Source organism: Dryas octopetala, chromosome 5 (genome assembly GCF_963921425.1).
Source record: "Dryas octopetala chromosome 5, drDryOcto1.1, whole genome shotgun sequence".
NCBI lineage: Eukaryota > Viridiplantae > Streptophyta > Magnoliopsida > Rosales > Rosaceae > Dryas > Dryas octopetala.
Window position 1 is genome coordinate 5,984,872 of NC_141370.1, and position 61,843 is coordinate 6,046,714.

Below are 61,843 nucleotides of genomic sequence, written 5' to 3' on the forward strand. Positions count from 1 at the left end.
TTTAGTACCATTGGACAACATAAAAATGGTCTTTGCCATGGCTCTTTATCAGGTTGGATTGGCCTGATATGGTTGTCACAGAGGTATGAGTAAGCAATAAGTTTGAAAAATACTTTCGATCTTGAAGTATAGTGTGCGTAGTAGCACTGTCTGCCAGACAACAAACTTCCCCACTAAACATGATTATTCATAAATTTAATTCAATAGATCACATGTATGAAAATAATTTGATTGAATTAAATAATATTCGAGCATAACCAAATTTCCAAAACAAATAATCCAAATCATAAATCACCAAAATAATCTGAATAAGAAAAACATTATTCAGAAAATAAATACGGCACAAGCGCTGATCATATCCATGTCATCGAGTTTCTAGTCCTCGAAGTGTCTAGTAGCAATCTGGAAATCAGTGACCTCTAAGGTGGTATCCATAGGAAATGATCCGTTAACGAGATTGGTCTCTCGAGTTCCGTGACTGGCGTGATACTCATTTACAGCTTGCGCTGATGCACGACAGGTGCGAGACCAATGATCAGCTCCTCCACATCGGTAACAGAGATCATTCTGATTCTGATTTTGGTTTTGGTTCTGATTCTGGTGGCGACGGGTCGGACCAGTGTTCCTCTCATTTCGAGTTCTTGGGACCGAGAGACCGTGGTTCCTACCACGTGGGCCATGGCCACGTTGGCCTTGGTCATACGGGCCATTCCTCTGAGAACCTTTCCTTCCATGTCTCGGGAGATCGGACTTTTCGTTCTTTCCATGACCTCGGTATCCACTTTCGCGGTTTGAATCGCGTTAAGCAACAACGTTTGCTTCAGGCAATGGTGCTGCTTTGGTACCGACAGGTCGGACTTGATCATTTCTCATTAATAAGTTGTTGTTCTTTTCAGCGAGCAACAAAGTAGTGATCAATGCCGAGAACTTGGTAAAATTCCTCTCCATGTATTGTTGCTGCAGAACCAAACAGGAGGCAGGGAAGGTGAAGAAAGTCTTCTCCAATAGGTCAGCTTCGGTGAGCTCCTCCCCACAAAATTTGAGGAGCGACCGGATCCGGCAGATCTCCGAATTATACTCATTCACGGATTTGAAATTCTGGAAACAAATGTTCTGTCAATCATGTCTTGCTTCAGGCAAGAAAATGGTCTTCTGATGGTCAAACCGCTCTTCCAGAGCGACCCAAAGAGCTCGTGGATCCTCTTCAGCGAGGTACTCAACTTGAAGTGCTTCCTCCATATGCTTCCTAATGAAGATCATGGCACTTGCCTTAAGAGACTCTGCGACAACATTGTCTGCATCAATTGTCAACCTCATCTTCTTGGCAGTCAAATGAAGCTTAACATCTTGAGTCCACTTTAGATAGTTTCTTCCGGAAACTTCCAAAGCAACAAAATCAAGCTTGTTGAGATTTGACATTCTTTGGTTGAAAAGAACAAATAATCATAATTAGTGCTTCGGGCAATAACATCCATAAACAATAAATAAGAACTTGAAGTTCTATAACATGGTATAGACATGTAAAATCTACTAGTTTTGTCATGTATGGTGAATTTTATAAAGGAAACTTCAGGTTCCTTATATGGCATTATTGAAGCTACAGGTTCAATATTTATGTATGAACTACTGGTTTATTAATTACCTGCAATTTCTACACATATACTCTAGTGCAAAAATTTAAACAAGTAAAATATTCATATACCCAAGAAGAACACAAAAATATCACAAAATTGTTTGAACAAAATTGTTTGAATATTTAAATTATTAAAATATTCGTGGTGTGACGTGGCAGCTTGGTGGCTGCCTGCGTGGTAGCAAGGTGGCTGCCTGCGTGGCAGCTAGGTGGCTGCCTGCATGGCAGCAAAGTGGGTGCGAAGCTGCTGGTAGCGTGTCGCGGCAGCGCGAGGCAGCGAGGGTGAGGGGCTGGCGGCTGCTGGCCACATGCGGGGTGGTTTTCCGATCACCCAAAAATTATTCCTCTTTTTATTTTAATCATTCAATTCAAGGAAGCATGTATAAAATATGTAAACCCAAATAAATCAATCACATAAATTTATGGTTCATGCTTCATGGAGAATTTTTCAATCAATCAAGGTTTTAAAACATAAACATAAAATTGTTTTATAAAACCTACTTGGTTGAAGAAAGCAAGGCGGCTGCCTGCGTGGCAGCAAAGTGGGTGCGAAGCTGCTGGCAGCGTGTCGCGGCGGCGCGAGGCAACGAGGGTGAGGGGCTGGCGGCTGCTGGCCACACGCGGGGTGGTTTTCCGATCACCCAAAAATTATTCCTTTTTTTATTTTAATCATTCAATTCAAGGAAGCATGTATAAAATATGTAAACCCAAATAAATCAATCACATAAATTTATGGTTCATGCTTCATGGAGAATTTTTCAATCAATCAAGGTTTTAAAACATAAACATAAAATTGTTTTATAAAACCTACTTGGTTGAAGAAAGCAAGGCGGCTGCCTGCGTGGCAGCAAAGTGGGTGCGAAGCTGCTGGCAGCGTGTCGCGGCGGCGCGAGGCAACGAGGGTGAGGGGCTGGCGGCTGCTGGCCACACGCGGGGTGGTTTTCCGATCACCCAAAAATTATTCCTTTTTTTATTTTAATCATTCAATTCAAGGAAGCATGTATAAAATATGTAAACCCAAATAAATCAATCACATAAATTTAGAGTTCATGCTTCATGGAGAATTTTTCAATCAATCAAGGTTTTAAAACATAAACATAAAATTGTTTTATAAAACCTACTTGGTTGAAGAAGGAATTGAAAGATGATCCTCTTTCGTTTAGCGATCCACAATCCAAAGAGCTTATCGTGCTGATAACGTGTTGTAAAAGTATATAGAAATTAGGATTTGTGGAAAAGAGGAGGCAGAGAGAAATATGATATATATCTTTCATTCATGTTATAAATATCCTTATATAGAGGTAGGGTTTACTAGGTTTTAAATATTTACTAGTATGCCCCTACCACTAATTACAGGAATAGCCACTTATAACAATATATTTACAACACAAGGAAAGTTTTTTGACAATAAGAGGTCATATTTTTTTTTTTTTTTTGCATACAAAAATAGAGAAATTGTAACATTGTATCTACTTATAAGAAGAGCCAAATGTACTGCTAGTCGCCATGATTTTTCTTCATTTCTGTTAGTCTTTTCCTTGCTTAATGATTTTTTAATTGGTTGCATTCTTCCTTTTCAAATCTTTCTCTTTATCTCTTTGACTACAAGCTTTAATGCTTAATTTGCACTTGTATGCCACTTCTTGTGTTACTGATACGCCAAGTCAGCATACATGTGTGTTCCACTTATATCTGGACATGTGTATATTTTTATAATGTTAAAATCCTAAGCAAACACCAATGCAATAGCTGGTGATGAAAACTTCACTGGACCTCGGCAGACCTTGCCGCTTATTACTGCATAAGCTCCATAGCTGTAACAATGTTGTTGTTGAATGGGAATCACTATCTTGATGCAATGATTTTTTATTTTTCCTTTTATATGTAGAAAATAATTTCTTCAACTTCCAATCACTTCCACAGGCGGACTCAAGTAACTCAAATAGGAGTTAAATACATACAGATTATGAGAAGGAAAACTTTTGAAGCCATACTTTGTGATGAGGAATAGTACGTATGACCTATATGGAATGTCTCAACTCTCAACTAGTGGACAGGTTAGGACTTGTCTTTTGTTTTATGTGCTTTGTTTGAAATTTGCCTTCATTTATCATTTCCCAATCTAATTATGTTGTTGGTTAAAGCAGACTGAAGCAGGCCAGAGTTCACAGCCCAATGATGCAAATACACAATCAGCACAAGTGGTAATTTGCTTTGATTTGTATTTCAAAATGAGTCTTTGATTGAGAGGTTTGACAACTTGTTATTGTGCCAGGGGCAAGCAAGACATATTGAGGAAAGAAATGTGCAAGACAGAGTCACAAGAGCATTTGTCACTCATCGAATGGTGGTGGATCACAGCCTCTGCCCCACTTCAATCAGGCTGGATCTCAACCCGCACGATCCACCCCATCTGCATCTCAACCCCTCCCACAATCCAACTCAGTGGGATCCCAAGTGCAAACAAGCAAGAACAAGAGGCTAAAGTCCCCTGCCAAGAGGGTAACTAGAAAGAAAACCAAGCATGCAGCTCAGAAGATGGCACAACCTTCAATTCCAAGTGTTTTGAGCTTTTCGATCATGAAGTTTTTGATAACAGGGTTTAGAGACCAGTACCTAGCTGGAAGACATCTTTTGTTTTTTGGCATCATGAAGGCTATATATGTATGAAAAAAAGGAGACCAAGAAGACATGGGAATGTTTTTGCTGGCTAATTTGGGCTTTTTTTGAGGCATTGAGTCAAGATTGGTGTTTGTTGTTGTTGACTGATTAGGCCTTTTTTAAGACATTGAGCCAAGAATGGTGTTTGTTGTTGTTGTTGACTAATTATGCCTTTTTGTTTTTTTACATGAAGAGATGAAGAGAGACATGCTGTTGACTGATTTTGTTGTTTTGAGATGTTGATGTAGGTCTCTATTGTAGTTGTCTTTTTAGAGTTTACAGGTGCAGTGCACATTTCAATGCAAATGGAAGTTACATTTTGGTTTCATTTTGAAGTGCAATTCACAGTTTCATGCAATGGAAGTTACATTTTAGTTTCATTTTGAATGGAAGAATTTAATTTAATTTGATGCCCAATAATACAGGGGATATATATACAATTTTAGATACAAGAAGTTGCCATATTTTTTAACACAATTTGGGTCCAGTTTGACAAGAAATGTCATAGATTAGTCTACAATTAGAAGCATCAATTTGTCCCATAAACTTTCCTGAAATTAGAAGCATTGGTATGCCCTAGAAATCTGCCTCAAGCAGGGATGGATCCACGTTATAGCTTGGGGGTCCCGGCGACCCCCCAAATGGTGGAGCAAGAAGGCGGCGAGTCCTGACTAAGCAAGAAGGCAAACCACCGGTGAGAAGAATGGTGATCCACCCCACCTACTCGATGAAAGTCATGGGCAAGATGTTGTAGCTGCAAGCCTGCAACTCTACAACTCCTGGCTTTTTTTTTTTTTTTTTTTTTTCTGTTTGTTGCCTAACCAAAATGACGTCGTTTTGGCCAAACTTGTTTAAATTTTTTTTTAAGCTTTCTGCTCAAAACAGCGTTGTTTTGAGCTAGGAATTAGAAAAAAAAAAAAAAAAACACACACCTACAAAGGAAATCCCCAACCCGTGTGCCCCTCACATACCCAACCATAAGTCCCTAACTCTTCTTCTTGAACCAAATTTCCCAAACCAACACAAACCCAACCCACCCCCCATCACCGGCATCCACCACCAGGGCACATTGCCGCCTACTGTCGATCCATGTTGCCCGCTAGGTCGCCATCCAGCCATCCCCCACCGCCGCAGCCGGTCACCTGCTCAGTCCCTAAAAAATTTTGTTGCCGCTTTGCGGCGCCGGACTCCACCTAACCATGACCCCTCAGGTTCGGATCCTGGATCCGTCCCTGGCCTCAAGTGGCCTTGCAAAGGCCAACATTTTGTCTAAAATTAGAAGCATCAATTCCATTTCATCTCATAAATTCCATATGGGATTAATGTCATTTTGCTCCCTAGACTATTACACATTTATCAGTTTGCTCCCTAGACTTCTAATTTGGAAAATTAAGGACCCTGACTTTTTCAATTTTGTTAATTGAGGTTATGTCGTCAATTTACACATTTTTCATCCAAAATATCAAGATGATCAACCAAAATTTAGCGAGAAATGAAGGAGAAAAAAATGATGCATGAGGAAAAATGGTAAGATCTAAATGGAAGGGACCATTTTGCCCTCAAAGATTTAGATGGAAAATGTGTAAATTGACGGAAGAACCTCAATTGGCAAAAGTAAAAAGTCAGAGTCCCTACTTTTCCAAATTAGAAGTCTGAGGGGCGAACTGATACAAGTGTAATAGTCTGGTGAGTAAAATGGTATTAATCACATTCCATATATTTCATTTCATAAAGTCCATTCATTCAATAAATTCCTTACTCTTCATTCCCCACTGAAAATCCACAAAACCATATCACATCCCATATTCTTCCACAGTAGCAGCGGGGCAACACATGAGCCTCCTCCAATGGGGCAGTGAAGGGAAAACATAGTCTAGATTTCAAAAACTTTTTAAGATTCCCTTGTAAAACCAAGATCATAATTGTTGTAGACCATGAAAAAACTAAGCATAAAAGAGAGAGAGGTGCGGAATTACCCTTGAAGACCGAAAGGGCTAGCCCTTGTGTCAATTATTGGGGGTTCCTCTCTCCTTGTGGTTTCGGACAAGGTGGGAAGCTCACCTTTCTCCTCATTTTCTTCCACCAATTTGGTTCCCAATCTCACTAGTGAGAGCACACAAAGGACTTACACACTAAGAGACAACCTAGGATGAGATATTAGAGAAAAAATTAGCTAAAATGGTTTTTCCTCTAAGAACAAGGAACCATGGGCAAGGTGACATGAATGATGATCTCTAGGCTCAATTCATGAACACATTCACTAAGCTCATTAAGGCTTTAGAGAGGGAATTGGTTCTCTAAGGAAAAGAGAGGAGTAATGGAGGCTAGGGTTCTTGAGAGAGAGTTGAGAGATGAGAAAGATGTGCTGTTGTGTTGAACAAAACACAATAGGCTTAACACCTCGTCCATGTCGCGCATCCCATTAATTAGTTGTGCATGTGATGGGTGATGTCACCTTGTATGACATCACAATCCTCACTCTCATCCTCTCATATCTTATTCTTTCCTTAACCCTTAGATCAAAAAGGCTATCTAATCTCATCCATTGGATGAGATTCCCTCTCCATTAAATACATTATCCTCTCACCAACATTTTCTACCAATTTTATGTCACATGTGACTGCCATGTGCATGGTTTTCACATTTCCATATTTGTCGTTTTACTTTTCATTTATTTCCAAATATGACCCACCACCTTTGACTTATTCAAAGATTTCATCCACTATGTCACATGTGGATTTAATTAACACTTTAATTAAATCTCACTAGTCATGGTTTAGTGATTAATTGCACTAATTAATTTAATCCCTTGGGTCCGGAAAGTAATCGGTTAACAATTAATTAACCATGATTAATTAACACTCTTTAATTAATCGTTTCTTGCTAATTATTTTGGTCAAACATCTTTGACTTAAAGTAACTATCTTATAGTCACTTAACTCATCATGTTTTTTCTAGGATGTCAATTTTTAGGTGTGAGATCCTTAGATTCTATTCTAATTTGGCAATGGAACAATTAAATCTTCATTTAATTTGATTTTCCCACGAGTATAATTGCACTTATATCTATTAGAGATTATAAGGTGCATTAGACCATTTATTCATCGGGCTTCCAAAGGCCTTGAGTGACACTTAGCTATGTATCAGACTTGCACAAACTGAATAGATTATTAGAACATATTCAGTTGTAGATACAATTTGATACAGTCCTTCTATTCTTTAGTCATCTATTGTCCTGATCACTGATACAAAGTATGAAGCAATTGTCAAAACCTCTGATCGTGATGCTTTTCTGATCATGAGACTGGTCGAATACAGTTAGAAAAACCTCGTTCTAACTGTCATCTCACCTATATGCTTCAGTCGAAGTCTTTGACTCACATCAGATCAATCGCATAGGACAAGAGATTAATGCCACTAATCAAGCATTAATTCCACAAGATACCCAAGATATGTTGAGCATTTTTAATTAATGGGACCAAGTTGGATCAGAGATAATTAATTAGCAAAAAACATGTAAAGTAAAAATAAGACTTCTTTATAAAACTAACCCCTAAGGTTACGGTAGTTCATTGAAACCTTGAAGAATTACATAAATTCGAAATACATAACAAGCATAGAATAAAGGTTTCAAAACTACGCAAACGTATAATCAAAGTAAATAACTCAAAACCATCTCCAAACAATAGAGGTAAAATCATTCAAAACATACTCAATACGAGAAAACAATCAAATGACATCACCAAATAAATCAGATAGTTGACAAGTCTCAAGATGCTACTCTGCTCGACCCTCGTCCAAGTTCGTCTTTTTACCATGCTCGTACCTATAAAAACATCCAATAAACAAGGAACAACATAAAACAATGTAGTGGATAAGCATCTTATACGATCATAGCTTCCCTCAGTGGACCCTGCTAGGTTTGAAAACCACAAAACTATTCCCAGTGAAAAACATAGTGAAAATCTTTTTCCGTCGGATTCTTAAATCATCCAAAGTTCTTCAAACATTTCCTTTGAAATCCGTTACAAAACATTTATGACTCAGTTGTACAACAATATGACAAACATGCATAAAAACTCATAAATAACAATAATACAAATGGTCGATACACATTAGGTACGATTATGGCCAGCTATAATTAAAGAGAATAGCATCCATAATGAGAGTGCCCTAATAAACAGAAATAGGAACTCACAATTGAGAAACCGTATTTACTGCTACCTGACCAATCATGGGTCCATGCTTCGCACAAGCTCACATAGCTACATATTGGCTTGGCTAAGCTCCCCATAATATGCTGATCAATTCTTCTAGAAGGTTTAGGGGTTTGAACCCAAGGTCACGTACTATGTTACCCAAACTCTCAAACCAATTATACAAATATAGCATGTTATAATAATTTAAAAACACAAACACACACAAAGTCTATAGTCAGGAATATAAGATAAATTCCCCTACTTAGAATCCAATGTTCTTCACGTATTCTCTTACATAACATATGCATCCCCATCTGTCTTGAATTCATTGCCTTCTTGTCACGTCACAAAGAAATCATTCTGTAATTGGTGTTTCTAGTGTCTGACAATACGACAACTTAGTCAAAAGTTAAGTTCAACACAATCTCATTATAACTCATCATTTTAGGTCACACATTCCCAAATACTCTAGTCCTAAGTGGACTAAACTTTACTATTTATAGTTTCTAAGTTTTAAGTTAATTTTAAAGTCAAACCACTTGACTAATTGCCTTGTTTTAAAGCAATTCCACAAATTAATTTAGGTTAGAATAAATCAAACCTAAGTATTTCCCAAGTATTTAATTAATTAGTATTTCTTCAAATTATTCCACTAATTAATCAAACTTGAATAATAGCTTAAATCTAATTTAATCTCTACAATAGGACTTGTTAAACCTAACAAGTTAATAACCTTTCAATAAATCTCCAAATTAAGATTACAACTAAGTATGCTTAATTAACCAACTAAATTAAGCAATCAAATTTTTAAAATAAACCTACACATGCTTAATTAATAAATAAATCCTATTTAATTAATTTAAGCATGCAACCTAATATTAAAGCCTAAAAAAATAAATAAAGCTGAAAAATAAATAAAAGACTTACCCAGTTGTAGACCTCTAAAGCTAGACTCCACTCCTAAGAGCTCCTCCTCCTTGGCAAGCTCTCCAAAAGAAAACTTTTAAACTATGATAATTTTCTTCCCTTTTGGTATGTCTCTTCTTAGAGAGACTCCCAAAGAACCAAGGAGTGAGTATCTCAAACTACATTTGGTGGTGCAAGTGAAAATGAAGTACAAGGGTCTCTATTTATAGCATAAAGAGGTGGGAAGTTTCTCTAATTCTCCAATGTGAGATAGGATGCACAAAAGTGTCAAAAACACTTAGAAAGTCGAACTAGGTTGCAAATAAACTGGCGGGTCGCCTGATTATAGAGACGAAACGGGCCAGGTCGCCTCGACTTAAAGACACGAGGGTCATACAGTGGAACTGGGCTTGGACCAGTCTTCAGTTCGAATCAACGGCCATGATTAAATGAGATTAATGAGGCCGGACGGATGAGAATAGATCTCAAGCCTCACTTCCGTGTAAAGTAGCGTACCGGTCCTTTCGTACGCGTGAGTGTGTCAGCGCCACAATGCGCCTCGTCAGTCCCTCCAGCCAGTCCGCGCGTGCCATGTGGCGTCCAGTCATCATTTTTCCTTTCTTTTAATTTTTCTATTTTATTTCTAATTTCTCCAATTTTAGAAATTCACTAAAAATAACTCGGGACTCTAAATAATTCCTCGAAAAATCCTACGGACTCATAACGATGAGTACTAATTTCCTATAGCCTCAAAATAGTCAAATCACTTCCAAAAAAATTATGAAAATTCCTCATCTCATAATTTCATTCTGAAAAATAAAAATAAACTTAATAATCACCAAACTCTTGAATTTCCTTTCTCCAAAATTCACTATCAAGCAACTAAACTCCAAAACCATAACCAAAGGCCTAAGTTTGTTAAAACAAAGTCAAGGAAAACTTTAATTCCTTTAAACAAACCTTAAGAACAAAGTTAGAAAGCTTAAGTAACAAAATTAACATAAGCTGAAAAATCAGGGTGTTACAGTAATCCCTTCGATCAAGAACGGTTTAAGAACTATCAACGAAGATGTAGAAGTCTCATGAATAACGAACTTTTATTCCACTTATACTCTCCTCTTAATAGCTCTAAGGTATCATCTGTCTTAATGGGTCTACTCAACGGATGACTGCCTGAAATTTGTCTTTAAGGTTGCAATGATTGGCCTTAGAACACACATTTCCTACAGGAAGCACAGAGCCTCCTCAATTTCATATATCTTCGTTGGTCAATGAGGTCTGAACCAAAACTCTGAGGTAATTTCTGCCCTTTTCTTTTGGTATTTGATTCTTGATTCAGCTATTTATGTTTATATAAGGAAATTAGGTGTGTTTGGAGGGAAATATGTCTCCAATGGCGGGAACAAAGTAGATTAGGGGTAGGGGTTGGCGCCATGTTTGGGTTAATAAAGGTTTAGACCTAAGAAGATTGAAAAGCTCCTAAAATTGATGGAAAATTGGACATAAGCTAACAGAGGTTTGATATTGAAATTTTTTTAAAATTAAGGTACCACATTGAGTCAAAAAAGTGAAAAATGGGTCAAAGTTGAAGTGGGTAAATTGATAATAAAAAAATAAAAAAACCATTTTAAAATGTTTGATTCTTTATTATTTTATTAAAATAAGGATGGACATTTTAACATTACAAATAGAATAATGTTATACTTACCACATTCTTATACCACATATTTATACCATCTGATGTGTCATTACTTTATTGGACAATGTTTTTCTTTTTCTTTTTTAGTATCCAATGTATGAATGTCATGTAAGTTGCCACATAAGGTGGTATAAAATTATGGTATAAAAATGTGGTATATGTAGCACTACTGTTACAAATATTAGGTGTGTTATTTTACAAACATTATAAACTAAAGGGATTAATACCATTTTGCTCCCCCGACTATTACACTTGTATCAGTTTGCTCCCCAGACTTCTAATTTGGAAAATTAAGGACTCTGACTTTTTCAATTTTGCCAATTGAGGTTCTTTTATCAATTTACACATTTTTTATCCAAATCTTTGAGGGCAAAATGGTCCCTTCCAATTAGATCTTATCATTTTTTCCTCATGCATCATTTTTCCTCTTTTATTTCTTGCTAAATTTTGCTTGATCATCTCGACATTTTAGATGAAAAATGTATAAATTGACGGAATAACCTTAATTGGCAAAATTGAAAAAGTCAGGGTCCTTAATTTTCCAAATTAGAAGTCTGGGGAGCAAACTGATACATGTGTAATAGTCTGGGGAGCAAAATGACATTAATCCCTAAACTAAATGGAGACACTTGTAAGTGTTGAATTGAGACACCTGTTTAAAAATTTCAATTGAGGCGGCAAAAGTGAAAAGAGAAACCATTAGAAGTGGCGAATACCAAACACGCCATGTAGACGCGAATTGGTAATTGAAGTCTATAGTCTATTCTTGGCATGTTGGCTCAAATTAAAGTTCAAACATGGCGTCTATTCTATTATATATGGCCCCAACAGGATAAGCTAAACTTACAGTGAGGCAAAGAAAGAGAGAAAGAGAGAGAGAAAGAGGGATGGCAAGAGAAAGAGTGGAGGATGTGGTGATCGTGGGGGCAGGGATAGCAGGGTTGGCAACTGCATTGGCGCTGAAGAGAGTTGAGGTTGAAGCCTTGGTATTAGAAAGATCAGATGGGCTCAGAGCCATGGGAGCAGCCTTAACCCTCTTCCCCAACGCTTGGTTTGCTCTTGATGCCTTGGCTGTTTCTCACAAGCTCACTTCTCTTTATGCCCCCTCCAAAAAGTAAATGCTCTCTTCTCTAGCTTCTTTAACTAATTTCCCACAATTGTTGTTGTTGTTGTTGACTTGTTGTTTTTTTTTATTAACTTTTATGAGAGTGAAAATTTGTATTTTTCTTGGTTTTGTTTCTGTTACTGCATCAACTTTTTTTTTTTTTTTTTGGGATTTGTTATGAGCAAAATGTTTGTAGAATTTAAAATTCAAACTATGTTGACTAAAACTATGAAGCAAAGGAAGTTTTCATTTTTTATTTTTCATGGTAGTCAATAGTATCCTATATTGGATATGAAAATAAAAGGCAAAATTAGTTATAAAACATTAGATGACATGGAGATGTAGATTTCACTTATTATGCATTTCTAATTGCAGGGGATACAGAACTGATGTTGATACTGGAGAAATTCAAGACGTTTCTTTCATGAGAAGCAATGGGTAAGCAAGGTCTTGTTTTTGTGTTCACTTTCTACAGCTGGTGGAACTGTAACATATTAATATGCACTTCATTAGGAATGTAGTCCCAAAATTGATTTCAAAGTTGTCATCTTTTACATGGAAGCAGTGATACATTTGGACCAAGATCAGTGCACCGGAAAGCCTTACTCGAGGCTTTGGCAGATGAATTACCAGTTAATTCAATCCGTTTCTCTTCCAAAATTACTGCAATTGAGACCCAACAACATGAAGGATCATCCATTCCCATTATTCACATGGAAGATGAAACTATCATCAAAGCAAAGGTGAACTTGTCCTAATACAGAAACCCAAATACATTGTCTAGACAATAGTTAAAGTTCTCTGTTTCCCTTCCTGTACTTTTTCTCTTTTAATTGGATGTTTATGAATTATAGGTTCTGATAGGCTGTGATGGGGTGCACTCAGCGGTGGCACGCTGGTTAGGACTTGCTGAACCGGTCCATTCTGGTCGATCAGCTGTTCGTGGGTTGGCTGTGTTTGCTCAAGGCCATGGACTCGGCAACGATGTGCATCAGTATATAGGATCAGGCAGAAGGGCTGGATTTGTGCCCCTCAATGACAAAGAGATCTATTGGTTCTATACTTTTATATCTCCAGCAAAAGGTTTAAAACATCAAACCACGCCTTTTATTTTGGTCAGAAGCAATTTATCTAAACATGCTGCTCTGATAAGAACCACACTTGTTACATCAACATTGCTATGCTGACTTGAGAAAATTCTGTGTAACAAATTCTGTACACATTTTGTTATTCCATATAACAAAAGCCAGAAATTTAACAATAACAAGCTTAAATATCATGCTCTATTACTGTATATTTTATGTTACGTTTTCTTTCATTGTAGGGGTGGATGTGGCAGCAGAGCCTGAAACTATACAAAGAGAAGTAATGGAGAATTACGCCGAGGACCTGCCTCCTTTATACCTAGACGTTGTGCAGCACTCAGATCTTTCAACATTGACATGGGCTCCACTGATGTTCAGGTATCCATGGCATGTAGCATTTGGGAACCTAGCCAAGCAAAACATCACAGTGGCTGGTGATGCCATGCACCCCATGACACCAGAATTAGGACAGGGAGGTTGCTCAGCATTAGAAGATGCAGTGGTTTTAGCCAGACACATACAGACATCCTTTATACAAAATGGAGGAGTTGTACCAAAAGAGATGGCTAAGGCAATTGGAAAATATGTGGAAGAAAGAAGGTGGCGTGTCTCCGGGTTGATTATGGGGTCATATTTTTCAGGATGGGTGCAGCAGGTAGGAGCTGGCTGGGGTATGAAATTCTTGAGGGATACTATATTTTACAGGTTCCTTTACCTTAAAATTGCTAATTTTACACATTATGATTGTGGGAAGCTTTCTGGTAGTGAATCTCATTGTGGAGAACTGGACAAGATAAACTAGATTCCCTCCTCTAGTTTCACTTATATATAATCATACCAAATATACCGGTCATATCCAGAACAATATAAACTCTAAATACAAGAGTGATGGTCTTTTAGCACAGGCTGATTTATCATATATCTTGATATGTTTTATTTCCCCACTTTTAAATACAACTCGGTGAGAGCTCACAGCTTCTTTGGAGAGACTTTACATGTACACTCAATCATAGCATAGATAACAAAGCTCCATGATCTTAATAAAGTCTGTTTTTGTTTCATAGTATGGAGAGTGAGTATAATCCCACTTTTAAAGTGAAATTTACATACGAAGAAAGCATACCTGAATTCCTTCACTTCAAGAATTTAGAAATTTGAGCATCACCTATTAACTTCTCAAATTTTCTGCATTGCATTGCCTTGCCAGGAGACTTTATTTCTGCACAAAAAATGGGACTCTGTTAAAACTTAGAGAAGAAATTCAACCTCCAAGGTAAAAATCATATGTACAAGTGCAAGCATCACAGTCATTTCTAAGACTGAAGTTCGAATTGCAGTCTCTATTTATAGTACTCTAGTTAAGGTGGGGAGACTCTAATTTCACTTGTACGTTTGTGCTATAAACATAGACAACCCCATGGTACAAATCTTGCAGCAATAGCTGATGCTGCTAGTATTAGAACAAATGTAATTTATACTTGCACCAAATACCAACATCATGCTAACAACCATGCAACTGAATGACAGTATAATTTGTTAAACCTACACCTAGCCATCTTATAGATTATTCAACCACCTCTTCAATCAGGATAAAGAGAAAGAAGAAAATAAAGCAAGCGCTATGTGATGCAGAGAAGCCAAAGATTTTGGCAGTACTACTAATCGAAAAAATTTGAAGCAATGGTTGATAGTTCTTGACTAAGAAATTGATAATCATGAGATCCAATTCTCATGCAACATCATTAAGTTCGACCAGCATTAAGATTCAGATTAAATAACTGTACAAGCAGTGCAAGCATCCAAGGAGTTCATCATTCGTACGTGAGCACCAAAATCAAAATAGTGCAATTGCCTAAGGTATTAAGAGTATATTCTCACCGATAAGTGTGGTTACCAAATAAACAGAGTGATTGACAACAAGCATCTGAAATGTACTTGTCATCATTGTCTTTCAATGGCAAGTTCACATACTTTTTCAATTGATATAAAAATTACCCTTTTCAATTGAAATTACAATTATCAATTGAAATTATCCTTTTCAAATATGAAATCATGTTTTCCAAATATAAAATCATGAGAAATTTAATTAAATAACCTCTTTACATTCACCTTAAGCTATTTTGACCCATTTCTCAAAAACTTACTTTTCTAACCTTTTTCTTTATTTTCAGACCAAAATACCCCTTGTATAGAATTTTTGGTCGCTACAATCCACCACATAGTCTACTAAAAATTCCACCAGCTCCTCCACCTTCTTCCTGCAGCAGCCAAACCCTCTTCCATCATCTTCCTGCAGTAGCCTTGGAGAGTGACAACCCAAACAAGAAGCTTGAGCTAATTCATTGAATCCATAACCCTATTACCTCATCTATACAATGAATCTAGATCTGGCATGAATGTTCATTGAATCCAGATCTGGTTTTGAGGGGGGAAGAAGGGAGAGAGCCATCTCTAAATCCAGATCTGCAACATGAACACTGCCAACCACATTAAATTGTTGAAGAAACTAGGGGGAAGAAGAGGAAGAAAGCCATCTCTAAACCCAAATCTGCAATATGAACACCAGCCGCCAGCCACATCAAATTATTGAAGAAACTCAGATCTGATTGTTGTGGAATATTTAGTCGGACAGTGCTATAGCACCTGTCAACTAGAAAGTCAACCGAAAAGTCCACTTGAAATAATAGCATTTGTCGACCAAACGTCCACCGAAAAGTCCACATCTGTAATTTTTGCATTTTCTTCTTCTCTTTCTCCATTAAATCCAAATCCAGATTCATCAAAATAGCAAAAACAACCCAAATAACATAATTATTGATAACATGATTATTTTTGGGAACCTATTATTTTTCCATCGTCGACCATAATGTTCATATAAGAAGAAGAAGATCTGGAAAAGAGAAATCAGATCTGTTCAACCAAAACTAAAATAAAATCCATTGTTCAACAAAACTAAGGAGGGTGTACTCAATCCCGATTTTTAAAGACTTTTTTTAAGTGACAGACTTTCATAGATTTTCAGAATTATGATGGACTTTCAAAGAGTTTTATAGACTTTTATAGACTTTCATGAAGTTTTATTAAAAAACTTTCATATACATTGATAGACTTTCAATGACTTCTTGATACAAATATCATTGTGAAATATTGTAAGATAATAGCATCCGTATATCACAAAGGGCAATGAAAACGCAATGAAATCAAACAGAAGGACAATGAAAAAGCAGTGAAATCAAACAAAAAATGACAAGCTGATGAAAGAATAACCTCCAAGAAATCAAGATTGTTAAGAAACCTACTAATATATTGAATGATCTAAAACTAGTCTTCAATATTTGTCGAAACTTACTATTCAATGTTACATGGATAATGTTAAATCCAGATAACGTGAAAACAAGCTTCCAAGTGTGAAGACAATTAAATTAAAAAATAAAATAATACATAATGAGAAATGCATATAAGTTTTAAAATTTGAAAAAAATAATATTGTATTACTACTTAACATATAAGCCAAAAATTTAAATAACAATAATGCTAATTGTCCCACATTTTTTTTTTCCACATTTATATCCCATATGATGTGCCATTACTTTACTGGAAAGGTATTTCCTTTTTCTTTTTTAGGTTTTATTTTTTAATTTTTAGTGTCCAATGTATGAATGTCATGTAAGATGGTATGAAATTATAGTATAAAAATGTGGTAAGTGTAGCATTACTGTTTAAATAATGTTGAACTAATCTCTTTATTATTATATCTAACAGATAAATCTAACTCAAGTCATCATTGAAACTATCATATCTTACACATGGAATCAAATCTAAAACTAAAATAAAATCCATTTTTCACCCAACAGATCTAAAACTAAATTAAAATAAAATCCATTTTTCGATCTAAAACATATCTAAAACAGCAGATCTACAACAAATGGAAAACATGGGTGCGGGTGGTGGTTCTGGGCGCGGGCGAGCGCTGGGCCCGGGGGAGCTCTGGGCGCGGGGGAGGCTGGTGATGGTGGTGCGAGCTAGGCGGGGTGGGCGGCGCGGGAGGCTGTGGGTGGCGATGGGTTTTCTGTGATGGCAGAGGGAGGGACGGAGGGAGGGAAGGAGGGAGGGATCAGCTGAAGAAGAGAAGAAAGAAAAAACAAAGCTACAGAAAAAAAAAATATGTGGGTTTTTATATAAAGGGCATTATTGACATTTCACACAAAAAAGTATTAGAAAAGTTTAATTTTGAGAAAGAGGTCAAAAAAGCTTGACATTGATCAAAATTGGTAATTTAATTAAAGGATTAATTTCATTTATATACCTCAACTATACATCACTTATCAACTGGGTACCTCTGGTTCAAAAACTTTCATTCGGGTACCTCAACTTCAATATTTCGTCAACTAAGTACCTCTGTTAGTCTGACCAGTAGTCTGACTGTTATCTGTTGAGTTAGCGCTGACATGGCATACGTGGACCCCACCACTAAATGTTGACTTATCTTTTAGAAATAACCACGTGTACAAAAATTAATAAAAAAAATATAAAAACCCATTAAAATTATATTAAATAGAAAAAAAAAAGACAAAAAAAAAAAAAAAACCAGCCCCCCTGCCCAACTTCACCTCTCTACCCAGCCCCCTCCCTCCCCATTCCTCCCCTACCCATCCCCGCCACTACCCCCACCCCACCCCACCTCACCCAGCCATTTCCTTCCCCCTAGCACCCGACCACCAAACCAGCGCCGGCGACCCACCCCACCCCATCCCATCCCATCCCACCCATCCCTTCCCTCCTTCCCCGCGCTCCGACCCACCCCATCCCACCCATCCCCTCCTTCCCTCCCCCTGCTCCAACCCACCCCTCCCACCGATCGTTCCGACCAGCCCCCTCCCTCCCCCCCGCTCCGACCCACCCCATCCCACCCAGCTCCTCCCTCCCTCCCTTCCTCCCCCCACTCCGACCCGTCCCCTCCCTCCCTCCTCCCACCCACCCACCCACCCAGCCCAGTCCCTCATCCTCCACCCATCCCCACCACTGGGTTATGATTTGATTTTTGACAGAGGAGAGAGAGTGAGGCAGAGAGAGATCAAGTAAGGCAGAGAGAGAAAGTGAGGGCCTGGGGTTGGGGTAGGGGTTCGGAAGGACACAGGGAGGAGAGTGGCGGTCGGTGAGAGAGGCAGCAGTTGGGTGGCTGTTCAGGGGAGGCGGAGGGAGGCAGAGGTGTTGCTAGGTTTATGGGCTTCCTCTTGAATGATGGTTAGCTAAAAAAAGTTTGGGAAAGAAAAATCGATTTTGGAGATGGGATTTGGATGTTTGATGGTTTTGATTGATGGGTTTTCCTTAAATAATTAATTTTTTCAATCTTGGCAATGAGTTTTTGGTTTCTGTTTGGGAGAGTTTGGGAAAGGGTGGAAGAGAGGTTAGGGTTAGGTGGGAGGGCGGGTGCGACGGGCCAGGGGGTTGGGTTTGGGGGGGAGGGGCGAGGGAGGTGGAGGGGGTGGCCTGGGTTTGGGGGGGGAGGGGCGAGGGAGGTGGAGGGGGTGGCCTGGGTTTGGGGGGGAGGGGCGGGGAAGGTGGAGGGGGTGGCCTGGGTGGGGGAAGGGTGGGGGAGGAAGAAGGGTGCTAGGTGGGGGTTGGCTTTTTTTTTTTTTCAATTTTATATTATTTTAAGGTTTATTAGTTTTATATTAATTTTGGTTTAGGTGGCTATTTTTAAATGCCAAGTCAATAATTAATGGTGGGGTCCGCGTTTGCCACGTCAGCACCACGTATGCAGATAACGGTCAGACTAACGGAGGTACTTAGTTGACGAAATATTGAAGTAGAGGTACCCGAATGAAAGTTTTTGAACCAAAGGTATCCAATTGATAAGTGATGTATAGTTGAGGTATATAAATAAAAGGCATAAATTCAATTTAGACACATAACTATATATGTTATTTCAACGGGGTCCACAAACTTTCAAATATTTCAAATATACACCTGATTTATTATGTAAATTGAAAAATGAAATTTCGTCCATCAATTTATTGAGAGATCAGTTAAATGTCAGCTTGGTTTTTGCTAACGGGGATTAATTGGCGAAGTGGCACCAACTCAGCATACATTTCCCGCCAAATGAACAACACATGTCCACTTGACACGAGCCCACACACCCATCACCTCTTTCCCGCTCGTCGAACGCTCTCCTGACCAATTAGTCTCCCAAAAACATCACATTTTCCCCCAAATTCGAATATAAATCCCTCACTTGTGTTCAACGAGCGAGAAAGAGATGATAAGTTTGTGGACCCGTGTCAGGGGTTAGGTGGACCCGTGTCGCTCATTTGGCGGAAATGAGCGACACGGGTCCACCTAACCCCTGACACGGGCCCACAAACTTATCATCTCTTTATTAATATTAAATTGTGGGCCTGTGTCGCTTATTTGGCGGGAAATGTTTGTTGAGATAGCGCCACATCGTCAAGTAATTCCGGTCAGCAAAAGCCAAGCTGTCATTTAACTGATCTCTCAACTAATCAATGGACATAAATTCATTTTTCAATTTAGATAATAGATCAGGTGTATATTTGAAATATTTTAAAGTTCATGGACCCCGTTGAAATAGCATATATAGTTATGTGTCTAAATTGAATTTATGCCTAAATAAAATTAACCTTTAATTAAATTTCCCTAAAATCATGCTTTCCAAATATGAAATTACACTTTTCAAATATAAAATTATATTTTTTAAAGGAAAATACTTGGATACTCATAAATGAGTACTAAAATTGTTCTTACAACCAATCACATGAGCTTATGATGGGGCTTATTACCTTCTCTCTTATGGTGGACTTTATTATGGGCTCATGTGATTGATTGTGAGGATAAGTTTGTACTCATTCATGAGTACCCAAACAGTGCCCCTTTTTAAATATGGAGCTAACATAATAGTGAATATACTTAATATTTGAAACAGTAACTCCACTTAATACTAATGGGAAAATAATATAATTCTTGAAAGTATAAGGATCTGTGTTGACCTCTTCATCAGCTTCGTCCTCAACATCAACCGTCTATGTCAAAGAGGTCGTTACAATTTCAGCAGGGAATAAGGTGTATATATTCTACAGTTGTCCCACCATATGTCAATATATACTTCTAATCCATTAACTTGAGGGAATCATGATAAAGAAATGCCAAGGTAAACATAGACACTAATTAAATTCATATGTCAAGACTAAAATTATCTGCATTTAATAATGGTTGATTAAAAGGTTATATAATATTTGATAAATACTCAAAGAAAGATGTAAACAACATAGACAATTCACTGCATTTAAGGGATTAATATGAAAGTTCCATTTATGTACAATATATATATATGTTGTATCAGACTTTATTCACAATAATTAAATTGTTATTCATTCCTATGAAAAACCTACTCCTATAACTTAACTAAATAATTTGACTACAAACAATTAATCCTTAATCTAGCTAATATATATTTTAAAATTTTTATTAAATTAATATATATTTTGAAATGACTTTTTATCACAAATAGTCCTTCAACTTTCACCAAAAGATCAATTTGGTCCCTAAAGTGCATTTTTACTCAATGTCATCTCTCATCTTTGTCACCGAACATCAATTTGGTCCTTAGACACACTTTGAAAATTTGTCAAACATAGTTCAGGATATTAAAAAATTCTCGAAAAATTCATATGGACTCATCTTGATTACTATTATTTTTATACGGAGTTAAATTATCAAATTAATGTTTAGTATTTTCCAGAAAATTCAGGGAATTAGTTTGGGAATTTTGAATTTTCTGAAAAATCAATTTGATAATTTGACCCCATATAAAAATAGTAGTAGTCAAGACGAGTCCATAAGAATTTTCAGAGAATTTTTTCATATCCCGATCTATTTTTAGCGAATTTTCAAAGTGTGTTTAGAGATCAAATTAATGTTCGATGACAAAGATAAAGGATGAAATTGATTGAAAATGCACTTTAAGGACTAATTTGATGTGTGTGTGAAAGTAGAGGGACTATTGGTGATAAAAAGTCATTTTGAAATTTACTTCATAATTCTTTTAATATATAATGATTATAAAGTCTACTTTTGGACTTTTAATGATAAGCTAACCCACCTATTTGACTCAAATGATAAAAAGGTCCACTTAATTAGTTTTAAACCGACTTTTTTTTTTTAAAAAAAATAAGTTTTTATCTCTCTCTCCCCTCCCCCTTAGCCCTCGCGATCTTTTTCCCCTTCCCTTCACGATCTTCTCCTACCTTTTTCTCTGCGATCTCTCTATCTCTGATCTCTTTATCTGTTCCCTCTCTCTGGGTGTGATTTGGAAGTGCTGGACGATAGTTACTATCGAACAACAACTATTTGATTGGAGACCATAATTACTATTAGACAGTGGCAATTCTCCTGACGCAAAAAAAAAAAAAAAAAAAAAAAAAAAAAAAAAAAAAAAAAAATTGGGCAGGCTGAACTCCATGCCTAATGCATTTTTCTAGGTGATTTCATTAAAGTTGACTGCATTGGGACTTGTTTTTTTATAGTAGGTCTTAAAAAAAGCATATTTTCTATAATGAACTTAAAAAATAAAAAAATAAAACCTCTTTTTTAAAAACCATTTATCTCATACATATTTAATATTCATTTATTAATTTATTATATTACTCTCTTTTTCATATACCCTACATGCCAATTGTTTGGCTTTATAGTTTTTTTTTTTTTTTTTTTTTTTTTTTTTTTGCTTTTTATCACAATTGGTCCCTCAATTTTGACCAAAATATCAATTTGGTCATTGAAGTGCATTTTCACTCAATGTGGTCCTCCATATTTACTACCGCACATCAATGTTGTCCTTATGTTGTATTTCGTCTGAATTTCCATCAAAATCTGTCATGTTCAGCGCACGTAACCTTTTCTTAGGGCCAAAATGGTCTTCACACATTCCATAACCACCCAAAAAGACCCTAAAAAATCTTTAATTTCAAGTTTACCCTTAAAAAAGATTAAAAATAAAATAATTAAAAAAAAAACAAACAAATTGATCCCCAACCCATCTTAACACATTTTTAAGACGGGTATGTGAAGACATATTTACTCCTTAAAAAAGGTTTCGTGCTGCGTACGTGACCATTTTTTACGTCAATTCAAATGGAATTGAACGAAAGAGCAACATTGAAATGCAATGGTAAATATAGAGGACCACATTGAGTGAAAATGCACTTTAAGAACCAAGTTAATATTTTGGTCAAAGTTAAGGGACCATTTGTGATAATTTTTTTTTTTTAAATAAAAATCTTTGTTTAATGCTAAATGATTGCTTTTGTCTTATCTTTATATTGTTTTTTTTTAATGATTGCTTTTGTCTTATCTTTATATTGTTTTTTTTTTTAATGATTGCTAATTGATTGTAATTTGTCTTATCCTTATATTGTCTTTTTCTAAATCATTGTTAAATGATTGTTGTTTCGTCTTTTTCTTATCACTCCATTGTTAAGTGTGGTTACACATTGAGTAAGTGTGATTACATATTCTATAAGTATGATTACATAGATGTTAAGTGTCTAAACAGTCTCCGATTTGTCTAATTTTTTGCAGAGGTAATTCTTGACAAGAGACTTAAATAATAGACGGCTTCAATTATCAAACTCTAATGGGGAGTGATCCCCACAAAGAGTCAAGCAATAAACTTATTACAATGATTAACGAAAGCTTAAAGGACTAATGTAAGCGTCTTTATGCATAATAATTATATTGTATATAGTCCCATTTATGGGATCTCTTGTTGGGCATATTTCGCGTTGTAGTTCAATGATCGAAACCGTCTTTATAAAAAATTAAATAAATCGGACACAATTTAGATACTTAATTGTTAAAAAATAAATAGACGGACATAGTAGTTCCGATAAACACTAAAATTATCACCATTTAATCAAATGGTTTGTCTAATTTTTTTGTATAGGTGATCTTTGAATGGAGACTTAAAAGATAGATGACTCTAATATCGAACTCTGATGTGGAGTGGGTCACACAAATAATTCTCTTATGAACTTATTTAAATGATGAGTCGGTTAATTCCAAAGTACTGATAACTCAAAAAGTTAACCAAAAGCACCAAGCCCACAAATTAAACTTGCAGGTAACATTCAAGCCAACAAATTTAACTTCTAAGTAACATTCTAGAAGGCCCAACATCTAGGCGCCACCAACAAGGACAAAACACTACATGCCAAAATAACTGTTCATATTTCACTTTACCAAAAACAAAGACACTACTACAATAAATCGAAAATTTCAAAAAATCAAAGCATCATCAACACAAAACCATCAAAAATCGACTCAAAGTAACCCTAAGCCCATAATCATCTACTTCTAAATTTGCAAAAAAATATGAAATTTATGGGTTTTCTAATCTAATGATCTTCTTCTTTGTTACTTTACAGTGAACTGAAACTACGAACTGAAATTGAAACTATAAACTGAAACTGTGAATTGAAATTGCGCTAGACATCTGAAATTGCTATAAATGTAGTACTTTCCAGCAAACCAAGCATCACTCCTTCTTCACCATAACTGCATCTAGCATACTTCATGCCTTCCATACCTATAAAACCAAAAATTAAACAAAATAACTAGAAAAACAAAGCATACAAGTTAATTGAAACTACATAACAACAAAAATGAAAAATGAAAAATGAAAACTGAAAAGCATAGAACAAAACATAGTCAACTGAAAGGCTTACAAGTCACCTACTGCTTGTGCTCCCTCTCCTCTTTCCCAGTTTCACCTTCTCTCCTGGACCTTACTAGAGTACGGTAGAGAGAGAGAGAGAGAAAGAGAGAGAGAGAGAGAGAGAAGAAGAAGAAGAAGAAGAAGAAGAAGGGGAAGGGTAGAGCACGCGCAGGGGCGCAAAGTAGAGTTTGTTTGCTATGGCTGGGCTTGGTTGGGGTTTGCCATCGATGGTAGAGAGAGAGAGAGGAGGGCTAAGACTAAGAAGGCTAAGATGTTGTGGATTATGAGGTTCTCTAACTTCTTCTTTGCTGGAATGCTCATGACAAAGTGGACAGCTGGCTATCACATTTACCTAGGTGACCTGGAGGTTACAAAAGTAACCTTATTGTTAAATTTTAAAAATAGTTAGGTGTAGTATAGCTTAACTAGGATGCTTGTCATGCATCCTAGAGTAATTAATTCTTAGATGATTAATGAAAGATTAAAAGCTTTCTTTATTTAAGGGACCAATGTAACATATATTATATATAATAATTTAAATTGTATATAGTCCCCTCTAAAAGGTTTCTTTTAGGGCCCATTTTGTGGAGAAATTATTCGGTGATACAGATACACCATATGGCATATTTCAGTGGTGTATCCATTCGATTTACATACTGCCACATGTCTGTTTTCTTTGAAAAAATTGTTAAAAAATTTTCTCTTGAAGAGACCAAGCTTTTTTCTGATCGATGGTTGTTCACTAAACACATCGATACTAGAGCAACCCAATATTTGACCAAAAAAAGAGCAACCCAATCTTAGACGATCTCAAAATCCAACCCATCGTCTCCCCTAAGGTTGCAGTTTAAAGCCACAATCATTATATTGAATTTGGCCCAGATGAACTCAACCACAACCATCTGAATTAGTCACTTATGAATAACATCAAGATAATTAATTCTCTCTCTTATGAATCGTATACCAGTTTTCGTTTTCCAAACTGCTAAAATTATGACTTATAATTGAGAGGTACCGTAGTTCATATATGTGGGTATTTTTGGTTGTTCTTCTACACAAAGACGTTTCTTAAGAAAATAAAAAAATAAGAGGGAAAAAGAAGATTAAAAAGGTATTTGGTTATAGTTTTATATTATAAAATATTGAGATCTGGGTACACGGAACCATGGGGCGGTAGGCATGCCAATCCTCTAAGCACCTTCATCGCCATGGTCTCTACTTTTATTGGGACCTTTTCATCTTTTTGTTATGGGTCTTCCACTGGCAGGAGGACCTCTGGTAGCGGCTAAAAGTCTGTAAGATAGAGTGGGACTTCTCTGATTTTTTTAGTTTTATTTGTAACGTGGTGCGAATAATTTCTCCACTTCTATGTGTTGTAGTTTAACAACCAAAATTGTCTACTTTTTTAATCTTCGTTCAATGCATCATTCTTATAAAAACTCAAATAAATAGGACATAGTTTAAATGCTTAATTGCGATGAATATATGGATGGACAAAGTGTTTCCAATAAACACTAAAATTAATACCATATATCATACGGTTAAATGGTCCCTAATTTATCTAATATTATAAGGGAGACTTAAAAATTAGACGCTTTGATCTTTGAACTCTAATGCTGAATGGATCCCACAAAGAACCCTCTAATAAACTTATTGAGTTAAATGCACCGTTGATCCACTTACTTTCATGTTTTTTCCAAGTTGGTTCACGATTTTTTTTGTACCAAGTTGGTTCATTTTCTTTTCGAAGTTTACCTACTTAGGTCAATTTCGTCAATTTTTAACAATTTTTCATCAAATTAGAGGGCATAATAGACTTTTCATTCATGTTTCTTCTTTTATTCTTTTTTATCTTCTTTAAATTAGATTAAAAGTAACATAAAATTAAAAATTAAAAAATATAAAAAACAAAAAAATTTGATGAGCCCCAAGTCCCAACAGACCCCACCCGTGTTTCCTTTCTCCTTTTTTCCTTCTTCTTTATTCTTCTTTCTTTCCTCTTCTTCTTGTTTCTTCTTTCTGCAACTCTTCCATTGATAATCAAACAATCAACTAAAAAGAAAAAAAATTATAAAATAATAAAACTTCAATTAAAAAAAAAAAAAAACTTGTATCTGTAGTCTGTACCCCCTCCTCCCTTTTGTTGTTCTTCTTCCCCACCCCAAAACCCATCTCAATAAGAAAAAAAGAAAGAGAAATAAAAGCCTTTTTTACAAAATTAAAGACAAAATTGCTGCTGAGGTAGCAGGGGCAGGAGGAGCGCGAGGACTTAAGGCGCGGTGTAGAGTGAGATGCGGCGGTGGCGAAGACTTGTGGAGGAAGAGAGCAATGGATTTCTTTACAATGAATTTTTTTTTTTTTCTTCTTCTATGAGCTTAGTACTGATTGGGGTCAGATTCCATTTTAAATGGAGTTTTTTTCAGTACAAGACACTTCACTGAAGGTGAATTCGTTGAACTTGGAAATAACTTGGAATCAGTTTTATTATTAGTGTTAAATTTCGATTTTTAAGGGAATGGAAATTTTAACACTATATTAAATATATTTCGAAAAATTTCGCCGAAATTTTCGACTAGAGCCAGGGAGGCAGCGACCAGAGGGAGAGATGGGAAGAAAAGGAGAGCCGGCCTCGTCGCCTGTCGTCGCCGGGGAGAGAAGGGAGGAGGAAGAGATCGGCCCAAGGAGAGGAGATCGCGCGCGGAGAGAAGAGTGGGAGATCGGGGAGGGAGAGGGAGGAGAGAGAAGAGATCAGATAGGGAAGGATGAGTTACTGAAATAATGGAGATTGAGAGGGAACTGGGAAGATGGCCACTGGAGAAGATGGCCAGAAGTGGAGACTTACGGCGAAATGGGAAAAGGAAGGAAGGAAAGAAAGAAGAAAAGAAAGGAAAGAAAGAAAGAAGAAAAAAAAGAAAAAAGAGAAGTGGGTTGTGGGCTAGAGACTTACGGGGAAATGGGAAGAAAAAATGAAAATAAAAGAAAAAAGAAAATAAAAGAAAAGGAAAGAAAAAAAAAAAAGACAAGGAAAGAAAAAAGAGAAAAAGAAAAAAAAAAAAAAAAGATTTAAGATTGATTGGAGTTTGGGGCCTTTGGGCAATTGGATAGAAAAAAAATATTTGGGGTTTCGTTTAGTTGTTTTTAAATTTAATATATTTTTATATAAAAAAATAATTAAAAATATCTTAAAAGGCCTAAACAACTCTAATATCCTATACCATATACGAAACAATATAGAGTATAGATTATAAAATATATAGGGTTTAGTGTATAGATTATTAAGTATAAAGAGTATTATGGTATATAGGGTTTAATATTAGAATTTAGTGTATAGATTATAGAGTATTTGTCTTCAGCACTCATTATATTCATCTTATATCACATGAAACTTATTATATAATTTAGTTTTTTCAATGTTTTTTTATCAATATAGTAGATAATATGTTAAATAAACATATGGTAAAGTTTTATTCAAAATTTCCGTATTTTGATAACAATTTCCGTCGTTTCCATCTAATTTCTGTTGAAATTTAAAAATCTTCGAAATTTCCATCAAAATTTCCATCGAAATTTCCTCAAAATCCAAAATTTTATTCCTTAGTTTTATATTAGTTTAATATTTTTTAAATTAGAAATAGAATTAAAAATTTATTTAATATGAAAAGACCATTTTGTCCTTTTTTTAAACAGAATTTATAACATAATTAACGGAATAGACCAAGTAAGTAAACGTCGAAAAGAAAGTGGACCAACTTGGTGCAAAAAAAAGATCGTGGACCAACTTGGGAAAAACATAAAAGTAAGTGGACCAACGGTGCATTTAACTCTAAACTTATTTAAGGGACTAATGGAACTTTCCTCTATGTATATATAATGTAAGAAACTTTTTGGATTATAATTAAATTTTTTTGTTGGTAATAATCGGGCCAAAGGCCCAAAAACAACAAAAGGAAAGTACAAGATGGCCCTTGGCCTATACACACCCTGAATATCCTCACTCTGATTATAATTAAATTGTTATTATGAATACTAAGTATTAATATGTAACTTGTATAATTTTTCAATAATTAAATTTTTTACACTTTCTGTATCAACTTAATATATATTATTTTCAATTTAATCAAATTTTTTTCTCCTCAAGTATTATTTTCTTTAAAAGTCCGTTGACTTTAGGTACCAAATTTCAATGTTATTTCATTTTAACTACTAAAATATTTATATCATTTTACTTTAAATACTAAATTTCAGTTTAAGTATCAACTTAATATGGTTCTACCAAGCTGTGACTGTTTAACAGTCACAAGTTTTTATTGATATATTTGTTGTTTTTTAGTGTTTGCAAAGGCTTAAACTTTAATGTTTAGTTTTTAGGTTATATGATTTCATCTCTCAAACCTAAATAAAAAACACTAAATTTTTATAAATTTTGAATTTTTATGAATTTCAAACAGTCACAATTATGACTGTTCGACAGTCACACCTGTATAGCAAACTAATTTATGACCTAATCTAAAATGTCTTGCTCTAAGTTAGTACCTAACGGAGGTATGTAATTGCAAAAAAAAAGTTTAGTTGTGATAGTGGGGGCAGGGATAGCAGGGTTGGCCACTGCATTGGCGCTGAAGAGAGTTGGGGTTGAAGCCTTGATTTTAGAGAGATCAGATGGGCTCAGAGCCATGGGGGCAGCCTTAGGCCTCTTCCCCAACGCTTGGTTTGCTCTTGATGTCTTGGCTGTTTCTCAAAAGCTCACTTCTCTTTATGCCCCCACCAAGAAGTAAAGGCTCTCTCTCTCTCTCTCTCAACTTTTGCTTCTTTCACTAATTTCCCACATTTGCTTTGCTTCTGTTTTTTTTTTTTTTTTTTAATGAATGATAAATGATAAATTTTACTTACTAAGAGAAAGAAAGAAAATGCTCTTCATGTTGCTGAAATTATAGAACAGAAGTATTTGATCTTATTAATTTTAATGAGACTCAAAATTTAAAATTTGTATTTATCTTGGTTTGTTTTTGTTACTGCATCAATTTTTTGTTTTTCCTTTCTCTGATTTGTTATTAAAACTATGAAGCAAAGGAAGTTTTCTTATTTATTTTTCATGGTAGTCAATGGTGTCCTATATTTGGATTTGTCAATAAGGGCTAAATTAGATTAAGAAAAATATCAAATTAGATGAAGTTTATTTGAATAATTAACTACATTATATTTCAAAAAAAATTTGAAATACACAAGTAAATATTCATTTTTTTTCTTCTTTTTCTTCTAAATCAAATCCAGGTATATATGGATTGTAAGAGTCCAATCAAGTAAATTCAACTACATAAATATCAACTAAATTTCTAGATTTGAAATTGTGTGAAATTTCCTTCTCTTTTTTTTTTTTTTTTGGCTACTTAGATATAAGTGTTTAATATGTTTAATTTCCTTCTTAGATATAAAAATTGAATTCATAAACTAAATCAAGACACTTGTAAGTACTGAATCAAGACACCTGTTTAAAAATTTCAATTGGGGCAGCAAAAGTGAAAAGAGAAAAAACCATTATATTATTAAAGAATTCGAAGTGGCGAACACCAATTAAATAGAAGCGAATTGCTAATTGAAGTCTTAGTCTTTTCTTGGCATGTTGGTTCAAAGTTCAAACATGGCGTCTAATCTATTATATAATATGTATGCCCCCAACAGGATAAGCTATTTTTCGCTTCAGTGAGACAAAGAGAGAGAGAAAGAGGGAATGGCAAGAGAAAGAGTGGAGGATGTGGTGATCGTGGGGGCAGGGATAGCAGGGTTGGCCACTGCAGTGGCGCTGAAGAGAGTTGGGATTGAAGCCTTGGTACTGGAGAGGTCGGAAAGGCTCAGAGCCATTGGTGGAGCGTTGACCCTCTTCCCCAACGCTTGGTTTGCTCTTGATGCCTTGGGTGTTTCTCAAAAGCTCACTTCTCTTTATGCCCCCGCCAAAAAGTAAAGGCTCCCTCTCTCTCTCTCTCAACTTTTGCTTCTTTCACTAATTTCCCACATTTGCTTTTGCTTCTGTTTTTTTTTTTTTTTTAATAAATGATAAATTTTACTTACTAAGAGAAAGAAAGAAAATGCTCTCCATGTTGCTATCTTATTAATTTTTATGAGACTGAAAATTTAAAATTTGTATTTATCTTGGTTTGTTTTTGTTACTGCATCAATTTTTTGTTTTTCCTTTCTCTGATTTGTTATTAAGTATGTTTGCATATATGTTGACTAAAACTTTGAAGCAAAGGAAGTTTTCTTATTTATTTTTCATGGTAGTCAATGGTGTCCTATATTTGGATTTGTCAATAAGGGCTAAATTAGATTAAGAAAAATGTCAAATTAGATGAAGTTTATTTGAAAGAACTTACTACATTATATTTCAAAAAAATTTGAAATACACAAGGAAATATTCATTTTTTTTTCCCTTCTTTTTCTTCTAATTCAAATCCAGGTATATATATATGGATTGTAAGAGTCCCACTAAGTAAATTCAACTACATAAATATCAACTAAATTTCTAGATTTGAAATTGTGTGAAATTGCTCCTCTATTTTTTAAACCAAATTCAACATATGTTGCACCACAATACTGTTGTTCTGAACATGAACAATATCCTACATATATTGTATAGATATAGATGTATCTAATTGGAGCTTCTATGAGTTTGACTCGTCTCGCGATTCCCTTCGAAACGATATGCATTAGTGCCACTTTCAAATTCCTTCTAAAATGTCTGAAAATTCGGAAAATAATTAAAACGCTGTTTTGAGGCCCTAAACGAAGGAATTTGGCCAAAAACTGAACGGGCTCATATATTATGAGTTTTGTAGATCTCGTCGTTTCCCTTGAAATGGATATATTATGCGCCCAATTCTGACACCAAAATATTCTTTCCTGCCTTTTATGTCGCCATATTAACTGTATATGATTTGTTTCTTTATTTCGTGTCTTCTTACTAATTTTCAGCTGCTTTCTATTCCTGGTTTTATTTTTCTTAAATCAAACCCTAACTCGTCCTACATCAGACTCCTCCACTTGAAAAGAACTCGACCTCGAGTTCGTCTTGAATTGAACTTGATCTTCAGTAATTACGAGGTATGACAAGCAAATAGAATCTTTAACCTGTGGAATCCAATCTTCCTCATACTTGGATGGCATCATCATGAATTGATAATCGAACTCCTTGCATGAATATCCTTTGTGCTCTTTCTTTTCGACTTCCACGTCGGGTTTCATGGTCAATTTAAAGTCTTGTTCCTCGTCGTAAATCTTAACCACTGTTGGATTTTCGATCACTACTATTGGAGATTCTTCCTCCTTCTTTGCTTCGATAACTAGTGTAACTTGCGTGCGATTTGGATACTCCCTTGATAAATACAAATCGTATTCATAAGGAAATAATTGTTTTAACAATTAATCGCTTCATCACTCTCCATGTTTTCACTGTCGATTTACCTTGTTGTTGTCGAATTTTCAATATGTGTTTCCACGTTTCATAAGCACTCCCATTTAATCTTTCTGCAACAACTTTCACAATCTTCTCTTTTGGAATCTCCAACATCTCAAAGCGTTGCTCTGCTTCGGTGACCCAATCAAGGAAATCTTCAATACATTCACTTTCTACGAAACAAGGAATTTCATCAAAATAAAATTCCATGACGTTGTCTTCTTCAATTTTTTTTTTGTTTTTTTTTTTTATTGATGAGGTTGGCTACGGGCAAATCCCCTAGCATGCTCCTCTTCAATCTTGGATGGTTCCTCACGACCAACGTCGCTGAGGTTCACATCCCTTCATCGTTCGCCAACAAGCGAGGCAAATCCTTGCTCTGATTGACGCCTGCTCTGATACCACTTGATGCAGCACAATCAACCAAGGTTTACAAACGTAAACCTAAAAGAACAAGAAGCCTGGAATTCACCAGGAAATTGAAAGAAAACCTCAACAATTAGTTTGATCAAATAATAATAGATAATTCGGCCAGCAATTGTAAAAATTGCTTAAGTACGCTTAGAGAAACCCTAGGGTGCAAACAACCATATAATTAAGGCCCACGGGTAATTACAAACCCAAATAAAATATAAATGAAAATAAATAAAATGTCTGAAAGTTTAAACTGCAGTTTTGAGGCCCTAAACGATCTCATAAGGCCGAAAAAGCCCATACATCATGGCATAGCGATGAGTTTGACTCGTCTCGCGATTCCCTTCGAAACGATATGCATTAGTGCCACTTTCAGAGCCAAACCCTCCGACTAGTAGAAATCATTTCCCAAATTTCTTGGGTTTGCAACGATCAAGCTGTTGCATAAACTTCTTCGCAATCCGTTCTGCATCAGTCTCCTCCACTTCCGAAGAACTCGACCCCAAGTTATCTTCAAGATAACAAGCATCATCATCATGGAACTCATGAAGGTCTGCAACATTGAAAGTATTGGACATTCCCATTGACTCGGGCAGATCAATGATATAAGCATTATCATTGATTCGTTTCAGCACTTTGAATGGTCCATACTTCTTTTGTTTAAGCTTACTATATGAACCAGCAGGGACCCTCTCCTTCCTTAGAAACACCATCACGGAATCACCCTCCTGGAACACTTTCACCCGCCTGTGCTTGTCGGCTGCAGCCTTATACTTAGCATTGGTCTGCTCCAGCTTCTGCTTAACCTTATCTCTTACTGCCAGCACTTCCTCAGCCATATTTTCAGCAGCAGCACTTGTACCATGACCTGCAGGTAACTTCACTAAATCCACCACATGGTTAGGCACAGCTGTGTACACAATGGAAAATGGAGACCTCCCTGTAGCGTTATGAACTGTGCTGTTATACGAAAATTCAACCTGTGGCAGCGCATGATCCCATTGCTTGGGCTTTTCTCCGCAGATGCTTCGTATCATATTTCCCAGTGTCCTATTTGTGACTTCAGTCTGACCGTTAGTATGGGGATGAGCAGTGCTACTTCAGTTCAAGGCAGTTCCAAAAATTCTCCACAAAGTGATCCAAAAGTGACTCAAAAACTTGGTGTCACGATCAGAAGTTATAGTTTTCGGCACCCCGTGCAGTCGGACCACCTTTCTGAAAAATAGCTTGGCTATGTTGGATGCATCAGCTGTTTTCTTGCAAGCAATAAAGTGCACCATTTTAGAAAACCTATCAACCACCACGAAAACTGAATCCACGCCCCTTTGTGTCCGGGGCAATCCTAGCACAAAGTCCATAGCAATATCCTGCCAAATATCGTTAGGAACAGGCAAAGGCATATATAAACCAGTATTTTGAACCTGACCCTTTGAGACCTGACAAGTGTAGCACTTCTTAACAATAGCCCCTACATCACGCTTCAACTGAGGCCAATAGTAACGCTCCTCTAAGCTTGCAATAGTTTTGTCACGGCCCAAATGTCCGCTCAAACCCCCTCCATGTAAATCTTGAATAAGCTTTTCTCGCAAAGATGTCATAGGGATGTACAACAGATTGTCAATTCGACGGTTCTGGGCATCCAGATCCGCTCGAGTGATTGGTTCTGCATTTTAACAGTCACCCATTACTTGAATCAACAATATCGAAGAGGAGAGACTTGCTCTGATACCACTTGACGCAGTGAGAATCTAAGGGATTCAAGCGAAACCCTAAAAGTAACAGATTCTGGAGTCCACCAGAGAGATTGAGAGAAAACCCTCGTTTTTAATATTGATAAACTGAATAATAATAATCCAGACAATTGTAAAATTGCTTAAATATGTTTAGGAAAACCCTAGGGCGCTAACAACCTCATAACTAAAGCCCACGGACATTAGGAAACCCAAATAAAATAGCAGCGAAAATTAATAAAATGTCTGAAAATTCAGAAAATAATTAAAACGCTGTTTTGAGGCTCTAAACGAAGGAATTTGGCCAAAAAATGAACGGGCTCATAGATTACTATGTGTCTTGCAGATCTCGTCGTTTCCCTTGAAATCGATATATTATGCGCCCAATTCTGACACCAAAATATTCTTTCCTGCCTTTTATGTTGCCATATTAACTGTATATGATTTGTTTCTTTATTTCGTGTCTTCTTGCTAATTTTCAGCCGCTTTCTTTTTCTGGTTTTATTTTTCTTAAATCGAACCCTAACTCGTCCTACATCATTCTCAGGGCATACATAACTGATATTGATACTGGAGAAATTCAAGACACTTCCTACATGAGAAGGAATGGGTAAGCCAGGTCTTGTTATTGTGTTAACTTTCCACAGCTGGTGGAACCGGAACATATTAATATGCACTTCATTAGGATGTAGAACCAAAATTGATTTCGAAGTTGTCATCTTTTACATGGAAGCAGCGATACAGTTGGACCAAGATCAGTGCACCGGAAAGCTTTACTTGAGGCTTTGGCAGATGAACTACCAGTAAATTCAATCCATTTCTCTTCCAAAATCACTGCAATTGAGACCCAACAACATGAAGGATCATCCATTCCCATTATTCACATGGAAGATGGAACTATCATCAAAGCAAAGGTGAGCTTGTCCTAATACAGAAACACACATAGACTGTCTCTAACTAGTTAAAGATCTCTGTTTCCTTCCTGTATTTTTTCTCTTTTAATTGGATGTTTATGAATGACAGGTTCTGATATTGGATGTTTATGAATGATAGGTTCTGATAGGCTGTGATGGGGTGCACTCCGTGGTGGCACGCTGGTTAGGACTTGCTGAACCAGTCCATTCGGGTCGATCAGCCATTCGTGGGTTGACTGTGTTTTCTCAAGGCCATGGACTCGGAAATGATGTGTATCTGTATGTAGGATCAGGCAGAAGGGCTGCTTTGGTTCCCCTCAATGACAAAGAGATTCATTGGTTCTGTACTTTTATATCTCCAGCAAAAGGTTCAAAACACATCAATCAACGCCCTTTATTTTGGTCACAAGCAATTTATCTAAAAATGCTGTTCTGTAAGAACCACACTTGTTACATCGACATTGCTAGGCTGACTTGAGAAAATTCTGTGTAACAAATTCTGTACGCATTTTATCATTCCATTTAACAAAAGCCATAAATTAAAAATTACCAATATTAAATATTATGCTCTATTACTGTAAATCTTATGTTACATAGTCTTTCTTTGTAGGGGTGGATGTGGCAGGAGAGCCTGAAGCTATACAAAGAGAATTAATGGAGAATCATGCCAAGGACCTTCCTCCTTTATACCTAGACGTTGTGCAGCGCTCAGATCTTTCAACATTGACATGGGCTCCGCTGATGTTCAGGTATCCATGGCATGTAGCATTTGGGAACCTAGCCAAGCAAAACATCACGGTGGCTGGCGATGCCATGCACCCCATGACACCAGAATTAGGACAGGGAGGTTGCTCAGCATTAGAAGATGCAGTGGTTTTAGCCAGACACATACAGACATCCTTTAAACAAAATGGAGGAGTTGTGCCAAAAGAGATGGCTAAGGCAATTGGAAAATATGTGGAAGAAAGAAGGTGGCGTGTCTCCGGGTTGATTATGGGGTCATATTTTTCAGGATGGGTGCAGCAAGCAGGAGCTGGCTGGGGTATGAAATTCTTGAGGGATACTATATTTTACAGGTTCCTTTACCCTAAAATTATTAGATTTACACATTATGATTGTGGGAAGCTTTCTAGTGAATCTCATTGTGGAGAACTGGACAAGATAAACTAGATTCCCTCCTCTAGGGAATTAATTATTGACCCCCCTGGCCCCTCTTCACCTTCCCAAGCAACTAAAGAAAAACAAGTGTGCAACTCTACACATATACTGACTCTTCTCCTAAATGCTGAGCTCAAGTGCAGATAAGGGTTATTAAAATGAAATGATCAATTTTAGTAATTTGCTAAGTCTAATTTTGTTGTATCCTTTTAGTTTGTATTCATTCGATATTTTGTGGTAAAAATAAGTGTTGGAAAATTGAAAAATTAGAGATTAGGATTTGATATGATTTTGTGATTTCTTAGTTAAATAAGGCATATGTTTATTTTTCCTAGTTGATTATGAAATAAGTTTTCTTTCTTAGTTGGATATGTAATACGTTGGTGTTTCTAGTTTCTTATGATTTCTACTACTATAAATTCCTCCAAGATGCAGAAGAACAAACAATGAAAGGTTTTTGACAATAGGACGTCATAGTTTTATTTTTGGAGAGGATGCAAAATGTTACACAGCATGCTGTCCTTATGCTCTGTTTAGTAAATTCTAGCATATATATATTTCAACATATTTATGTACTCCTATAAGACAAAATTTAGATATACTATTATAATATTATTATTATTTAAAAAGAAAACTATATAAGTAGCTATACTCTTCAACAGACCCAAAAAAAAAAAAGAATAAGCCATTGGAAACCCAAATGACAACCTGTATAGCTATAACATTGGGTTCACAAAGCATCGGGAAGAGCAGCAGAGGTTTTTTTTTTTTGGGTCAAGAAGAGCAGCACACAGAAGAGTTCAAACCCAACAATAACTCAGTAAGACCAAACAACAAATCCAAAACATCAAAATGTTAAAGTTAACTCGAATCTGGCCAGATTTGAGATTGAACTTTGGGGTCTTTTAAGAATTAGCTGAAGAAGCAGACATTGTGACTCATCGACACCCTTGCCTCCTCTTTAGAAAATCAGTAGCCTCTTCAAGGCATTTCTACAAACACCATTGCCCCTCATCCAACTTAAGAATCAAATAAAATTCTTGGGGTCAATTGACTCCATTTGCTCCAATATAGATCCGCCCCTAACAATAGTGTTGCAACCCACAAATGGGATACTATTTTTTAAAAGTACCATTTGAGTTGCACTTTAATATTAAAGTGAGATTCGTTTTTGCTTACTACGGTGAGCATTACCATTATTATAAATGAGTGACACGTGGTAATGTTCACCACCACCTTTTTGTGGTGAACAAAAATGAGTCATTAAAATGGAGCTAGTTGAACTGTAACCCCATTGCCATTGATGTTGCTCTTACTCATTGGCCAAAGATGCGAATTGCTAATTAACTATAATTGAGTTGACCCGCCCATGAGGACTTACTTCTTATTATAAAAACTCAACAAGAAGCCCTCCGTATGTATGCTTCTGTGAGACACAGATAGAGACAGAGAAAGAGGGAATGGCAAGAGAAAGAGTGGAGGATGTGGTGATAGTGGGGGCAGGGATAGCAGGGTTGGCCACTGCAGTGGCGCTGAAGAGAGTTGGGGTTGAAGCGTTGGTGCTGGAGAGATCGGAAGGGCTCAGAGCCATGGGCACAGCTTTAACCCTCTTCCCCAACGCTTGGTTTGCTCTTGATGCCTTGGCTGTGTCTCAAAAGCTCACATCCCTTTATGCCCCCACCAACAAGTAAATGCTCTCTCTCTCTCTCGCATTTGTTTTCCTTTTTTCTTTTCTTTTTTCTTTTTTTTCTTTTTTTTTTTTTGCTTCTTTTGTGATGAATTCATACATTTTAGTATTTTACATACCAAGATACCAAGAGAGAGAATGTAGTTCTCATCATTGTGTTGCTGAAATTAGAGGCCTTCACGCACAAACACAAAACTAACCAGGGACTAGCCCGGGCTTAGATAAGCCTACATAATCAGCCTCATAGACAAACACAAAGGGGGAGGGGACATAAAATAAAGGCTAGATTAGTTAAAGGAGAAAAAAAAATTAAAGGAAAAGAAAATTTAAATAGTTACACTTCCAAATCATTAAACTTACAGAATTATATTGTCAAATAGTTATAATTATACAATTACACAGCTATTGTAATTACAATTACACAGTTACATTGCCTTTGTAATGTAATTATATTAGTATATATTGTTCTGTAATTTTTGGTAACCGATGGTGTCATGGGCCAGTTTTCGAGCACCAAACTAATCCCTTGGGCCAATCATAGACATACAATGTTGACTAAAACTATGAAGCAAAGGAAGTTTTCTTATTTATTTTCATGGTAGTCAATAGTATCCTATATTGGACTTGACAATAAAAGGCTAAATTAGTTATGAAACATGAGATGAAATGGAGACGTAGATTTCACTTATTATGTATTTCTAATTTGAGCTATTATCAGGGGATACATAACTGATCTTGATACTGGAGCAATTCAAGAAGTTTCTTTCACCAGAAGCAATGGGTAAGCAAGGTGTTATTGTGTTCACTTTCTACACCTGGTGGAACTGAAACATATTAATATGCATGTCATTAGGAATGTAGATCCACAATTGATTTGAATGTTGTCATCTTTTACATGGAAACAGTGATACAGTTGGACCAAGATCAGTGCACCGGAAAGCCTTACTTGAGGCTTTGGCAGATGAATTACCAATCGATTCAATCCGTTTCTCTTCCAAGATCACTGGCATTGAGACCCAACAACATGAAGGCTCATCCATTCCCATTATTCACATGGAAGATGGAACTATCATCAAAGCAAAGGTAAACTGCCTAATACAGAAACCCACATACAATGTCAATATATAACTAGTTAAAATTTCTCTGTCTCCTTCCTGTATTTCTCTCTTTTAATTGTATGTTTATGAATTATAGGTCCTGATAGGCTGTGATGGGGTGCACTCAGTGGTGGCACGCTGGTTAGGACTTGCTGAACCAGTGCATTCTGGTCGATCAGCAGTTCGTGGCTTGGCTGTGTTTCCTCAAGGCCATGGACTCAGCAACGATGCGCATCAGTATGTAGGATCAGGCAGAAGGGCTGGTTTTGTTTCCCTCAATGACAAAGAGATTCATTGGTTCTATACTTGTGTATCTCCAGCAAAAGGTTCAAAATATCAGACCATGCCCTTTATTTTGGTCACAAGCAATTTATCTAAACATGCTGCTCTAATAAGAACCACACATGTAACATAAACGTTTCTAAGCTGACTTGAGAAAATTCTGTGTAACAAATTCTGTACACATTTTATTATACCATATCACAAAAGCCAGAAATTAAATAAGACCAAGCAAAAGTCTTAAGCTCTACTGTAAATTTTATGTTAAATTTTCTTTCATTGTTGGGGTAGATGTGGCAGGAGAGCCGGAAGCTATACAAAGAGAAGTGATTGAGAATTACGCCAAGGACCTGCCTCCTTTATACCTAGACATTGTGCAACACTCGGATCTTTCAACATTGACATGGGCTCCACTGATGTTCCGGTATCCATGGCATGTTGCATTTGGGAACCTAGCCAAGCAAAACATCACAGTGGCTGGCGATGCCATGCACCCCATGACACCTGATTTAGCACAGGGAGGTTGCTCAGCATTAGAAGATGCAGTGGTTTTAGCCAGACACATACAGACATCCTTTATACAAAATGGAGGAGTTGTGCCAACAAAAATGGCTGGAGCAATCGGAAAATATGTGGAAGAAAGAAGATGGCGTGTTGTCGGGTTGATTACGGGGTCATTTTTGGCAGGATGGGTGCAGCAGGGAGGGTCTGGATGGGGTATGAAATTCTTGAGGAATGTCATATTTTACAGGTTCCTTTTCCTTAAGATTGTTAGATTTACACATTATGATTGTGGGAAACTTTCTAGTGAATCTCATTGTGGAGAATTGGATGACAAGATAAACTAGATTCCCTCCTCAGCTCCTCTAGTGAAATAATTATTGAATCCCCTCCCCACCTTCCCAAGCAAATAAAGAAAAACAGGAATGTGCATGTGAAAATGGGTAATACTATTTAGTAGAAGCCAACAACATAAGAGCATTACTACACATGCTTATCTTCTCCCAAATGCTGAGCACAAGTGTGATCATGGTTATGAAAATGAAATGATCAATCTTCTTAATTTGCTCAGTCTAATATTTTGTATCTCTTTAGTTTGTAGTAATTCGAAATTTTGGTAGACATGAGAGGTACTGTAATAGAATTTTATTTTTTCTTTTTGCATACCAGAGAAATTATTTTTTCTCTTATAGGTAAGAAGAGCCAAATGTACAACTAGTCAACATGATTTGTCTTATTTTCTGTCAGTCATTGGCTGCCTTAATCTCTAATGCTTTGCAGTTGCATGCCATTCTTCCTGGAAAAGTTGTGTGTGTTGATACACCACGTTAGCATACATGTGTGATATCTGTTCCACTTATATCTCGACATGTGTTTATTTTTTTAATGTTAAATCCTATTAAGCAAATCCATCAACATTGGATCGCAATCAAAATGCAGCTACACCCAAAGTGACTTTTTTTTTTTTCTCAAATTCGGTTTAAATTGCACAAAAAACTTGTTTAAACTAGTTTACTCAAGAATGATCGAAAATTATGCATATAACTTCTAATTTCATTTCAAATAAAAATCAAAACTCAAAACTCAAACTTCAAGTTCAAACCCAAAAAATTTATTGAGATTTGATTTCTCTGGCACATAGGTTCAATTGTTCAAACATGAAAATAAAAATTGAAATTAGATTTAGAAAACTATAACATGGCATCTTCAGCAATAATAGGTACCATACAACTACTTTTGGGAAGTAGTGGAGACATCACCTTTATTTTTGAAAAAGCAAATGAGTTCAGCTCACCAGCACCAATTAGACCACCCTACAAGCCTCATAGGCCATGTTTGATATGCTGGACTATATTGAATTGGATTATTTTATGAATTATATTGGATTATGTTGGACTGGAGTAAGCTGAATTAAATGTATCCTATGTTTGGTACTGTGTCGGATTATAAAGCTGGATAAGCTAAATAACATTATCTTATATTTGGTACATGGCTAGACTAGCTAAGCTAGAATTATTTTTATTTTTAAATTAATAAAAAATTTTAATTATCACTTTTCAATCGCAACCATTGAAACAAAATGTGTGGTTGAGATCACACCATATTTTTAATGTCCAAGTTTGTTTTTTTTAACCATGATAAAAAAATAGTTTATTTCTTTTTAGGTTTAATTATCGATTTACTACCTAAAATTGTAACTCATTCTTATATTGCCACCTGAAACATTTTTTGTCCCAAATTACCACCTGTAACTTACATCTGTGTCCCATTTTACCTTATTCCTTAAAAAATTTCATTCAAAATGCTGACTTGGCCGTTAATGCTGACGTGTCACGTTGGATGTGCGCCACGTGTCACATCTTTGCTTTTATTTTCGGGTTTTTTAATTTTCCTATTTCTATAAACTTTGAAAATTAATTAAAAATAGCTCCAAACTCATAAAAATACATAGAAAATTCCTACGGACTCATCTTGACTAGTACTAATTTACTATGGGGTCAAAATACTAATTTTTCCTCTAAAAATTTTCAGAAAATTTGGGAAGTCCAAATTTATTTCTAGAAAATTAAAATAAATTTCCTTCTATTAAATAAATTCTAGAATTTTCATAAACTCTTGGACGAATTTTCAAAAAAATTTTGGAAATTACCAAAAGCCTATTTTAGAGAATTATTTCAAGACTTTACATAAATTTTAGAATTTATTTTATAGAGGGAAATTTGTTTTCCTCTAAGACCGAGAGGTCTTTTAGGTAGCAAGTGTTCACGAGAAAGGTATTGTTAGTTTTTAGAAGACTAACGCTGCAGACCTCATATTTTTTGGAATTCGGGAGATTATCCTATGAATTTCCAAAGAATCTAGAGTATTTTAATTTTCTATAAATAAATTTGGACTTTCCAAATTTTATGGAAATTTTTAGAGGGAAAATTGGTATTTTGTACTCATAATAAATTAGTACTAGTCAAGACGATTCCGTAGAAATTTTCCGTGTATTTTTCTAAGTTCAGAGCTATTTTTAATTAATTTTCAAAATTTATAAAAATAGGAAAATAAAAAAAATACAAGAAAAAATGTGACATGTGGCGCACATCTAGCACGCCACGTAAGCAATAATGGCCAAGTCAACATTTTTAACAGAATTGTTGACAGAATAAAGTAAAATAAGACACAGATGTAAGTTATAGGTGGAAATCTAGGACAAAAAAACTTTTAGGCGACGACATGAGAATGAGTTACAGTTTTGAGTGTAAATCGATAATTAAGCTTTCTTTTTAACAAAAGAAATACAACCGAACCCAAAATCCATGGCTATCATTCCTACATCAGAGCTTACATGTCGATTTTATTTCTCATCTATGCCGATTTTACTTCTCATCTATGTCGATTTTACAAAACCCACAAAATATTGGGTATTTGCTTCAAAGCTTCAAAGCCCTTACTACAATGGCCATCATAGCTTTGCAAGCCATCTTGGGTCTCTTTGCCGCTCCTCTCCCCACCGCTCTCTCACGATCAGAACCTCATTTTCCTCCTTAAACCCACCCATCGTCAGCCGCAAGCTTCGAGCCGCCGTTCTTTCTCTTTGAGCACAGCTCCTCCGCCGCCAAGCAAAAACTCAGAGAAACCCATATAAACCAAAAACTCAAAGAAAAAAAATAGGGAAAAAAGGAAGAAGAAACCCATAAAAAAAAAATGGAACAGAAGACCAGTGGCTCATGTTGAGAGAAATTCCATATTGAAAATGTGAAGGCCTTGCTGGTGGCTTATAAGGGTTTGGGCTACTCCTCCTATTGCCAATTGGTTTTGGGATGGATGCCTAGATTTCTTCATGATATCAGAGCAGGTTATCCATGTGATGCGCCTAACGACCACATGTGCTCCCATGTCACCTAATTAAATTGTCCACGTGTTAGGCTTAAATGACGCCACATGTGCAGAGGCGTGTTGAGAGAAATCTCACATTGAAAATGTGAGAACCTTGCTAGTGGCTTATAAGGGTTTGGGCTACTCCTTCCATTTCCAATTGATTTTGGAATAGATGCTTAGATTTCTTCAGCTCAATCTCACGCCATCAATCCATCAATCCATTAATCCATCAATCCATTAATCCAATAAATCAATTTATGAAAATGAAGAAAAATCTAGTAAATCAATCCCAAGCCACCTTGTACAATAAAGAGGAGAGAGAGAGAGAGAGAGAGAGGAGGGAGAGAGATTGAGAAAAAAAAAAGATGAGGGAGAGATTAGAGAGAAGTTGTGTGCTACAACATGCTAAAGGGAGCAGTGACCAGTGAGTAGGGAAAGGTGGTCTTTTCACAAGTAAGTTGCCTTTCTTTTTTTGGCCGGGAACTCGGGAAGTAAGTTGCCTTCTTGTTATTTTGTTAATAAAAAATAAGTCAAAACTCATAGAACTCGTTTGGTTCAAGTTTTAAAGGTTTATGAATGAGAAATTTATTTCATTTCCACATTTGGTAAGTATAAGCAGGGAAATCAATTTCTGCCTCAAGGGTATCTGATACCCTTATTGGGAGGAAAATGAAACCATGTTGGAGCAATGAAATTGATTCCTCTTTTTTGGGAAAACATTTATTGCTTTTTTTTGGACAAAATTAACTCTGCTATTATTTCAAAATAAATAATAGATGAGGGTATAAACCATATAATTGAAAAACTGACCAAACATAGCATTTATTGCTTCCAATTCCTAGTTTACTTTCCCAAATCTACTAAACATAAGAAAGGAAATTTTACATTCCCTTCCCCTGAAAAATGCAAATGAATTGATTTTTTGGGAAATCAATTCCATGAATCAAACGGGCCTACGGTTAAAATGCCCAAAAAAAAAAGTAAATCAGCAAACCCAAATACAAACTCTCTTCATTTAAATTTGGGTTAAATACAAAAATGGTTCACGAACTTTACAATAAATCTCAATTTGGTACACTAACTATAAAAGTGTCAATATGGTTCATGAACTTTTCAAGTTGTATCAAAGCAGTACAAACGTTAACTTCCATCCGAAAATTAACGGAATTGGTCACATGAAAATGTGATGAACTGACTGAAATGCCTCTCAAATGTGGTCACTTGTTGTGCATATGACCAGTTTTCGTTAAATTTTTCAATGGAAGTTAGCGTTTGTACTACTTTGGTACAACTTGAAAAGTCCGTGCACCAAATTGATACATTTTATAATTAGTTGACCAAATTGAGATTTATTATAAAGTTCGTGGACCATTTTTACATTTAACCCTTTAAATTTTAAACCTAAGCCCAAACGCAAAATGCTAAACCCAAACAAACCCAAACTCTCTTCCTTCCACCCCCGCCCTGTGCTGGTCTCTTGTCTTCAGCGATTCAGCACCCCTCCATTCCTCCAGGCGCCATTCTCGTCTTCTTCAAGCTCTCTCACTCTCGTCTGAAACTCCATCCTCCAGGTAACCTCTCTCTCTCTCTCTCTCTCTCTCTCTCTCTCTCTCTCTCTCTCTCTCTCTCTCTCTCACCTATCTCTGCTATTTCCTGTGGTTGATGTAATGATACAGTTTTGGGTTGGGCATATATTGGTTTTGAAAGGGGGAGAAGAGTACTGTATTTTCAGTCATTCAATGTGAACGTAATGTTTTCTTTAACTTGGCCGATGTTAGGTTTGGCCAGAAGGTGCTTGCAATGGCTACAGCCACCTACCCACCACCACCACCGTATTATAAGCTCTACAAAGATTACTTGCAAGACCCCAAATCAGCTCCAGAGCCGCCCCCTCCGATTGAAGGGACATACATTTGCTATGGTGGCAATTACACTGTGAGCTTTTCCCATTCTTTGCAGTTTTCCTCTCAAAATTTATATAAACATTGTCAATTCGATTTCTGAAAATTGCTTTTTTCCTAATGATATACAGATGCCATAATTTTCAGTGCAAATTAAATCTTGTTGAATTTATTGTTTGAAGAATGTAATCCATCATTTATAGCAGTTGCTTAAGGCAGGAGTGCAATATTAGTACCTTAAAAGTTGTAGGTTTTGGATATTGAGTTTTGGGTTATCTTCTTACAAAATACATAAGATTCCAGATTTTATTGTGTTCATGTTATCAATGTCTTATTTGATCATTATTGTTTTCCTAGTAATTTATTCATAATTAGTTTTATGTTTATTTTATATAGACTGATGATATGCTTCCGAGCTTGGAAGAACAAGGAGTTCATCAACTGTACCCAAAAGGCCCAAACACTGGTACGTGCATCTCTGCTCTAATTTTAATTATTTGTATTTTCGTTTGGAAATAATTTTAGGAATCGAATTGAACATCTGGTTTCAAGCATTGTCCATTTATCAATTAAAGCAGTTTCTTCTTGGGGTTGGTTGAATTATGTAATTATACCTTTTTTTTTTTTTTGGCATACTCTAGTTAATGAGAATTTTCTTTGGTTAGTTAGAAAACTGTTGCTAGGTTGAGAAATGTTCACTTGATTGCAGTTATCTACAACTTTATTGCGCAAGAACTGTTGTATGTAATACATTTGGAGGCAAAAGAAGTAGCAACTGTTGAGAAATGTTCCTCCACATTTCTGATTGATTGTTATAGCTTTCTAGGCTCTGGGATATATGCATCCATCCTAGCTAATGTTGTCATTATAGATCAGCTCTTGATGACTAAACTATGAACCCTTGAATGAGCCATATTTGGTGAAATAAGAATGTTTAAGAGCAGTGTAAATAAGAAATAAGGATCTTCTGGAGAATGTTTGAATATTCGGACAAGAGATGAACGTTAGGGGTTTATGTCCGAGTAATTTTGCGTGGTTTGGTCTGCAGAACATTATTTGATTGATAATTTTGACAAGAAACCCATAAGAACTGTGTGTTAGTTCACAAGTGTGTGTGACTACGTTTATTCTAGTGTTTTTTGCATGCTCATGTATGTTTTGTCCTAGTGATTCTTACCTCTCAAATATGTTATGCTGTCTCTGACAAAAACAGTGATCCTTTTTAGATTTTAAGAAGGAGCTGAGGTCACTTAACAGAGAATTGCAGCTTCACATTTTGGAGCTTGCCGATATTCTTGTAGAGAGACCGTCACAATACGCAAGGAGAGTGGAAGACATATCTCTTATATTCAAGAACTTACATCATCTTCTCAACTCATTGCGGCCCCATCAGGTAAGACATTTGTAGGTGTGTTATTCCTCTCCCACAACCCTGTTTTCAAGGTTTGGCTGTTCCCATTTCACTCGCCGCGACTACAGGGATATGATTTGTTGGCCTGAGTTTAAAGAACTACTTTATTTTCTTATGTTTTTTATCATACAGGCTAGAGCAACGCTAATTCATATTCTAGAACTTCAGATCCAACGTCGTAAACAAGCTGTGGAGGATATAAAGAGGTATACTTTCAACAATTCCTGCAAAGCTTTATGGACATTTGAGACTGAAATGTTCCGTGAATTGAATGTTCCGTAATTGCTCGTGACCGTTGTTTCACTTTCTTGTTTAGGAGGAGAGAAGAAGCACAGAGACTTCTCAAGGAGTCCCTTGGAACGTTGGAGGACACTAGCCATCTTATGTATTAAAGTAGGGAGTGTGCTCATGTTTGTTCTAATCACTAATTAAGGCCTTTTTATTTTTAGAACTGAGAACCGTCTTATTTCCATCTTGTAATTACCTAATTATTAATTGACGGTGCCCTCGAGCCTTTAGTTCAACTCTCATGGGTGGAGTGAGATGAAGGGTAGATCCTAAATTCATTTCTCTTTGTAAACCGAGAAAAAAACTATTCAGTGAAGACGAAAGTATTGTCTCGCATCACACATGACATTGAAATTCATGTCATTGTTAAATCAGATGCTCTGGGAAAATATTATGGCTACAATGTTGTACACAATTATTTTCTCACATTCAACACTTTCGTATACTAATTGATGATCGGTTTTATGAGAAATGGGTTGTATACAACCATTGTAAGCAATGCTAAAGGTCGTCCTGATAATTGCGTTTTACAATCTCTGAATTTTTGAAACTAACATGAGAAGGAAGAGAGATACGATAAAATGAGAATTAATTATATTTACATTTCTTGAGGTCTATTGTCTTTTCACATACATTCTCTGAGGTTTCAATAATTACATATACACCTCATGAAGTTTTAAAATTATTGCATATAACCCTCTATAGTGAGACGAAAAATGATGAGGAATTATGCAAAAAGGTATGTTAAGAAGTGAAATGGTTAATAAGATTACTCAAGGTGTAAGATCCAATCTCAATATAAATATATATATTTTTTTTTTCTCTTTTAGGGGGTTATATGCAATAATTTTGAAACCTCATAATGTATGTGTAATTTTTGAAATCCCAGGGGGTGTATGTGAAAAGACAATAAACCTCAGGGAGTGTTGTAATTAACTCGATAAAATGAGCCTTCAAAAAATAGAAAATAGAATAGAGAAAAAAAAAAAATCATTGTATGTATTCTCTCTCTCTCTTTCTCCCACATTTCTCATCCTTTTCATCGTTCTCTCTTTAATTGAAATCCTTATCAAACATATTCTTTAACTTATACAGTGGTTAAGAATTGAAATGATGCATAAATCTTTACCACGGTCAAGTTTTTTATCATTGGAAAGGGTTTCATTTTGTTTTGTTTTTTCTTCTTTATCATTTATCGTCATTTTCATTAGTAAGAATTTTTTTGGTAAAAACTTTTATGCTTCTAACTAGGGGTAGACATAGTCTGAATTGGTTCGATTTTCACTCAAAACCTCAAGCAGAACCAATCTAATTGGTTTGGATTTTTTTCAGCCAAAATCGACCAAACCATATACTAAACCGAATCAAATTGATCCATTCATTGTGGGTTTGGGTTGGTCAATTTGAGCGATTTGGGGAGGGATGAGAGAAACAAAGAAAAAGATAATGAGGAGACAAAGACGAATCAGAGAAAAATATGAACAAAAATTAAAGAAGATGATGGAAAGAAGTTGCAAAGAGAAGGAGATGGAGGCATTGACTAGAGGGAGGTGCAATTGAGATGGTCTATGCAGTTCACAAATAGTTTAAATAGCTCACCGAACCACAAATAATAGTTTGGTTTAGTTTATATACGACAAATTTTTTTTTTTTTTTGGTATAAAAACCGAACTAAACTTCCCCAAATAGTTGTGTTAAATGTCTATCTATACTTTGAAGTTTTAACATCACTTTTAATATAAAGAACATTACATTTAAATCATTAAAACATTTCTAAACACTAAAATAGCCAATGTTGTTTTTTTTTTTTTTTAACTAAAATGGTCATTGGTAGGGGTGGGCACAGTGCGGTTCGGCTCAGTTCACCCCGAAAACCATGCACTGCGCCAGAAATATTATATCGGTGCGGTTCGGTGTTGTGAACCGGACAAAGTGGAAAAAAATCAAACCAAATCAAACCATTGCAAGAACGGTTTGGTTCGGTGCGTGCACGGTTTTGGGCCCAAAAATGTGGGCCTAAGCCCAATTATTTTATTGGTACTTACATTTGGTTTTTAAATTTTTTGGCCACACAATTGGATTTTTGAACTACCATTCTACCAATTAAACAAATACAAATACAACTTTGAACTTTGTTTAACTTGCTTAGTCCTTAAAATTTTAAAATAAATACAACTTGCTTAAGTTATAAGTTATAACTATATATAAGATTATATATAATTACTATAGAGTAATGAGTATAGTATATATATAACTATATACTACTATAGTATATACTAGTATACTACTATAATTATATATTACTTATATAGTTATATATAACTATTGTAGTATGTATACAACTACTATACACTAACTACTAACTATATAGTTATATATAACTAACTATACTAAGTTACTAACTATATAATTATATACTAAGTTTATATATAACTCTATATGCATAAAACATTATTATATAGACTATAGACTATAGAGTATATAGAAATAGAATATACTAATTTTATTATATAAGATATAACTAAAATTATATACTAAAACATTATTATATATATAATATTAAACTCATAGGGTTATATAAAATATATTTTAGGGTCTAAAATAAAAATGTATAAAATGTGTATAAAAATTTATAAAATATGCATAAAAATATATAATTATATTTTTAAAAAATTACACGGTTTGGTTCGGATAAAATAAGCATGAAATTGGAACCAGAACCGTCTATATACGGTTTGGTTCGATTTTCTCTTACGATGTTGACTGTTTGGTCAACTCGGTGTTTTTTCGGTTTTTTTTTTTTCGGTTGGTTTGGTTCGGTGTTTCGGTGCGTCGATTATTATGCCCACCCCTAGTCATTGGATTTTGATTATTTATTCCATAATGGTCAATGAGACCAAACCCAGTCCGCCATTTTAAAGTGTACCATAGAGAGCAACTATATACGCACCTCTTTTTCTCTCATTACACACCCCTTTTGCTTATTTTGTAAAATGACAAAAATTACCTAAAGCTAAATTACCATAAAGGACAAAAAAAAAAAAAACAAAACAACCAAAAACAATGGACCACTCCAGCCGGCCTCCTCCCACCTGCCACTGTCGCCGGCAGTCGGATCCCTTTCTGCCGACGCATCACCTCCTCTCTCTCTCTCTCTCTCTCTCTCTCTCTCTCTTCCCTCTCAATTTCTCTCTCACTCTCGCAGCCCCCTGGCTCGACAGAAAGGGAGGCCGGCGAGGTTATTAACCTCCAGATCGGAGGTCAGGAAACTTCCGATCTAGAGGCCAGCAAGGTTTTCGTCCAGCCATGGAGCTGCGAGAGTGAGAGAGAAAGTGAGAGGGAAGACAAAAAGAGAGAGGGAAAGAGTAAGAAAGATGGAGAGGGAGGAGGAGGTTCACTCGTGACGAATCCAGTGACATCCAACGGCTGTGTGCAGGGTAGGGCGGGTACTGGGTGTTTAAAAAATTTTGTTTTTATTTTTCTGTGTAAGGGAGGTTATTTGGGAATTTGGGGGGTGTGTAATGAGAAATTTAAAAAAGGAAAAAGTAAATTAGGGTGTATATGAGTAAATGGTGTGTAGTGAGAGGAAAAAATGTGTACAAATAGTAGCACTCTTATCATATTGCTCTTTTGTTTAGAGTGCTGCTATTTGCACATTCTTTTTTTCTTTTTGCACACCTTTTTCTCCTACACACCTCCTACCTTCTCCTAAAATTTTAAATTTCTCTTTAACACACCCCTCCAATTACCCTAATACCCCTATTTTATACATTTCACAAAATTTCTCACCACAACACACCCCTTCACCCACCACACCCCATCAACTCAAACAAAAACAAAAAAAACACACAACCCCTCCCTCTCCCTCACCCTCACCCGACCACCTCCCTCCCTCCCTCTCTCCTTCCTTCACCGACTACCTCCCTTTCTCTCTCCTCCCCGCAGCACCGACCTCTCTCTCTCTCCCCCCCGCAGCACCACCCTCCTATCTCTCTCTCTTCTTCCGCAGCACCACCCTCCCTCTCTCTCCTTCCCTCCAAACACCATTAAAAAAAAATTGCAATTCGGCAAGTTCGCAGACCAGTGCCGAACTGGGCTGTTTCGTTCGACACTCATCCGCCGAACAATCCTGTTATATTCGGCTGATGACTGCCGAACGAAACAGCCCGGTTCGGCATTGGTCTGCCGAACTGCAATTTTTTTTTTAATGGTGGATGTTCGATGGTTGTCTGCCATGGCTTCCTCGAGCAGAGATATAGAAAGGGAAAGAGAGAGAGGAGAGAGATGGACAGAAGAGAGAGAGGGAAGGAGAGGCGTTGCGGGGAGGTGGTGACCCGAGAGGCTTAGTAGTCGCCGCTATGCAGAGGCTGGAGTTAGAGCCAGCGAGGGCCTCGTTCTGGGCCTCGAGGTGGAAGACGAGGTGCTGCGGGCGGAGGTGTAGCAGCGTGTGGGAGGACAGCGAGCGCATGGAGGCTGGGTGCTGCGCGCAGGCGGTTGTGAAGAGGTGGTCGCCGATCTTGAAGGCAGACAGAGAAAGGGAGAGAGGAGAGATGGAAGGAGGGAGAGAGAGAGAGAGAGAGCCGCTGGTGGTCTCTGCTCGCGGGGAGGTGGCCAGCGATGGCAGGCGTGGCCAAGGTTGGCGGCGACAAGGTGGAGTCGTGAGAGGGAGGGAGGTGGTCGGGAGAGAGAATGCATGGGTTCGAGAGAGAGAGAGAGAGAAAGAGAGTGAGGTGAGAGAAGTTTGGGGTAAATATAAATTGTCCTTTAGTGTCTTTGTACATTGGGATAATTTTGTAAATTGATTAATTAAGTGATAAAGGGTGTGCAAATAGAAGCCCTCTTTGTTTATTAGTTATATTCATGGATGTAATTTACGATATTGTCCTTCCTTTTATTTTATTTTTTTTTTTTTTTTTTTTTGCGGATTTGGTTTTTCAGTTTGGGATTCTAAGTTTCATTGTCTTCAGGGGTTTCTTCCATTTTGCATTCGATTTCGTCGCTTTTATTTATGCTCCAAGTTCTTAATCGATTTAGCTACGATTTCATTGCTTTTTTATATCTTTTTTCTCTGTTTCTTCTGGTAAGTATACTGTTTCTGTGCATTTTATAGTAGGATTTTTGAATTCTGTGTTTTTGTTTGTCAATTCTGCTATTGAATTTCCTAGTTTAGGGTCTTTGATCCATTGGTTGAAGAAGCAGTTTATGTATGTATTCGTTTTTAAGTATTTTTTAAGTTTTTTGCTTCGACATATATGTTTTTGTTTTCATATTGTTCGAGATTTGCCTATGGCATGATCAAAGTAATTGTATTCTTTGAATTTAGGTTGTCTGCTAGTTGAATTTAGATTCCACTTGCTTTTTTAAAAAAAAAAATGTTTTTGAGTTGGACCATGAGTTGTAGTTTGTTGAGTTGGTTCTATTTTTTTCATAACAACAATCTACTTTTATGCATACTGTAACTGTGTTGTTGTATTTACAGTGTTAAAACTTTTAGATTCTGCACCTGGTGCCATCATGTTGGTATTGACATGTTTATTCTTTTGTTTTAGTTTTAGTATCTGTAGCACATGGACTGTTGTTCTCCTCTATTCCTTTATTGATATACTTTTGAGTTACTTAGTGATTATACACTATTCTTTCTTTTTTCAGTATCTGTTTGACAGTTTTTGTGTTTGTACTTTTTCGTTTGCGTACAGTGCACTTATTTAGAGATTTTATTTTAAAGGTGATGTAGGGAGATATAATTGCACTTTGTTATTCACTTTCTAGTCTTCTAGATATTCCAGCTGTCTTCTGGAATCAGATGCAGATTACGATTTAATGTTGGCGTGTGTAAGTATTGCCAACAGTAAGTTTGTGGACATCTCTGTACGTGATGAAGCTGTTAGTGGAATTGCTTCTTTTGAGAATGGAGCTTCATCTTCTAATAGCACTTGTCAAAGTGGCGTTTTTTATGACATTGAGTACTTGGGAAGGTATAAGAGGGTTGCGGCCAAGACATATTTGTCCAATGAGTAGCTACTACTCAATCTTATATTAATGAAGTTGGTCAAAGGTTTGTAGGTGGAGTTGAAGACTTACGCTGTTGAATCTGGCTTCAAGTTTAAGTTTTGTAATAATGACAGAACTTGTGATCGATGTCTGTTCTATGAGAGATGCTGAAGGATGTGGGTGGCGAGTGTATGCTGGTATTGAACCTTGTACTGCTTATTTCGTGGCCCAAGTTCCTTTAAAAAAAAGGAAGGGGGGGGAGGCGTCCTTCTTGTTTGATTGTATTCTAGAACATTGGAATCCCTGAACTTAATTAAGGAAAGGAAATAAATTTTGGTCTCCTTGGAACCCTTTTGATGTTGTCAATCTGAAGCAAAACCCCAACTTTTAAATGCCAAGTAATTCTTTTCTTTGGGCAGAAATTGTTGGTTTCCTGAACAATTACACAACTCGCAATCTTGAAAGATTTGAGAACCTTGTTCTAAATTAGTGTTCTTGCTTTTGGTTTTGTTCATGATATTTCTTCAAAGTCGGGGAACAAGAGAAAGAAAAGAGATCTCCTTCAAAATAAAACGATTTGCCTCCCTTTGCTTTTCACTTAGAATTTCAGATTTGACAGAAAATGCAAACCAATAGCATTCTAACATCATGCAATTTTTCAAAATGAAGGTCTTGCCATTTGTTATCCAAAAGCAGAGGCTGGGGAAATTATTGATCTCTTTCTTTGTAAGTCCGAATATTTAGAAGCATTTTACTCATATTCATCCAAAGTTGTGAAGTCAGGGCATTAATTAATAGAGAATTCTAAGAAGTAAGAATGGTACATTGTTTTTCAAGTATGAAATGAATGTTTAGTTTCTCTTGATCTGCAGAACCACAGTAGCCAATTCCATATAGCCAAAGGAGAAAGGAGACATCACATTCAAGAAGCGGTTTTTGGTTTACTTTGATGGTTGGCTCTCCTGAATTTCTATGACTATGCTGGACCCTTTCACTCATTTCTTATGTCCAGAAGTGTTTTTTATAACAGTAAGACTAATGTGATATTTTTCTGATTTCCTTATGCTTTATCTTATCCGGGAGCTCAATTCTAAGACTATTCTGTGGCAAAAGAAACCTTGGTATTGATTTTTGGGTATGTGGCTGTCGAATCCTTGGTCTTGATTAGACATAAGACTCAATATTTTGAATCCATATGGAAGTCTAGAGTTTGACAAATGTGCAATTGTTGAGTGGGATCTCTCATGCATCTCTCTTATAGGGTACCAAAGGTGTAGTCTAAGAACATTCATGTTCAAGTGCCATTCATCTTTCAACTGATCTTTTATCTTTGAAGAGCTTGATCATAATAACATTATACATTTACATTTTTATGCAAAATATTAATGTGAATTGACAGAAGGTTTGTAGTCAATAGTTCTATTGGTCAAATTGTGAAGTACCTTGATACTTGAGCCCACATGATGAATTGGGGGCGAAGTTTTTGGAGGAGAGAGCAGCACTTGAAGCCAAAGTATCTGATGTTGTATCAACCTCTGTGTACAGAAGGAAATTAAAATGCAGGTATGTTAAAGAAAGCAAACGACATTAAAATGGCTACATCAGTAAAGCCACAGCTTCTGACAGTCAAGACAGCCACCATTCCAAGTCTATCAAAGGTACTCAAGCATGGCTGAGCTGTAGGGTGTTTAGAAACTAATAGAAACAACAGCTGTAGTTTTTAGTAACCAAACTAACAGAAACAACATCTCTAACTTAGGTTATGTATATGTGTGTGTGTGTTATTTATGTAAATGATTTGGTCCAGAATTAATATAAAAACACAGAAATTCCTCTGCCTTCTTGGATAGTAGCTTCACTAATTTTTTACTTATATTACTTCATTTCCTTGAATGCATAATAGAAAAAGCCTATAACGTACAACCACCAAATCAAACTCAATCAAATATCGGTAACTCGGCACCATTGGAGTCGAAAAGGGATTGACCACAGAGTAGTCATTCATGTGGAATGCAAATTCCCAGTCTTTGAGTAGGAATGGAATGGAGGAGTGGACATTCACGTGGAATGCCCCGTTCTAGAGAATGAACACTCTACCAAACAATCGAAAAGGGAATGCCCATTTCATTCCAATATATATATACATCAATGTCCTCCAAACAAGCATTCGCTTAAACCTTATCATGGTCTTTCTATTAGATCACACAAGCAGAGTCTCAATGTCTCATACATCTACACACTTATACATATAGCATTGACTAATATACACAACACATTCATTTACAGCACTGATGTATGCAACCTTATTTAAAAAGAAGCATTAAGAAAATGAAACAAACAGCAATGGAATATTCAAGAGGTGGTAGAAGGTGGTGGTGCAAACTGGTAGGAGGCATAAGAAAGAGCACCAAGGTCCCAGCTGTGATGGATGAGCTTAGCCTTGGCATTTGGCTCTGCAGCACCCATGGCCACATGCAATGGGTAAAAGTGGTCCGGCCAAGGGTGAGCCATTTTCGCATGGGGCGCCTTCTCTTCATAGCGGTTCACGTCCTCGTACCTCCCTTGAAGCAGAGAATCCTTAAGCCAAGTATCAAACTCCAAAGCCCAAGGAGCAATGGACCCACCATTGGTGGACCCCAGTGCCCTTAAATTGTGGGTCGCGCTTCCCGACCCCACAATTAGGACACCCTCGTCCTTGAGAGGGGCCAGAGCCCTCCCCAAGTTGTAATGATAGCTCCCGTCCCGGTCCGTCTGGATCGACAGCTGGCAAACCGGGATGTCCGCTTCCGGGTACATAAGCATGAGTGGGACCCAGGCGCCGTGGTCGAGCCCGCGCTTCTTGTCTTCGTCGACCCGGTTGAACCCGGATTCGAGGAGAAGTTTCTTGACCCGGTTTGCCAATTGGGGCGACCCGGGAGCCGGGTACTTGAGCTTGTACATGGGCTTGGGGAAGCCGTAGAAGTCGTAGATGGTGTCGTTTGGGCCGGAAATGGAGTTGACGGTGGGGATGGTGGTCTCCCAGTGGCCGGAGATGATGAGAATGGAATTGGGTTTTTCAGGGAACACCTTTTCTTTCCATGATTTCAGGAAATGCCGGGCGGGGAGGGACTCGTCGATGCTCAGCGTCGGCGATCCGTGCGATATGTAGAACGTGTCCCTCACTGCCATTCTTGACTACAGAGAAACAGAACCAATTCTCCAATTGGGAAGTGGGAATTGCCGAATTGGGTTGAGAATTCCTGCTAAGGTAGACGCCATGCCTTAGGGTTTTATTTGCATTCATAATCTCATTTGTTTGTTAATGGACCTTGCTGCATTCTTAGGTAGATGCCATGCCTAGGTTGCATTTAGGGTACCAAACTAGGGTAGACGCCATGCACTAGTTTGTACATTTGGGGAATCATGCATTTCATACTATGCCATAGGTGAATATGCGAATGCATTCATCAATAGGAATTAAATGTTTCAGAAATTGCACCATGACATTGAATATGAGGTCTAGTGGTAAAGTCCTAGAGTCCTAGTATCATCATCCATCTATTTTCACAAGATAACTTGTTGTTTTCATACTCTCTGCTAGTTGCACATCTTAGTCTTTAAAGTAGGTTTAATTTGCTGTTTTCAAGTCGTACAGACCCCCTCCAACTCGTGTGTGTGTGTGTGTGTGTGTGTTTCATTTCAGTAAGTAGCTGCCCTATGCGTGACAACTTGAGCAGCCACTTGTCTTTTATTTTCTTGTTTTGTTAGCATTAGGATTATCATTTAAAGATCATCCTTAGTCCTCGTGGGATCGACCTTGCTTGCCATCTATATTATATATAGATTCGTGCACTGCGAGTATTAAAATATAACGAACAGTTTCTTCCCTAGAAGTCTTTTGCTATACTTATATTTTCTATGAGACTTGCAGCAGCCTATTTATAGAGCATAGACTTACCAATTACAATATGGATTCCTAATCCTAATAGAATTAGGTAATCTACCTATTAGCTAATTCTAGTCCCTTGTACACAAGGAAAACCCTTTAGAACTCCTTCCCACACTAGGAAAGTCTTATGCAAGTCCTATTTGTCTTCCAAAATCGTACTCCACTAGGAAAACACCAAACTACCCCACTGCCCAGTCTCCCTATTGCTCTCGGCCAGACCTGTAGCTTCCTTCAGAAATTTCCGACGAGACAAAAAACACAACAATCTCCACCTTGGCGAGTCAGAACCAAAGCCATGAATGTTGTACCTTCGAGATATTCTCTAGTCTTGAAGTAACCTCGAACAAACCTCCAAGAACCTCTTCACATTGGCAAAAAAAAACCTATTGCCTCAATGCACCTTAAGTGAGAAGGTGCTCCACCTCAATCAACTAACTTTGAAGACTGAGCAAGCTCAACCCGAGCTTGTACCTTCGAATCTTAATTGCAGCCTCAAGATTCTCTTCGCCTTTTATTCCATAAACCCATTCATAGCCAACGTTCTCCTTGGATTTAGGAACTAACTTCCAACCGAAGTTCCTTTGTAGAGACAACCTAGCACACCTCTGACGTTCCCATTCATTGCTCTCACAAGCCCCCTTGAATGTAGTCGGATTTCCCTTACTAACACCATAGTAACCTCTGTCCTTTTCCCACCAAAACTTGTGAGTTAGCTTCATGGTACTTTTGGGCTTGGACTGCCTTGTGCTCTTTTGCTCCACCTGTTCTTGAACCTTTGTTGATATTTGTTGCTGTCCAAACTCTTCAACCCTTGTGTCATGCTCCACTAGCTCAGAGTTGGCCTTCTCTTGAACTGAATTTACCTTCATAACCACCTTGGTTGCCTTCATGGTTGCATCTTCCTTAACAACAATCAAACCTTCCTCATCTTCCTTGACTTCCCTTGATGCATCTTTGAAGTCAATCTTTGATGAATAACTAACCAAGCAACAATCATGGTTTGTTGCTTCTTCTTCCTTAGCCATAGCACTTATTTGATGAGACTCTTCCTTTGTGAGATGATGCCCTTGCTCTCCCTTGTTACAATGCTCCATGAGATCAACATCCAAGCTCTCTTGGTAGACACAGCTGCTCCACCTATCACTGTAACCCCGGAAAGCTTGTAGAGATTATTAGCTTGCACAACTCCCTTCAGGATCACACTTGATCCTTTTGAGACTTGGAGCTTCCCTGCTCTAGACTTGAATGCATACCCATTCTTCCCTAGAGTTCCAAGAGAGATAAGATTTCTCTTCAATGTAGGAATATATCGCACATTCCCAAGCAACCTAACAATTCCATCTTGCATCTTCACCTTGACTGTGCCAACGCCATGAACCTTGCACACAGAGTTATCTCCCAACAAAACTTTGCCCTCACTAGATTCCTCATATGTATGAAATCACTCCTTGTTTGCACACATATGAAAACTACATCCGGAGTCCAAATACCAAGCATGTGGAGTAGAATTACTCGAAGATACCACCAAAAGCTCCCCATCGTCGACCACTACGTTACTTGAGTTTTCAGCCCTTTTCTTCTTCTTCTCCAGCCATATCTGGCAATCCCTTTTCCAGTGGTCTAGTGAACCACACTCAAAGCAACCACCTTCTTCATCAGAATCTTTGGACTTCCCCTTTTTGCTAGATCTACCCCTCATTTCCTTCCCTCGACTCTTCTCCTTGCCCTTAGCATAAAGGCCTTGTGATGACTGAGTGCCTTCGGTCAAATCATCTAACTTTGCATATGACTGAAGCGCTTGCACCACGTCATCAAGCTTTAGAGTCTCCTTTCCAAACATCAAAGTTGTTCGAAAGTGCTTGAAAGAAGATGGCAAGGATCTCAACAAGATGATAGCTTTATCATCATCCTTGTAAACTTCTTCGACCTTGTCGAGATTAGCTATGCAATTCTGAAATTTGCATACATGATTCGCTACATCTCCACCTTCTTCTAGTTGAAGTCCGAAGAGTTCATCCTTCAAGAAGAGTTTATTGGACACCGTCTTGCCCATATAAACACTTTCTAACTTGTCCCATGCTTCTTTTGATGTCATCGCCTCTGTGATGTGAGACCTCACGGATCTTGTGAGGTGGATCTCTATTGAACTCTTGGGTAATCTACCTATTAGCTAATTCTATTCCCTTGTACACAAGGAAAACCCTTTAGAACTCCTTCCCACACTAGGAAAGTCTTGCGCAAGTCCTATTTGTCTTCCAAAATCGTACCCCACTAGGAAAATACCAAACTACCCCACTGCCCAGTCTCTCTATTGCTCTCGGCCAGACCTATAGCTTCCTCCAGAAATTTCCGACGAGACAAAAAACACAACACAACACACCCCTTCACCCACGACACCCCATCAACTCAAACAAAAAATAAAAACACACAGCCTCTCCCCCTCCCTCACCCGACCACCTCCCTCCCTCTCTTCTTCCCTCACCGACCACCTCCCTTTCTCTCTCCTCCCCGCAGCACCGACCTCTCTCTCTCTCCTCCCCATAGCACCACCCTTCTATCTCTCTCTCTTCTTCCGCAGCACCACCCTCCCTCTCTCTCCTCCCCTCCGAACACCATTAAAAAAAAATTACAATTCAGCAGGTTCGGCAAACCAGTGCCTAACTGGGCTGTTTCGTTCGACACTCATCCGCTGAACAATCCTATTATATTCGGTGGATAACTGCCGAACGAAACAGCCCGGTTCGGCACTGGTCTGCCAAACTTGCCGAACTGCAATTTTTTTTTTTAATGGTGGATGTTCGGTGGTTGTCTGCCATGGCTTCCTCGAACAGAGATACAGAAAGGGAGAGAGAGAGAGGAGAGAGATAGACAGAAGAGAGAGGGAAGGAGAGGCGTTGCGGGGAGGTGGTGACCCGAGAGGCTGAGTAGTCGCCGCTATGCAGAGGCTAGAGTTGGAGCCAGTGTGGGCCTTGTTATGGGCTTCGAGGTGGAAGAAGAGGTGCTGCGGGCGGAGGTGTAGTAGCGTGTGGGAGGACAGCGAGCTCATGGAGGATGGGTGCTGCGCGCAGGCGGTTGTGAAGAGGTGGTCGCCGATCTTGAAGGCAGACAAAGAAAAGGAGAGAGGAGAGATGGAAGGAGAGAGAGAGAGAGAGCTGCTGGTGGTCTCTGCTCGCGGGGAGGTGGCCAGCGATGGCAGGCAGGGCCAAGGTTGGCGGCTGCAAGGTGGAGTCGTGAGAGGGAGGGAGGTGGTCGGGAGAGAGAATGGATGGGTTCGAGAAAGAGAAAGAGAGTGAGGTGAGAGAAGTTTGGGGTAAATATAAATTGTCCTTTAGTGTCTTTTTACATTGGGATAATTTTGTAAATTGAAAGGGTGTGCAAATAGGAGTTAATTACACTTACACCCCTTGAAGTTTATCGTCTTTTCACATACACCCCCTGGGGTTTCAATAATTACACATACATCCCCTAAGGTTTTAAAACTGTTGCATATAACCCCCTACAAGAAAAAAAATAAATAAATAAAAAAGAAAATATTTGTATTCAGGTTGGACCTTACACCTTGAATAATCTTATTAGGCTATTTAATCCCTTAGCATGCTTTTTTGTATAATTTCTCATCATTTTCGTCTCACTATAGGAGGTTATATGTAACAGTTTTAAAACCTCAGGAGGTGTATGTGTAATTATTGAAACCCTAGGGGGTGTATGTGAAAAGACGATGAACCTCAAGGGGTGTAAGTGTAATTAACTCGTGCAAATAGCAGCCCTCTTTGTTTATTAGTTATATTCATGGATGTAATTTACGATATTGTCCTTCCTTTTGTTTTTTTATCTTTTTTGGTGGTTTTTATTTTTTTTTTTTTGCGATCTATTTGGTTTTTCAGTTTGGGATTCTAAGTTTCATTGTCTTCAGGGGTTTCTTCCATTTTGCATTCGATTTCATCGCTTTTATTTATGCTCCAAGTTCTTAATCGATTTAGCTGCAATTTCATTGCTTTTTTATATCTTTTTTCTCTGTTTCTTCTGGTAAGTATACTGTTTCTGTGCATTTTATAGTAGGATTTTTGAATTCTGTTTTTTTGTTTGTCAATTCTGCTATTGAATTTCCTAGTTTAGGGTCTTTGATCCATTGGTTGAAGAAGCAGTTTATGTATGTATTCGTTTTTAAGTATTTTTTAAGTTTTTTGCTTCGACATATATGTTTTTGTTTTCATATTGTTCGAGATTTGCCTATGGCATGATCAAAGTAATTGTATTCTTTGAATTTAGGTTGTCTGCTAGTTGAATTTAGATTCCACTTGCTTTAAAAAAATAAAAAAAATGTTTTTGAGTTGGACCATGAGTTGTAGTTTGTTGAGTTGGTTCTATTTTTTTCATAACAACAATCTACTTTTATGCATACTGTAACTGTGTTGTTGTATTTACAGTGTTAAAACTTTTAGATTCTGCACCTGGTGCCATCATGTTGGTATTGACATGTTTATTCTTTTGTTTTAGTTTGAGTATCTGTAGCACATATACTGTTGTTCTCCTCTATTCCTTTATTGATTTACTTTTGAGTTACTTAGTGATTATACACTTCTTTTTTTCAGTATCTGTTTGACAGTTTGTGTATGTACTTTTTCGTTTGTGTACAGTGCACTTGTTTAGATATTTTAATTTTTTGTAAAGGTGATGTAGGGAGATATAATTGCACTTTGTTATTCACTTCCTAGATATTCCAGCTGTCTTCTGGACTCAGATGCAGATTACGATTTAATGTTGGTGTGTGTAAGTATTGCTAACAGTAAGTTTGTGGACATCTCTGTACGTGATGAAGCTGTTAGTGGAATTGCTTCTTTTGAGAATGGAGCTTCATCTTCTAATAGCACTTGTCAAAGTGGCGTTTTTTATGACATTGAGTACTTGGGAAGGTATAAGAGGGTTGCGGCCAAGACATATTTGTCCAATGAGTAGCTACTACTCAATCTTATATTAATGAAGTTGGTCAAAGGTTTGTAGGTAGAGTTGAAGACTTACGCTGTTGAATCTGGCTTCAAGTTTAAGTTTTGTAATAATGACAGAGAACTTGTGATCGATGTCTGTTCTATGAGAGATGCTGAAGGATGTGGGTGGCGAGTGTATGCTGGTATTGAACCTTGTACTGCTTATTTCGTGGCCCAAGTTCGTTAAAAAAAAATAGGAAGAGGGGGGAGGCTTCCTTTTTGTTTGATTGTATTCTAGAACATTGGAATCCCTGAACTTAGTTAAGGAAAGGAAAGGAAAGAAATTTTGGTCTCCTTGGAACCCTTTTGATGTTGTCAATCTGAAGCAAAACCCCAACTTTTAAATTCCAAGTAATTCTTTTCTTTGGACAGAATTGTTGGTTTCCTGAACAATTACACAACTCGCAATCTTGAAAGATTTGAGAACCTTGTTCTAAATTAGTGTTCTTGCTTTTGGTTTTGTTTCCATGATATTTCTTCAAAGTCGGGGAACAAGAGAAAGAAAAGAGATCTCCTTCAAAATAAAACGATTTGCCTCCCTTTGCTTTTCACTTAGAATTTCAGATTTGACAGAAAATGCAAACCAATAGCATTCTAACATCATGCAATTTTTCAAAATGAAGGTCTTGCCATTTGTTATCCAAAAGCAGAGGCTGGGGAAATTATTGATCTCTTTCTTTGTAAGTCCGAATATTTAGAAGCATTTTACTCATACTCATCCTAAGT

The 61,843-nt window shown here is 37.0% G+C and overlaps 4 protein-coding genes and 1 pseudogene across 4 annotated transcripts; 4 read left to right on the forward strand and 1 right to left on the reverse strand.

The window, feature by feature from the left end:
• The first annotated feature begins 11,847 nt into the window (after positions 1-11,847).
• On the forward strand, positions 11,848-14,479 carry LOC147283780 (monooxygenase 3-like). Its single transcript, XM_086244900.1, has 5 exons — positions 11,848-12,212; positions 12,579-12,641; positions 12,769-12,946; positions 13,058-13,286; positions 13,528-14,479. Exons 1-5 carry the CDS (start codon positions 11,986-11,988, stop codon positions 14,088-14,090), a joined length of 1,260 nt encoding a protein of 419 aa, XP_086101026.1. The 5' UTR covers positions 11,848-11,985; the 3' UTR covers positions 14,091-14,479.
• Positions 14,480-28,711: 14,232 nt separating this feature from the next.
• Positions 28,712-36,046, forward strand: LOC147283781 (monooxygenase 2-like). The gene is made up of 6 exons (XM_086244875.1): positions 28,712-28,791; positions 29,700-29,975; positions 34,159-34,221; positions 34,348-34,525; positions 34,665-34,893; positions 35,136-36,046. The coding sequence occupies exons 2-6, from the start codon at positions 29,749-29,751 to the stop codon at positions 35,693-35,695; spliced, it is 1,257 nt and encodes a 418-aa protein (XP_086101001.1). The 5' UTR covers positions 28,712-28,791; positions 29,700-29,748; the 3' UTR covers positions 35,696-36,046.
• Positions 36,047-37,128: 1,082 nt separating this feature from the next.
• On the forward strand, positions 37,129-39,594 carry LOC147283782 (monooxygenase 3-like). The gene is made up of 5 exons (XM_086245589.1): positions 37,129-37,370; positions 38,089-38,151; positions 38,276-38,453; positions 38,565-38,793; positions 39,038-39,594. The coding sequence occupies exons 1-5, from the start codon at positions 37,144-37,146 to the stop codon at positions 39,592-39,594; spliced, it is 1,254 nt and encodes a 417-aa protein (XP_086101715.1). The 5' UTR covers positions 37,129-37,143.
• Positions 39,595-44,046: 4,452 nt separating this feature from the next.
• LOC147283783 (mediator of RNA polymerase II transcription subunit 7a-like) lies at positions 44,047-46,635 on the forward strand. The gene is made up of 6 exons (XM_086245010.1): positions 44,047-44,184; positions 44,392-44,548; positions 44,911-44,980; positions 45,741-45,907; positions 46,058-46,131; positions 46,242-46,635. Exons 2-6 carry the CDS (start codon positions 44,414-44,416, stop codon positions 46,315-46,317), a joined length of 522 nt encoding a protein of 173 aa, XP_086101136.1. The 5' UTR covers positions 44,047-44,184; positions 44,392-44,413; the 3' UTR covers positions 46,318-46,635.
• Positions 46,636-54,310: 7,675 nt separating this feature from the next.
• Positions 54,311-55,447, reverse strand: LOC147283784 (extradiol ring-cleavage dioxygenase pseudogene; annotated as a pseudogene).
• Positions 55,448-61,843: the final 6,396 nt, after the last annotated feature.

Bases quoted from the DNA above. Each gene is read 5' to 3' on its own strand.
- LOC147283781 (XM_086244875.1), top strand. From the start codon at position 29,749: ATGGCAAGAGAAAGAGTGGAGGATGTGGTGATCGTGGGGGCAGGGATA. The intron at 29,976-34,158 runs GTAAAGGCTCCC...CATCATTCTCAG, and splicing joins CTTTATGCCCCCGCCAAAAA to GGCATACATAACTGATATTG. The intron at 34,526-34,664 runs GTGAGCTTGTCC...TATGAATGATAG, and splicing joins GAACTATCATCAAAGCAAAG to GTTCTGATAGGCTGTGATGG.
- LOC147283780 (XM_086244900.1), top strand. From the start codon at position 11,986: ATGGCAAGAGAAAGAGTGGAGGATGTGGTGATCGTGGGGGCAGGGATA. The intron at 12,947-13,057 runs GTGAACTTGTCC...TATGAATTATAG, and splicing joins AAACTATCATCAAAGCAAAG to GTTCTGATAGGCTGTGATGG. The intron at 13,287-13,527 runs GTTTAAAACATC...CTTTCATTGTAG, and splicing joins TTTTATATCTCCAGCAAAAG to GGGTGGATGTGGCAGCAGAG.
- LOC147283782 (XM_086245589.1), top strand. From the start codon at position 37,144: ATGGCAAGAGAAAGAGTGGAGGATGTGGTGATAGTGGGGGCAGGGATA. The intron at 37,371-38,088 runs GTAAATGCTCTC...AGCTATTATCAG, and splicing joins CTTTATGCCCCCACCAACAA to GGGATACATAACTGATCTTG. The intron at 38,454-38,564 runs GTAAACTGCCTA...TATGAATTATAG, and splicing joins GAACTATCATCAAAGCAAAG to GTCCTGATAGGCTGTGATGG.
- LOC147283783 (XM_086245010.1), top strand. From the start codon at position 44,414: ATGGCTACAGCCACCTACCCACCACCACCACCGTATTATAAGCTCTAC. The intron at 44,981-45,740 runs GTACGTGCATCT...GATCCTTTTTAG, and splicing joins CCCAAAAGGCCCAAACACTG to ATTTTAAGAAGGAGCTGAGG. The intron at 45,908-46,057 runs GTAAGACATTTG...TTTATCATACAG, and splicing joins ACTCATTGCGGCCCCATCAG to GCTAGAGCAACGCTAATTCA.